General features: G+C 38.7%; 2 protein-coding genes and 2 long non-coding RNA genes across 4 annotated transcripts; 2 read left to right on the top strand and 2 right to left on the bottom strand.

The window, feature by feature from the left end:
• Nucleotides 1-16977: 16977 nt before the first annotated feature.
• LOC147510105 (uncharacterized) lies at nt 16978-19637 on the bottom strand. The gene is made up of 2 exons (XR_015216717.1): nt 19562-19637; nt 16978-17201 (listed from the first exon to the last, which is right to left on the bottom strand). It is a non-coding gene; the product is annotated as an uncharacterized LOC147510105 (long non-coding RNA).
• A 6636-nt stretch (nt 19638-26273) lies between these two features.
• Nucleotides 26274-27191, bottom strand: LOC147510106 (uncharacterized). The gene has a single exon (XM_086598013.1). It carries the CDS (start codon nt 27189-27191, stop codon nt 26274-26276), a length of 918 nt encoding a protein of 305 aa, XP_086454139.1.
• A 6530-nt stretch (nt 27192-33721) lies between these two features.
• Nucleotides 33722-36329, top strand: LOC147510107 (uncharacterized). The gene is made up of 4 exons (XM_086599281.1): nt 33722-35286; nt 35639-35683; nt 35852-35953; nt 36033-36329. The coding sequence occupies exons 1-4, from the start codon at nt 34672-34674 to the stop codon at nt 36087-36089; spliced, it is 819 nt and encodes a 272-aa protein (XP_086455407.1). The 5' UTR covers nt 33722-34671; the 3' UTR covers nt 36090-36329.
• Nucleotides 36330-37370: 1041 nt separating this feature from the next.
• Nucleotides 37371-52225, top strand: LOC147510108 (uncharacterized). Its single transcript, XR_015216718.1, has 6 exons — nt 37371-37435; nt 37940-38056; nt 38513-38592; nt 38686-38796; nt 51292-51441; nt 52037-52225. It is a non-coding gene; the product is annotated as an uncharacterized LOC147510108 (long non-coding RNA).
• The last annotated feature ends 19864 nt before the right edge of the window (nt 52226-72089 follow it).

Consider the following 72089-nt stretch of genomic DNA (forward strand, 5'->3'; position numbering starts at 1 on the left):
ACGTAATGAAATTTAGGGTGTCGCCAACCCCAAGTGCAATGGTAACGTATTAAATTTTGGGGTGTCGCCGCCCCCAAAGTGTAATGATAATATAATTATTTAATAATTAAAATGTATGAATATAATGAAATGTTATGAATGCTAATTTAAATGTATGTATGTAGGAATAACAAATGAATTATAAATGTAAAAGATATTTAAGATGCCCCATGTATGAATGGAAGGTCTTTTGTTCATTATTGCAAAAAAAAATTGTAGTGAATCAATATGACTTTGATGCAGAATGATTGTAAGTATCATCATTTTTTGAGCAGTTGGTAAAGCGCTTCTTGTTGTATGGCTGATTCATTCTTTATTTAGGCTATAAACAGAAGAATATCAATATCATCATATTGGACTGATCAGCATGTCGATGAGCCATAGGCTGGCATGTTATCAACTGTGCGAGTTCCATGACGAAGTCAACCACTCCTTGTTATATGTCGATCCATTGTTTAGTGAGGCAACAAATAGAAAGTTATTGTCATCATCATATTGACAAATCAGCATGTCGATGAGCCCTAAGGTTTGGGCTACTATCGACTATGCGAGTTCCATTATGAGGTCAATCACTTCTAGCTCCGATCCATTCTTTAGTGAGGCAACAAATAGAATGCTATCAACATCATCATATGGACATATTAGCATGTCGATGAGCCCTAAGGTTTGGGTTACTATCGACTGTGCAAGTTTCATTATGACGTGAACCACTCCTTGTTATATGTCGATCCATAGTTCAGTGAGGCAACAAATAGAAAGTTATCAACATCATCATATGGACATATCAGCATGTCGATGGTTTGGGCTATTATCGACTGTGCAAGTTCCATTATGAGGTCAACCACTCCTTATTATATGTCGATCCATAGTTCAGTGAGGCAACAAATAGAAAGTTATCGACATTATTATATGGACATATCAGCATGTCGATGAGCACTAAGGTTTGGGCTACTATCGACTGTGCGAGTTCCATTATGAGGTCAATCACTTCTAGCTTTGATCTATTCTTCAGTGAGGCAACAAATAGAAGGCTCTCAACATTATCATATGGACAAATCAACATGTCAATGAGCCCTAAGGTTTGGGCTACTATCAACTGTGCGAGTTCTATTATGAGGTCAACCACTCCTTGTTATATGTCGATCCATAGTTTAGTGAGGCAACAAATAGAAAGTTATCGACATCATCATATGGACATATCAACATGTCGATGAGCACTAAGATTTGGGCTACTATCGACTGTGCGAGTTCCATTATGTGGTCAACCACTTCTTGTTGCATGCCAATTTCTCGTAGTTACTGAAGTTTCATCTCTATCATCGAGCTACTCAAAATGATTGATATGCTCAATATTAGATTATGATCTACTCAATATAAGACGATCAGAATAAAATGAGATCTAATCAATATTCTTTTTGCTTGCCGACCAATTAAGTTGAATAAGCTTTTTCGAAGTAAAATTTGTTGGAGTGCCAAAATTAAAAAATCAATTAAGACAAAAAATTTCTTGCCGACCGTTTGGATCGGGCAAAGTGAAAACCAATTTTAGATCGTCATTTTTTTTCTTCGGTTAAGGTAGGCAAAATCAAATATTGCAAATTGGCAATGAAGAGGAGAGCCAACTATGAAGATCGGTTCTTCCGTATATAGGGCGAACATTTTCAGAATATGGATGGAAGGTTGGACTGTCACGACCATTTTCTTGACCTGTTACAAGTGAGTCTCCATCTCCATGGCTACCATTGTCAACATACTTTGGCCGACAATGAGCTCTTGGATTGGGACTACGACTTGAGCGAATAGGATGTGAACTGGAACTGCTTGGTGAATAATGTTGTTATTGAGATCGTCGCATACTGCTGTTGCGACGAGCACTTGTAGTGGCTTGACTACCCATCCTACAACTTGGGGTAGGAATTTCATTAGTTTTTCGTTGGTTGGGTAGTCTACCTTGCTGACCTGTATGGATATTTTGCCAATCTCCCTTAGTATGGTTGGATTGGTTAAACCTGTTTTCTTCATGAGATATTTTGCGAGTTGGCGATCTCTCATAGGGTGGTCGGCATCAAGGTCGGCAGAGGAGTTTGTGGATTCGCTTACGATTATACTGGAAAGTGTTGGCTTTCGGCGTTGCACATTCTGTTTGCGCAAAGCCCTTCATAATGGACTCGCATGGTTTCTCTTGGTACGAGAGTTTGTGCTTGGAGTTTTTGACAGAGATGCTTCAGAGTTCAAACGATCCCAAACACTTTTTGTCGTAGACCTTGAATCATCTTCGAGAAGTTCATGCAGCTGTTTCTTCATATTTTTATTTTTTTCTCTCCAATTGTCGGAGATGACGGTCGACTTGAGTTGTTGGATCGGCTGCATGAATACCCACTCTCTTAGCCGTAGATGGCCGAAGACCATCGGACATGGAAAGGAAATTCCCAACAGATGGTGAGTGGTGAACTTGTGCGGTGATAACTGAAGAAATGTATAGTCTACCTACGAAATCAACGATGAATTCAATCCATAAGTAAACTAAAACTAAACTTTTACTGTCTCAATTATCAAATCTTCTACTCTCGATGCGAATTGCACTAAGTGGAGTAAGAAGTTCGTTCCACTCCTAGTTCCCTAGCATGAACTGTTTTCTAAGTCTAAGAAATCAGTCTTAAGTCAATGAGAGATTTACTTAATTACTTAACTAGACTACGATGCAACTACCCACCTAAATGCAACTAGTCGACATCGGACAACTAAGGGAATGCTACGCTGATTCGATGATAAGGAGTTAGAGGGGGATTGATTCCACCTTAACTCAACTTAATCCACTAACGACGAAGTCGTCAGAATCCTAATTGAACTGCTACACGCGAAACAATCGGTTCTTCCTAATCCCTAATTACACATGGCATTTCTACCAATTTATAACTAGCATGTGAACAATTAAACCCATTCTCATGGTGAACTAATTATTTCTGGTGTGGAATAGAAATTACGACGAATTTCCACGATAAACGGGATCAAGCTTTCATCAAGGCTTCTCAACCCCTCTAATGGAGTTTAGCCTTGAATCATTCCGCAATCATTCCCATTTAGATTAAAACTAAACATAATATAAAGCATTGAAATTTACTAATTTAAAACAATAATGAAATCTAAATTAATGACTAAAATGAAATAAGAACAAGAATTGAAATTAGATCTAGAAATGGAAATGACAAAATCGAAATTGATAAAAAAAATACTACTTTATTGATCTAATTAAATGAAGAACAAGATTCAAAGGTTTAATCTAATAAAGGATTTGAAACTAATTAAATAAAACAATTAAATCTAGATCTAGAAGCTATTTTAATGGCTACTTTCTATTCTAACCTATCTACCTAACCTAACTGCTCTGACTGCCATTAACACTAAGTCAAGCTTTTGTTTTTATACATCCAGATCCAAAAATCGTGCATGGGCTTGGAGCCATGTTTTGGGCTAGAGAATCGCCCAAAACCCAATTCTTTCAAATTCAAAAGGCCTCTTCACCAGAGTTGGCTTCCACAGACTTTTCGTCCACTTCTGCTCCTCTGATTGGGTCAAGGCTTGGACCATTGCAAAGCTCTTTCCGAGCCGGTCGTTTTGACATAAGGTAGGCCTCAATCCGAGGTCTGAGTCCAAAGATATGGCATTCGGAAGTTCTCACGACTTTTGCTCCTTTATCTCGCTAAAGTGGCACATTTCTGCATTATAATGGACTTTGAAGCCCCGAAATGCATAAAACACGTAATCGATATTAACTCTTACTTATTATTCACATAATTGGTCTAATAGTATGATTATTAAGGGTTAAAACTACAGTTTTGGGCTCTTATCAAACCACCCCAAACAAAGATTTTGCTTGTCCTCAAGCAAAGATGAGAAATTAGAATAAGTGACCAAAAATGGAGTTCTAACTACTCGCGTTCATTTGAGTGAACGATTGCATTGACCATATGCAACAAGGCTTTAAACCACTAGGAATTCCCTAGTGGACGAAGTTATAGCCTCGTGAGAGTTTTTCAAAGTGAAGGTACTCACAAACTTCATCTATACTACAACGACTAAGAAAATAAAACTATTGTTTCCTTTATTCATGCTCAACTATCTATACATCTCTCTAGCAATTGAATAAGAATAACCAAGTCAGAAACCTAAGTTAATATATGCATAATAATCTATCATCTACAATAAACATATACACAATGAGTAGTACTATAAAATGTTTAGCGTGTTTGTTTCTCGAGAACTTCGGAATAGCGCCCTTAAGTAGGTTCTCACAATAATAGTCAAGAAACAACACTCTGATTTTTCCACTCAAGTTTCATTACTCCAAAGGTGGGCGTACACTTTACCTTACAATCTCAATGACACACAGTGGAGCCGGAGTCGATCAAACACATCCGCCACTTACTATCACACTAACCTATTCCTAATTGAGCTAGAGGTCTTTATTAGGTGTTACGGGATTAGGAGATGGTTTAAGAAGGAAGGAAATGGATATTCTAAAGGACAAGTCCGAGATAATAGAGTCTTCATATTATGTAACTAGAGAAAACCTTGTTATTTACTTTTGCTTCTACACTTTGTTTCCATCCTTAGCCATATTTTTTCTTTTCTTTTTCTTTGGCTTTTGACTCCCTTTTATTCTATTTTTGGAGTTTTTTTATTTATTTATATTTTTTTCTTTTCCTTGGATGGAAACTTCTTTTCTTTTCCTCAAGCAACTAACTAATTTTTGTTTACACAGGGTTTTCTCTTCTTCTTTCTTCACTCATTCTATTCTCTCGCACTTATCTTAATTGGGTAGGTTGATTTATTTATATATATATATTTTTATTTTGTTTTGTTTTTGTAACAAGGTAAAGGAATTGTGGTTTATGGAAGGCTAAAGAAAGGCTCGAGGGGCTTAACTAAGCGGAAAGTAATTCATAGGTTTGAATTTCTGGCTATATCGATCCAAAGAGGGCCTAAATTCTCGCTTAGGATATGGTTTAGTGATCAAGCAAGTGGACGTGTGATTTCTATCCGGATTTTACTTCTCCCTTGTGTCATTTCTCAAATGTTTCGCTTCATATAAGGCTTTAGGCTATATTCTCACAGGATTTGTAGATACGCGTGTTATGGTGCAGGGTAATGTAAATCCTCTCGACGCTAGGAGTCTGCTTTCATCTTCGCGATGATCTTGGTGATTAACACGAAGAGGTGCCAAAGACTTTCCGACCCCTAATCATGCTTCAAAGAAAAACTCCGTGATACAGAAATCGTGATTTACGCTCTGGAGTACCCATAAGACGGGAGGCAGGTCGACCGATGTCGCCGACCTTGTCCTTCCCTAGGACATTCCGACCAATCCACCGAAATGTGCCGGTGGTTGGTCCCGAGGATGCTCATGCATAATAATGGGAGTTTGTATTGTAGCTCCCATTGATGACGACCACGCCATCGAGGCTCTACCCCACAAACCGGGGCCCTGTAGAGTGACATCAGATGGATTCTAGGCGAATGCCTAGAATCTTAGCCAACACCAAAGAGTCAACTCCTCCTCTTCTTCCTTACCAACACAAAATCCTACTCCCCTCCAACTCCCCGGTGTTGTAGAACCGCCGGACCAAGTCTTCGTGGTAGAAGGCTTCGTCGAACCGAAGACTATTCCAGCCTCTACTAGCCATTTCACACCGTGAAAGCGGCCAAGTGGTCGGCAGTGAAAACTTGCTCCGGTATAATTCGGCGTTGTTGAGCCATCTAGTGTTTGGAATGGAGTGAGGGTTTAAATATGATGTGGTGGTGGTGGTTTAACTTGACCGACTGAAAGAACAGTGGTGGTGGTGGAGTGGTGGCGTATGAACACCAAATTTTGAATTTTCGGTGGGTTTTTGTTATTTAAATCGGTGGGGGTTGTGGTGGTTTGGTTTTAGAGAAGATTTGGGGTTAGGATTTGATTTTGGGCGTGGGTTATTTTGGTTTTCTTTTTAATTTTTATTTTTGTTAGGGTTTTGAGCTTTGTTAATGGCGGTGGAAGATGAAAAAAACGATGAACTGTTGTTGAGAATGTAAAGGCGAAGCGCTACCGGTCGTGAAGCGCTGGTTGGGCCCCACCCAAAATCAAAATTTTTGATTTTTTTCGATATTTTTAATTTCAAATCAAAATTCCCGCTTCGCTACCGGGTCCGATTTTTATAATGAGATATGGAAATGATCAGGAGAGAATTTCCTATCCAATGATCCATAAAACACTCTATTCCGACTTCAGATGACATACGAGATAGTGAAAACGCCTCGGAATCGCGCATGCATGACGTAAGTTATCGCGACGAATGAACTCTAAATTAATAGATTATGTCAATCCGAGTCGTAATACAATAAAACGCCTAAGCAACTCTAATGGGACATAAAACATTTTAGTATGCGGAAACATTTAACACCCCACCCCCAAACAACTTTTTACAACGAAGCTTAGAAAATTTGTTTTTAGCAAAGGTCTTTTACAATCGATTCGAGACTTCCTAGATTACTATGTTTATTTTATTTTTATTTTTTATTTTATTTTTAGAAGGAAAAACAATAAACAATAAAGACATAATTCACACCATAGAGAAACATGACTCAAAAAATCCGAGAAAAACATGCAAGAGTGGAAAACGTGAACTATGTGAACCGTGGACTTAGGATCCGTACTTACAGCCACACACTCCATAGGGAGGGCCCGGTTTCCTTAATGGTGCACTCACCAATATATTAAAGTGAAAGGAAGTGCACCAAACACAGAAATTGAGTCGTTTATAGTCAGATACTCGAGACTTTATCTAAAACATATGTATGAATATGTAGTTGATCATATATCAACAACCGAAATAGTTGTGGATCATTCCATAAATAAATATCACAGAAACCATATCCAAACACAATCAAGCACCAAGATTTTCTACGACGCAGCCTAGTGGAATGAAAGCGAAGTCGGATAACCCTATTGTGTTACCTATCATGCACCTTCTTTTTCATTTTTGAATGAGTGGGTGTTCTAGTAAATAAGTGTGGAAAGGTGAATGGTTGTGGAGAATATGGTGGATATGGATAAGTTGTAGAAAAACAGCCCGCATTAAAATGAGGATGTGGTTTTAGCAATCAACTCATTCATTGTGTGTGTGTAGGTTCTCGTCTCAATTCTGAAAATGAAGGTGTCAAATAGTTTGTCCTTCAAGTATCCGTTTTTGCTAGGAGGATTTAAAAAATTATGAAGCAATGTGAGAAAACAAAAGGATCGAAAGTGCAAACTCGATATTCCTTTGAAAGGGTGGAAGGAGGGGAATCGAGGTGGATGTTGTTCAAGTTAGTTCTTGATAGGGTGAATTGTCACCTACTCAAAAAAACTCATCAATTCCTCATCTAGATTGGTCATATCCACATTACTATGGTAGTCCTCTACATCTTTGAGAAAGTCATCTATCCCGGCCCTCATCAATAATATGTGTATCGACTAGTGTAGGGATGAAAATGTTGAGTCCGACTTTCCAAAGGAAAGAATTTTGGGCATATGACTATCGTGGAACGCGTTTGTTGAAATAATCTCGAGCTCTCTCGATCATGCTTACCTCTCCATCCATAGACGAATCGGGTAACTGTGTCCTTTGTTTTAAAAACATTGACTTCAAATGTTAAGATGGCCAAAAGACATGGACATTGAACCATCACGGCAATTAATGAGCGCATTGGCAGTTGCCAAGAAAGGAAGCCTAAAATAATCGGAACAGAGTCGTTAGCGACTTCAGACGAGGACTACAAAATCAGCCTGATAGTAGAAATCTCGAACTTTTACCAAAGACATTTTCGACTACACCCTTAGGATACTTAATAGACCGATCAGCCTAATTGCAACGCCATTTTAGTGGGTTGCATCTCGCCTAGACCTATTTGTCTATACAAATAAAATGGGAGTAAGTTGACACTAGCCCCCAAGTCTAATAACGCCGTCGTCGTGTAGGAATCTCCTAAGGTGCATTGTACAATAGGATCTACCCGTGGTCCTTGTACTTAACAATTCCATTATTTTCGGATAAGGTTGGGAATTGTTCTCTGCTAAAAGGCCTTTTGGTATATTTGTCTTATGCCTAGTAGTACACAATTCCTTAAGAAACTTAGCATGATGTGGTAGCTTTTAATAGCTCGAGGAAGGAAGGTTTATAGTTAGATTCTTAAAAACGTCCCTAATCTCCTCGTAATTTGTATCCCTAGTTAACATGGCTAATTTTTGTGGAAACGGTGGTTTCGCCTATATTTAGCAATGGTATCACCTCGGATGTTTAACCGTGGCTTTCTCGTTTCTTAGGTTGTGGTTGTAACCGGTACCTCTACAAAGGGTAGGCTCTTCAGTTTTATTTCGTATCTAGTAAAATAGTAGGTGTAGGGTTATCTTGGTGGGGTAACTATAGGCATAGTTACCTTTTATTATCAACCACTCGCCGTAATCGGAGAGTGGTGATGGCATTTATCTCCCTACATTTTCATATTCATTACTAGTATTATCGGTTACCTCAAAGGCTGTGTTTGTTGTTTTAGGATTAGGTATTTGCGTGACTCGCAACACACCTTTGGTTTGGGCTTTATCTTGAGCCAACCGTTGGGTTAAATTATTAACGGATTGTAGAAGCCGTTGGTTAGATTGAGACATGGTTTGGAAAAGTTTTGGCTCACTTGTATGAAGGTGTCAAAGCGATCCGGTCCAAAGGGTGTAGTAGTCACGGGTGGTGGGACTGAACTATTTCACGGAATTATTTATTGGTGGATTCTGATAATTATTATTGACCGAACGATACCTCTATTAGCATTATAATTATTATAATTACCTTGACCTTGTGCTTGACCTTGTCGAGGTTGCACTTGGTTGTTATAATTATTAAAATTACCCCCGACTCGCCCTTGTCGTAGTGGAGCTTGGTTAAAGCCGCGGCGCTGGCCTAACATATTGATTATTGTACCCTTGAGGTGTGACTTGTTGGTTATTTCTCCAACCGTAGTTGGGATTTGTCTCCAAGGGCGCTTAGGTTCACTATTAATGGAACAAGCCCGCTTCATAGGCTATAGACAGTTGGGAGCCGGGATGCCCGTGACTCCAAATGTAAACTACATGGGTTTGAATTTACATTCATGACGGGATAGGCTTTTGTTGTACGAAATGGCCTCTACCTTTTAGTGAGTGATTCGATTTGAGTTTTAAGCTCGAATCGTGTTTTAATTTCAAACATACCGCAGCCTTAACTGTATTAGTAGAACTAGCGGAGCGGGGATATCATCACTACCCCCAATTATTATTTCGCTTTAGTTTGGTCCTCTAAAAATTTATAAGCCTCCAGGCTCCTTTGCTTAAGAAACTACCCCCATTCATTATGTCAAGGACTTCTTTGGTGATGTTGAAGTCCTTTGAAAAAGGCACCTAACTAACGGTCTCTTCGCTAAGTTATGGTGTGGACACTCTATAAGCGATCGGGTGAAACGATTCCAAGCCTTTGAAAATGATTCATGAGGATTTTGTCGAAAAGAAATGAATCTTGGAAAGCATCTCATCCGTCTTTAGGGGTGGGTAAAATGTTCCATAAACAAACAACAAGTTTAGCCCACGAGTCCACGTAATTAGGGCTTGGGCAGTTAACTCAAGACGCCTTTATCGGCTAAGGTGAAAGGGAATACCCTTAATTTAATTTGTTCCGCACTCAACCGTAGGATGGTGGAATGTTGTTAGGACTTGTTCAATCCTACGTGATGTGTTGATAAGGTTTTTCATGGTTTACCATGAAAACGGGTAACAAATTAAAAATATTTGGAGGGATTCTCAAATCCTCTTGGTCTCCCGCTAGAACGATGCAAGATTTGGGGCTATCGCCAAGGCTTTGTAGAAGTCCGAGAGAGGAGTCTCTCTTTTCTTCCCCATTATATCGGGTGGTGTGTGTGAAATAGTAGTTAGAGGTGTAGTGGGTGGTATACTAGATAGATTTGATTGTTGATGTTGTTGTGTATTTACGCTCGGTGTTTTGTTCGGCCTGACCTTAATCTCATGCAAGACTAAGTCGAACTTAACTAACATGCAACACTCCAAACAATTTCGATATACTAGTATAAACCTCTAACCGAGATGCGAGGTATGGAAGAAAGGAATACCTGATAGCGTCCTTGCTTCGCTTTATGAATAGCGCCTTGTTTACGCTTTGTTCGTATATAGCGAGGTTAGAACACTGAAAAATATGAAAGATCAAAGTTTGAATCAAAACCGTGGAAATCCGAAATTTTAACATTTGGGCCAAGGCCGCGATAGGCCTTCGGCGCTCGAGTAATTTTCAGATTACGTTGTTTTTAGGGCTGGTCAGCTTCGGAAGAAGTCGAAGTTCCAGTGTTTGAGCTGGTCGCTTTTTGGTATGGGCGGCCTGCCTTCGATTGGTAGACGAAATTCCAAGAACTTAGCTGGTCGCGCTCTCCTTGCTTGCCCGCCTCGTATTTTCTCGCGAATTTGTCAACGCTGAACCGGCAAACCACAAGATGAAACAAACAAGGGTGGGTGGGTTTAATGGGACTTAAAATGACTACTTCTACAAGGAAAACAATGCTAAAGTGTAACTAAGATGGCAATACCATTTGATAACTGAAGAAATGTATAGTCTACCTACACGAATCATCAACGATGAATTCAATCCGTAAAGTAAACTAAAACTAAACTTTTACTTGTCTCAATTATCAAATCTTCTACTCTCGATGTGAATTGCACTAAGTGGAGTAGGAAGTTCGCTCCACTCATAGTTCCCCTAGCATGAATTGTTTTCTAAGTCTAAGAAATCGAGTTTTAAGTCAATGAGAGATTTTACTTAATTACTTAACTAGACTACGATGCAACTACCCAATGAAATGCAACTAGTCGATTATCGACAACTAAGGGAATGCTACATTGATTCGATGATAAGGAGTTAGAGGGGGATTGATTCCACCTTAACTCAACTTAATCCACTAACGACGAAGTCGTCAGAATCCGAATTGAACTGCTACACGTAACAATCGGTTCTTCCTAATCCCTAATTACACATGGCATTTCTACCAATTTATAACTAGCATGTGAACAATTAAACCCATTCTCATGGTGAACTAATTATTTCTCGCGGGAATAGAAATTACGACGACTCTACGATAAACGGGATCAAGCTTTCATCAAGGCTTCTCAACCCCTCTAATGGAGTTTAGCCTTGAATCATTCCAAGAATCATTCCCATTTAGATTAAAACTAAACATAATATAAAGCATTGAAATTTACTAATTTAAACAATAATGAAATCTAAATTAATAACTAAAATGAAATAAGAACAAGAATTGAAATTAGATCTAGAAATAGAAATGACAAAATCGAAATTGATAAAAAATACTACTTTATTGATCTAATTAAATGAAGAACAAGATTCAAAGGTTTAATCTAATAAAGGATTTGAAACTAATTAAATAAAACAATTAAATCTAGATCTAGAAGCTATTTTAATGGCTACTTTCTATTCTAACCTATCTACCTAACCTAACTGCCCCCGACCGCCATTAACACCGAGTCAAGCTTTTGTTTTATACATCCAGATCCAAAATCGTGCATGGGCTTGGAGCCATGTTTTGGGCCGAGAATCGGCCCAAAACCCAATTCTTTTCAATCAAAAGGCCTCTTCAGCTGCAGTTGGCTTCCACAGACTTTTCGTCCACTTTTGCTCCTCTGATTGGGTCAAGGCTTGGACCATTGCAAAGCTCTTTCCGAGTCGGTCGTTTTGACATAAGGTAGGCCTCAATCCGAGGTCCGAGTCCAAAGATATGGCATTCGAAGTTCTCACGACTTTTGCTCCTTTATCTCGCTAAAAGTGGCACATTTCTCACATAATGGACTTTGAAGCCCGAAATGCATAAAAACACGTAATTAGTATTAACTCTTACTTATTATTCACATAATTGGTCTAACAGTATGATTATTAAGGGGTTAAAACTACAGTTTTGGGCTCTTATCATGCGGCAAGAGGGAAACTTTCACCGTTGTTTGTTTTCAAGAAGCCATTTACGTAACTTTTGTTTTGTGGTTGAGGGTAGGAGCACAAACAGCGCCAAATATGTTTCAGCAAGATTTGCCAAAACACACCAGTTAGGTCGGAAGTGATCATGTTCGGATGAGATTGCGAAGGAGATGTTTGTTGGGGAGAGTTGAGACTAGACTTCGGTTTTGAAGTTGCCTACGTACCCAAATATTGTATTGTCTTGGGATCAAGTCTCGATTACGTAGTTCTGGAGAATGAGGAAGGTTGGATTTTATAGGTAGGATCGGTGATCAGTTACTTCCTCGTTCTCCAATATTCTAATCATGGAAGAAAGTTAGAGAACTGCTAGAAAAAAATCACACGATATGAAGTGGATGGAAGTGAATCTTGAATGTGGACAGAGTTGTGAAAGTTGAGGAAGTTGTTTGACTCGGTCAAACAACTTCCTCGCAAAATATGTGCAAAATTGATATTGATTTTACATGTAGATATGTAGGCTTTGAGCATATTCTTTGAACATGAGCTCTGAGTGTGGGCTTTTTGAGCTTTGAGCATGGGCTTTATTTTAGATAAGCTCTGAGCATGGGCTCTGAGCGTGGGCTCTTTGGGCTCTGAGCATAGGCTTTATTGTAGGTAGGTAAGTAGGCTGGTTCTCGTAGGCTCTGAGTATGGGTTTGTATTGAATTGGGCTTTTATTGGGCCACATTTGTGGGGGTCAGAACAGCAGTAATTCCCAATAAATGCCATGTAACAATCATTTAGATCTTATACAAGCCATATGGTTTCTTCCTTTACAGTGATATAGTCAAATTTGATGTATCAGGTTGGATCTCAACTGTCAGTTCCATTGCAGAAGCGAGTAGAAAAAGAAACCCTTGTCACAAAAAAACAAATGGCTCAGTACTTTCTACTTTTATACTTCTCTGACTTTGGCAATTTTGATTAACAATCGGTTTTAGATAGATGGCTATGTTGTCTATAAATCTCATCTTTAATCTTCCTCACATGTGTTGAAATTTGGTTTACGTCAAAGTTAGAGAGTTCTCAATGTAGAAGATACTTGCCTCGCCTTTTGTAAATTTGGATAAAACCATTCGTCCCTTTTATACAGGTATGCCTAAACTCTAAATAAATTTAGAGAGTGCCTATACACTGATTTTCCGGTACATCAAATAGGTTCCAATTATAGCCTATCACCAATTCCCCTAAAGTCTGATAATGTTGTTCATTTTTAATGTATATTTGGACCATATAGAATGTAAGATCAGTACTTTTTATCATAATTGGTTCCAATTCTCACCACAACAAACATTTTGAGATAACCACCAATTTTAATCTCTGATTCATATAGTCTTTATTTTTATTGGCATGCGTATTGTGTCCACATATTGGTTCAAGTTCATTTTGAAGATATTCTAATTGAATGTATTGAGGGAAACTAAACAATAATCTAAATTATTATACCATATTTCTAGATTACCTATATTACTAGCAATTGTTATATGGTAATTGCTTTGTAGTATTAGAGTTACATTGCAACTCAACTTTTTAATGTGGTGTAATGAATACTTTGTACCCCATTCCATGTTTTTCAATGGTTTTCTTTATAGTTTTGAATTCATACTGAACTTTAAAGAGGTTAAGAACTTGAAAAATAAATAGGTTAGTTGAGTAAAGTCTTCTGTGATCGCAAGAGAATACCAAGAAGAACATATGACAAAACATCATATTCATCAAGTTTAAAATTTTCTCACTTAATTTTTTTTCTTGATCAATTTTAGGCTTCTGTGTATCATTTTGGGATCCCTTTTGCAGTTAAATGACCATCGCCATTCATAGGTTGATTAGAAGGCAAGGAATTATTATGCTTTGTTGTTGTATCAAGCGATAAACACCTCTACAGTTTGTAGTTTACTACGGCTGCGCACCCAAAATATCCGTCAAATGGGATTTTATATAACTTTAAAAGGTATGCTTATAATGAATTTCGACTTTCTTTAAATTTCATATCTGTTTGTGCTTATTCATTTGTCATGTCATGGTTATTCACCGCAAACCAAAAAAAAAAAAAAGGGCTTCTTCAGTGCGCGAGATGTTTTGCTACACACGTTTTTGGGCCACTCATTTTACAACTTACAACCGGTTGTTTAGGTGGCATGAAAGGGGGTAAAAAAGGTATATCACTCCAGATATTAGCAGAAAAAAAAGAAAGAAATTAGATATACTCCCACCGTCCTACGTCCCACTTCAGAAAATCATACGAGGAAGCGCACCCAGAGAATGAGAAAGTTATAGTGGGAATTTTCTCTTCGATTCGCGTGTGTCTTTAGATGGTAAAGTAATGCAGAAATTTCTTCTTCATGTTCTTCTTTAGATGGTAGAACTATTAGATGGTTGGAAGAACTATGGAGTGCTTAGTGATTTAGTGTTTCTTCAGGTTAGTTGATTTCATCTTTTTATTTTTATTTTTTTTTTGAATTGGTGTGGCTACTCAATATTAATTTGATTAATTATTCGAAACTTTGACCATTTAGAATGCGACTATTTGATGCAAAGTTAAATAAAAATAATGAATATTTGGAAAAGCTTTAACAAATGAGTGTATACACACCGAAAAAAATGAATATAGTAAAAATAACATGGGAAAATTAAATAGAGGATATGTTGAGTGAGTTGATTTGTAATTATTATTGATCAAGCTTATTTAATGTGGTTTGCATTGATGTAGAGAAACCACATTCGAAATGCCTGTTGGTGGTTTCTGTTGTTTTAAGTATGGATTTGTAATAGGTTATATTACAAGGATCATCTTCTTTGAATGTTTATGATGCTTGAACGAGTTTACTATCTCTTTAATTGTTGTTTGGATAACCAATCCAAAATTACATTATAATCTTAAACTGATATAGACCTTAACCAATACTTCAATAATTTTTCTCAATACGCTGTCAAAGTTTAAACTTAACCTATCATTGGATTGGATGTCACCGTTAGTATTTGTGAGCATAGGTGATCTACTAGTTGTCCTAATATTACTCAAGCTTTGACTTATAACTCGGTCTATAAGCAAGTAATAGGAATGCCCCTTAACTAGGAAAACTCTACTCATTAGCAGAGATTAAATCATTCTCTAGCAAAACTCAATTGAACGTTTAATTTCTTACTGAAAAAATAATTTAATTCTTACGTTTCCATAGCACCACCATTGAATGGAAGACAACTGATTTTCATAGTTGTTAAGTGAATAGACTTATTTGTTTAGTTCAGGATATATAGCCTCGTTGAAATTGGTGAAGTATTGTCAGATTCTTAAACCATTTCAATAGCCATCCCATATTTTATTAGCAAATTTGCATTCCCATAAGAGGCTCCATATCTTGCTGGCAACAAGGACATCTCGATCAGGTCAATGCTATTTTGAAACAATGACACCTATGCTTTTAGCAGCAAGGCTTGCATGTTCTATCTGATTTTTATACTTCTGGGAAGCAAAAGCATATTTGTGATGAATATGGTGGTTCCACACTCCAACTTTAGCTCTGAGCTCTCTGCACTTTATAGACAAATGTTAGCAGTGTATTACTTTAAAACTTCGTCTCATAGAATAGCTTCAATACTAGTAGAGTCTGTTCATTCAAAACAAAGTCTTCTATTATATACCAATAGAAAAGTTATGGTGTGCGGGGTGTATTAGTGCATAGGATTCTCAGCCACTCATGTTTGATATCATGAACGGATGAATAAGTTTCTCACATAGGGGAAAAGAGTAACATAGAAGCACATCAACGATTTTCTCTCTCAACCTTAACTTCTACCTCTTGAATGTCAAGACCATATTTACTAAAATTAGTCATTCATATACTTCAAGTTGGTTGCATGTTTGTCTTTGTGTTATCAAGAAAATTAAAAGTCGAAAAAAAAAATGTGACAAATTTAAAAATAACAAGAAAAATATAATAATCTCTCCTCAAGCATTTAGAAATCCTTATGAGTAAAATAAAATTATTTATCTGCATGAGTAACTCTTTAGTACATTGTTATTATATCTTGATAGAGTAGCTATGAAATTTTCCTTATTTTCTTATAAACATTTCATATGATCTGACCTTTTATTTTCCATTTTCGGTGTCCTATTTTTTTGTCTATAAATCTGTGCAAGATTTAGATGAGAATGAGTGGTCAGAAGATGTTTGGTGCAAATAATATTAAAAGATATGTTGAGTGAGTCCGAAGCCTTGCTGGCCTGTCGCTTTTAATGTTCTCATCTACACTTGAGTTTCTATACCTCTCTCGTCCTTAAATTCCCATCTGAAGTAGGTTTTACTTGAGTGTGCCTGCTAAAAAAACTGTGGCACTTGTTGGTCGCAATGGTTCAGGAAAAAGCAGTATAATTCCTCTCATGGAAAGGTTTTATGATCCTACATTAGGTATATTTGGATGAACATTTTCTCATACACTGTTGGCATGTTTTTTTAATGATTTAATATTTTATTTATTTAATTTTTATTATTATTAATTTTTAGTTATGTTTCATCTATATCATTTGTCAGACTTGAGATTGAATGCATTTTGGCCTGCTTTTAGGAGAAGTCCTGTTGGATGGTGAGAATATTAAGAGTCTTAAACTAGAATGGTTAAGAAGCCAAATAGGATTGGTCACACAGGAGCTTGCTTTACCTAGTTTGAGCATTAGAGATAACATTGCGTACGGATGATCTGTGTCACAGCCCGATTTTCTAAACAATTAAAAATAATGAATATTTAAAATATAAATATCTCAAACATCACTATGTTCAATTGTCTAAAAACCCAGGCTATGACGGGGTGGATACAACACATGTCAAAACCTAAAACCCACATCACAACCGGATCAACTTAACAACAAAAATCTCCAAATTCCTCAACTATCACTTTATTAAAAACTTTCTTCCATCCCAATACAAACATAAACAAACTTTAAGAATAACAATTTCCAACATCGTATTCTCATGTCATATAAAAATGTAACCTACGTTATTACATCATTCCAAAAGATCAGACCTAATAAACTAAACTCCCATACTGCTCCAGGCGAGAATCCAAATCACACGCCGCGGTTCCACTGCCTTCCACCTGTGTTCCCAAGAACACACCCACGTTGCCAAAACAAAGCAAACATGGGTCAGCAAAATGGAATTTGCTGGTATGAGTAGACTAACCACATAAAACCATTATCATACTTTAATTATTCAAACAATCATTTTATATTATCCCATAACTTAATCATTCACAGCTTGGAAGACAGGTAGTTCCGTCATTTTAATCGGCATAATTTCTTCCCAAGCAAGACTTCCATTATATAACTCATTATAATAACTCGTTTTATTATCTAAACCATTGAATTAAAACTTACAGATATCCACTGCTGTATAAGGGTAGGACCGCGTCCCTGCACAAAATGTTATTAAGTCCTACCCTCCTGCAAAAGAAAGTTAGAACTTCTATATAACCTTTGTAGATATTATATTAGGCATTCAAAAGTAAACCCAAACACACTCGTACAATCAACTTAATTTCTCTTATTAGTTAATCAATTACTTTTCTTATACACATATTTCACAACCTATGTACCTTAGGTCATTCCCGCCACATTCAAGGAATACCCAACCCTACATTCCCGTATACTCAAGGAATACAACTAACCCGCAAGGCGAATACCTTAGTTCCTCTCTAGGGCAGTCCAAAGAATCTGGTCATTCATGGCACATTCAATGAATACCCATAGATAACGCTAACGGGCCATTTATGGCACATTCAATAAATGCCCACCTAACCTATGACATCAACAGTCATAAAACTCGATTCCAAAACTTGAGGCGTGGAGAGTTCTAAAAGAGTGCGGTAAATTTATTTACGCATGATTGAACTTTATTTTATATATCATTTTAGAGAACGAATGAGTATCTTGATTCCTGTATTTTTTATTTACGCGTTATTAATTTCAGGGATGTCTTAGTGTCATAACGTTGCATATCATAAAATACTGCAAAATCACATAGTAGTTAATACACATACACACGTATATATAGAGGTCTTAGCCTAAAGTCAAGTATGCTAATAGCCCTAGACCTATCTTAATAACCCAAATCATAATCCGAGTTAAAAGGTCAAATTGGGTCAACTGGTCAAAGTCAACCTTGGTCAATAGTCAACTCTGGTCAAAGTCAATCCTGGTCAAAGTCAAAGTCAACCATCATGGTCGAAGTCAAACTATCGTTTCCATGTTCAACAGGTTCGGGATCATAGCCATGGTTCATGGCTAAGGTCAATGTGCATGGCTCATGGACTCATGACCAAGGTAATGGTTCAGACCCAACTGGCCAAGCCCAAACCTTAGAACCCGAAAGTCTAAAACCAACTTATTTATTCTACCTGACCCAATTGGGATCTATATTAAGTCCTATGGACTGGCCCATGCAATATTAGAAACTACCCTAAAAACTTTAGACTGAACTGGCCCAAAACACAACTGAGTTCGGCCCGAAAATTAAACTGAAACCGGCCCAACAAAACAATCTAAGTTTCTGGCCCAAAGACTTAAAAGAAAATGGACCAAACCAACTAAAATAGAATCCGAGCCCAAACAAAACACTCTAACCTAGCTAAGGCCCAACCACTTAAAAATTAGAACTGGCCCCATCTAAAAATAGAACCGACCCAACTTAAAAGATTTGGATCAGCCCAAACTCACCTAAGGCCCAAGGCCCAGTTTGGCCAACAGTTCTTCTCCCTCACCAAATTCTCTCCTCCACCACCAAAACCGGCCACCACAAAATTTCAATCGACCACCCAATTTAACCAAGCGGTTTTACTCCCCATAACAATCCCTACAACTTTAACAAACACACATTCCTCAAATCATTCAATCCTAACTTCATCAAATCTAGATCTAAAACCTTACCGCCGCCATTAATGGCTTCCACCACCTTTCAACAGCCCCCATCCACATTCCAACATACAAACATACCTCAACAACCCACAACATCAACCAAAAACAGTTCAAACACGAAAATAAATACAAATCTCAAAACCTTCAGTAACACAGTAATGGCAGTAACGCCATTAACGATGTCTTCAGAGCTTGTACAGCTCGTCCAATCACCGACACCCACCAATATAACCTCATAAAATAAGTGTAGTATGATCCATGGGGCACGCGCTTGCGCCTCCATTACCAAAGCTCCAGAGTTTGAACCGTCCAACAGTTCAATACAAAATAGAAAATACGTTTTCTTTATATTGGCTCGAGACGCCATTGACGCCTCCAAGCTTCGACAGCCCGACGTCAACAACTCGATACAAAGCCAAAACAACCAGGGTTCAAACAACCAAAAGACAGGACGATTAATAATAACCGAAAAATGAATCGAAAACATGAGCAGAAATCTTTAACAGTAAAGTTTATACGTGAAATAGAAAACTAATCTACTCACCTGTAGCGCTCTCCGATTATCAACCAGCTACCAGGAAAACCTTCCTTTCCTTCCTTCAGTAAAACTCCCATTTTTTCTAAAACCCTCGTTGTGTTTTTTTTTCCCAAAAACTCTACGTGAGAAAACTCCCCGAAAAACAAGGGACAACACTTATCCATTTACCTACGGGCTTTTATCCGTATCTGATAGTTATCTATATTCAGTTATCTATTATCTATTATCTATTATTATTATCTTTATTATTATTATTATTAGGAAAATAAAAGAATAAAAACACGGGGTGTTATAATCTGCCACACCCGATCAAATCGAGGAAGTTGCTAAACCAACGCATGCACATACATTTATCAGCTCCCATGAGAAGGGCTATGAAACACAGGTAGAATATATGTGATATTTTCTTCTGTTCAAAATTTTTTCAACCTTGAAGATAATTATACAAGTAAAGGCGTTCATTGAATTCTTGCATAATTATATTTGAAAGGTAAAGATGCAACCCATGACTCATTTTCCATCTTGACAATATACAAAGTATCAACTTGTGAAGTCCTAGAATTATAGATATTCCCGTCTCATTAAGAGCGCAATCCAAAGAACTAGAAAATTCTTACAAAGAACACCCCCAGAACCTTTGAGTGGGGAGCTCTTAAATAATGACTATTATCATAGCAAAGTCATGTATCTTAATGCTTGGTATTAAGTTATTAATGGAAAAATTATTCTTTTGTTGATATTCCTCTATTTTTATGCATTTTAGGTGGGCAGAGCTAGGTTGGCATTAACGGAAGAACAAAAAATTAAACTTTCGTTGCCAGAGCAGTGCTTTCAAATCCATCTATTCTTCTTCTTGATGAGGTAACTGGTGGCCTTAACTTTGAAGCAGAAAGGGTTGTTCAGGAGGCTATAGATATTCTCATGTTGGGGCGATCAACTATTTTCATAGCTCGACGTCATAGCCTAATAAGAAATGCTGACTATATAGCCGCGATGGAGGAAGAACAGTGTATGAACCTAAAAACTACAAGTAAGAACCGAAGAGTTACAAACTCAAACTAGTGTTAGTCTCTTTTCTCTCCTTTCTTTCTCTCTCTCTTCTTTTTCTCACTGTGCGGCCCCCCCTTTTCTTCTCTCCATCCTCTTCTTTTTATACCCCTTCTCCCCTTCATCTAGATCATCCACCTAGCTTCTCATCCCTCGGTTCTCCTTCTTGCCGTACATATGCCACGTCCACGGTCTAGGGTTCCACAGTCTCGATCCCCTACTCCTCGAATTCCCCTATCACGCTACATCCATTTCCTCATCCTATTGACCTAGTCCACTTCTTATTATTGGCCCACTATATATGCCCCTTCTCGAATCCGCAGTTCTTTTAATGGACCCGAGGTCGAGAACTCCCACCGCTTCTCTCCCTTGATAGCTAATCATGGCCCTCATTGGTTTGCATGTGATGTTGATGGCAATCATCACGCGCATTTTTTGCCCCCCCCCTTGTACATCGAGCCTCCATGCGTCACCCCTTTTCTGGATCTACTACCCGACTCCTCAGTTTTCCCAACCTTCGAGAATTACTCTTTCACCCCTCCCCTATTTAAACTCTTCTCCTTCTCCTCCTTTTCTCATTTTAGCTTTCCCCCTTTTCCTTTACTTTCCTACTGCTCTACCACTTTCCCTTTTTCCGATTAACCTCCATCTTGCGTTTGCTTCCTCCGTTTCCCCATTGACTTCCTTTCCTTTCTAGCACTCTCTTCGGGCTCATCACTTCTCTTTTCGCTCCCATCGGTAAGTTTCTTAGGCCTTACTTTCTTTTGTTTGCACTGTGTTTTTCCATTGGTTGCGTCTATTCATCTTCTTTTCCAATGTCGGACTCCAAAACCGGTGACTCTTCCTCTTCCCGGTCCGACCTAGTAGCCTCTCCACCTGCTTCCGCCCCTGCTGCGGTCCCCTCCACCTCCGGTCATCAAGCCCCTTTACTGCCCTCCCCATCTAGGTGTCGTAGCCCTAATTTGACAGCAATTAGGGCTGCCTATGGAATTCCTACCGATATAGTGCTGGAACACGTGCCATCTGTCACCCATTACCCCCATCTGGTTCCCCGACGTCCGGGGTACCTTGTAATCACTGTATGTCAAATTGTCACCAGTCTACGACTTCCTCTCACTCTACTAGACGTCGAGGTGTGTAACCACTTCAACATTCCCCCCTGCCAAGGTATATGGAATTTTTGGAGAATTATGTATGACGCAAACTCGTACAATAAGATCGGAGAACCTAAGACTACGAGCCGCGATATCTTCTCCTAATATTATATCAAGACCAGTACCAAAGATGTCAGTGTAGGGTACCAGTCCTTTTGTGTACGCCCTCAGAAGCAATCTTTTGTACTCCGGGTCATAACCTCTGACAAAGTGTGGCACCACTACCCGTTATACGTATCAGGGTAGTTTCTGTCTACGGACATTCCTTCTGACTTAACTCTTAACCATCTCGCCTTCATATCCCATGGTGAGTATCTTAGCTTTTCCCTTTTCGCTTGATGTGCTTTCCCAGTTATCAACTAACCTGCGGTTACTCTTGTTTGCAGGTTGGCAGCCAGATTCCAAGTCCCACATCTACGCCGGCATCTCGAGTCATATTTTCCAAAGGCTCCGTGAACTCGGTCCTACTCAAGCTGACTCACCTGGGTATCCACCCTACTACCGCTACACCCTTGTTGCCAATCCTCGATCTACACAATATTGGCAGTTTCTCTACTCCATTTTATCATCCTCCCACACCCAAGGAGCGGAAACCCAGAGCATCTCCTCCTCCAAGGAAAAGGCCTCGCACCCATACCTCCCGCCACCATCATCCTCGAACCTCCTCACACTCCCCTGCCTCCCTCGAATCTCCTGATCCTCCCAACTCCTCTGCTCCTGAAGATGTCCCTTCATACAGCTTTATCTCCAATTGGGACGATCAGTACACTTCTCCCCACTCCCCTCCCGATGACATGGATGTCCACAAACAAAAACTGTTCGACAGTGATTCCGATGAAGATGAGGTGAGGGAGGTTCCCTCCACCGAGGTGTGAGCTCCTGTTGACAATCCTCCATCCAAGAGGCAGAGGACCTCAGCCTCGGAAGAACCTGCCCCCTACCACTTAGCGGACCTCCACCTCCGAAGACCTCGCCCCTATCTGTTCACCCCTTCATCCTGCTGCCACTTCCCCTCGCACACGCCGGCCAGGCAAAGAACCAGTTCCGCCTACTGCCCTGGCATCCGAGTTTTCCACTGTAGAGGACTTCTATCCTATTTTCAAGGTGCGCAATCATAGGTGAACACTGCGGACTCCGCTCTGGACAATGCGGTCGTAGCCTCCTCTCTATTTTATAATGCTCACTTGCCCAAGGACATCGTATATGCGGATGGGGGTTCGTTTGATCAGCACCGTACTTCTCTATATACCAACTGGGAGAAGGTACAACTTTTTTTTTTTTATCCATCTTCCTCTTTGATCCTAGGTGAGCCTGGATATCTCCTTCATGATCCGCGACCTTTTCAGTGCCAAGAACAAGGTGGCGGTCCTGGAGCAAGAACTTAACGCCCCTACTGGACTAAGAGTTGCCTATGTCGGCCTCCAATCGGATCTAGAAGCTGCTAATTTGGCTAAAGTTAAGGCACAGGACGAGCTCAGGTCCGCAGAGTCATCTCACGAGCAATACATGGATAAGGTTAACGAATGCCTTAGCCATAAAAGGGAAGTGCTCCTCCACCAACACCAGCTCAATTTGGATGCCCTCACTCAACAACACAAGGAAGCTATGGACATCCTCCATTAGAAGCATCAGGATGCTACCGCCAAACTACTGCAGTAGCACCAAACCGACATTACTCTACTCCGCGACCGCTTTAAGCTCCTAGCTAACAAGAGAGTGGCCAAGAAAATTCAGGAGGAGCATGCGTGCCTCACTCAAGAAGGCCGTCTTCTCCCTGAAAAGCCTGCCATTCTGATCACTGAAGCCCCTGAGGGCGCAAGAGAAGAGATGTCGGTCAATGTAATAATTCCTGATCACCCCATGCTAGATGAACCCATCAACCAGGTGGCGGCCACTGATGAGACCATTGATGAAGCCACTGGTGATGTCGCTGATGAAACCCTTGCGACCCTTGATGAAGCCACTTATGCGATGATCTGCACCTGAAATGTTCTAGCAATCTTCTTTTTTGTGCCAAGATACTCTTAAAAACTCATGATTTGTTATTTATTTCACTCCTGGATTTGTGAATATGTTGTTTAATATGATGCTTGATTTTGATCAATGTGCTTGTTGCCTCTTTACTTGTTGATTTTGGTTATTTGTTTAAATTGAAATGTACCTCCACATATAGATTTCCATGACTCTACCCCTCCTCTAAGTCCCCATTCCACCATACCACTCAGGTATGTTCCTAATCAGTCTCTTGCCCCTTCCTTAGCACACTCTATAAATCTGCCCCCTCCCCCTTGGAACTTGTCACACCTCATTAGTGTACTCTGTCTTTGCCCTACGAACGGCTCATTTTACTCCGCAGACTCTCTTCCCCAGTTCTGATGTTATCCTTGTGTCAGCGAAAGGCTCATCCCCGTCGATGTCCTTCTCTCTAAGAGGTTGTGCAGCCTGGTGAAGACAAATTTCTTTGCCCCATGTGTCTCTTGCATCTCTCATCCGTGGAGGGCTCACCCCACTCTGCAGGCTGGCCTAGACCCCAAAGCCTACTGGAACAACTCATCTTGCTTTAGGCTCTCTCCAGTAATAGTGTCAGCGAAGGGCTCATCCCCTCCGCTGCCTCTCCTTCTGATGGGCGTGGAAGTCTACGGGGGATCACTCTCCTTGCCCCATGTGTCTCTCGCATTACTAATCCGCGGAGGGCTTATCCCGCTCCCCGAGCTCGATCAGGCCATGAAGCCTGCTGAAACAACTCCTCTTGTTCCAGGCTCCCTCCAACTCTAGTGTCAGCGAAGGGCTCATCCCCTCCGTTGTCTCTCCTTCTGATGGGCGTGGAAGCCTCAGGGGGCCACTCTCCTTGACCCATGTGTCTCTCACCTCCCTGATCCGCGGAGGGCTCATCCCACTCCTTGGGCTCGATCAGGCCATGAAGCCTACTAAAACAACTACTCTTGTTCCAGGCTCTCTCCAACTTTAGTGTCAACGAAGGGCTCATCCCCTCCGCTGCCACTCCCTCTGACGGGAGTGGAAGCCTGAGGGGGGTCACTCTCCTTGCCCCATGTGCCTCTCGCACCTCTGATCCACGGAGGGCTCACCCCACTCCACGGGCTCGATCAAGCCATGAAGCCTACTGGAACCTCTCATCTTGTTCCGGGCTCCTTCCAACTCTAGTGTCAGGAAAGGGCTCATCCCCTCCACTGCCTCTCCCTCTGATGGGCGTGGAAGCCTGAAGGGGGCCACTCTCCTTGCCCCATGTGTCTCTCGCCTCTCTGATCCGCGGAGGGCTCATCCCACTTCGCGGGCTCGATCAGGCCATGAAGCTTGCTGGAACAACTCATCTTGTTCCAGGCTCCCTCCAGCTCAAGTGTCAGCGAATGGCTCATCCCCTCCGCTGCCTCTCCCTCTGATGGGCGTGGAAGCCTGAGGGGGGTCACTCTCCTTGCCCCATGTGTCTTTCGCATCCCTGATCCGCTATCCGTATTCTTATTTATACATCACACATAGCAAACAAATTTCTTTTCACAAAAGTGTCGTGGTCTTATATATTTACAAACAGCTCTAGTCCTTTGCTCTGGACTTTCACTACATTGCTTTGTAACTTCATTACATTCAATTGTAAAACTTTTTCAACATTCTTACATTCCAAGGCTTTTCTATCAATTTTCCCTTCATTGTTCGTAGCTTATAAGTACCAGCCCCTCCTACTTCCACCACGGTGTATGGCCCTTCCCAATTTAGACCCAGCTTCCCATCTTTTTCCCTCTTTGCACTTGGCGTCACTTGACGGAGCACCATATCTCCTATCTTGAATTGTCGTGGCTTGACCCGCTTGTTGTATTGCATCTGTAATCGCCTTTGATACTCTTCTAATTGAATGCGGGCTGAGTCTGTTTTCTCTTTTGCCAAATTCAAATCCCCTGCCAAGATGCGCCAATTCGATCCCTCCTCCACGGCCTTGGTTCACATGGTAGCTACCACCATCTCTGAAGGGATCACGGCCTCGACGCCGTAGGCTAAGGAAAATGGGGTCTCCTTAGTGGTTGTCCGAGGTGTAGTTCGATAATCCCAAAGAACATGGTTCAACTCGTCTGCCCACGCGCCCTTCTTGTCTTCCAACTTCCTATAAGGTTGTTCATTATCATTTTGTTGGAGGATTCGGCCTATCCATTGCCCTCGGGGTTGTAGGGGGCAGAGAACCCCTGTTTCACCTTGAATGCATGAAGAAACTCAGTCACCTTTGCTCCCATGAACTGTGTCCCAATGTCCGCAATGATGGCATATGGCAGCCCAAACCGACATATGATGTTCTCCCATAGAAACTTAATCACCTGCGTCTCCTTCACCTGTTGCAAGGGTACGACTTCTATCCACTTGGTGAAGTAGTCCGTGGCTCGCAGCATATATCTCCTTTTGCCGCTAGCCATGGGCAGTGGTCCTACGATATCCATCGCCCACATAATAAAAGGCCACAGACTTGAGACATTATGTAGAGATTCCGCGGGAGCGAATATCAGCTGTGAAAATCTCTAGCACTTGTCACACTTCTTGGCGAATTCCACCACATCCTTTTTCATGTGGGGCCAGAAGTAGCCCTGCGTCAAGAGTCGGTGTGCAGTAGTCCTCCCAGCGGAATGGGTCCCACAGTCCCCTTCATGCAATTTTGCCAGCACCTCTAAGGCTAACCGTGGCCCTAAACATTTTAACAATGGCCCATTGAAGTTTTTTCGGTACAGTTCACCTTCCAACATAACATATCTCTGAGAAGCCTGTTCCAACCTTCTTCTTTCTTTCTTATCTGTCACCTCCTTTCCCTCCAAGAAATACTTAATGGGATCCATCCATCCCCCTTCTTCTTCTGTAATCTGAAACACCTCTATCACCTCCTCTGTGCTTGGCTTCTCTAATCTTCCTATCTGTATCGTTCTTTCCTCTGACCCAGGTATAGCTGCAGCCATGTATGCCAGGGCGTCCGCATGCCTATTCTCACTGCGACCCAAGTGTACAAATCTGAGCTTCGCAAACTTGTTGGACCTTTCGTGCACCACCTTTAAATACTTAGCCATTTGCGGACATCGAGCAGCGAACCCTCCATTGGCCTGACACACCACCTTTAAATACTTAGCCATTCGCGGACATCGAGCAGTGAACCCTCCATTGGCCTGACAAACCACTAGATTAGAGTAGAAATACATGATCAGTTCCTTCACCCCTAACTCCTTGGCCATTCTTAATTCTGCCATCACTGCCTCATACTTTGCTTCGTTACTTGATGTCGCGAACCCTAGTTTCATGGTCTGTTCTATTCTATTATTATCAGGCGTAACCAACACAGCCCCTATGCCACTGCATGCGTCAGTGGCAGATCCATCTGCGAATACTCTCCACCCATTCCTTTTATCCCAAGGGTCTAGTAGATCGGGCTCTACATCCCTCTCCGGTTCCATGACAATCTCTTCTCCCCAAGTGGGATCTTCTGCGGGGAACTCTGCCAGAAACTCTGCTACTGCCTGCGCCTTTTACGCGGTTCTTATCTTATATCGTATCTCGTACAAACTAAGCATCACTGCCCATTTCAACATTCTGCCTGACTTTTATATCCTTAATGCTTGTTTGAGAGGCAAGTTCGTCACCACCACCACTGAGTGTGTCTCGAAGTAGGGTTTCAACTTTAGGGCCGAGAAGATTAAAGCAAGGGCGTACTTCTCAATTCTACTATACCGCGTCTCTGCATCCAACAATGTTTTGCTTTGAAAATACACCGGCTTCTCTATTCTGTCGACTAGTCGGACAAAAACTGAACTAACTGCATACTCGGTGGCCCCCAAATACAAGTATAACTTCTCCCCCTGCTCTGGTCGCGATAGAGCCTTGCCCAAATACCTCTTCAACTCTTGAAATGCCTCCTCGCATTCTGATGTCCACAAGAAATTTGGGGTGCTTCTCAGTAAATGATACAACAGTCTATATTTGTCAGATGATTTGGAAATGAACCTATTCAAAGCCACAACCCTACCCACAAGCCGCTGCACTTCCTTGACATTCTGCGATGACGGCATCTCCACCAAAGCTCTTATCTGTTCGGGATTAGCCTCTATTCCCCGATGAGTAACAATGTAGCCCAAAAACTTTCCCGTGGTCACTCCGAATGTGCATTTCTCTGGATTCAACTTCAAATTATACTTTTGCAGTATCCCGAATGTCTCTCTTAAGCCCTCTAAATGCTCCTCCTCAGACATGTTTTTTCCACCATGTCATCTATGTATATTTCGATCCCCTTACGAATCTTGCTTTCGAACATTTTCTCTCCCAACCGTTGGAAAGTGGCTCCGTCATTTTTCAATCCAAATGGCATCCTTGTATAGCAATACGTGCCGCCTTCTACTACAAATGCGGTCTTCTCCTGATCCGATCCGTACATCGTGATCTGGTTATACCCCATAGATGCATCCATGAATGAAAATATTTTGAATCCTACTGTCCAATCCACTAATTCATCCACCCGCGGCATGGGATAGCTATCTTTTGGACACTCTACATTCCCATCTGTAAAATCGACGCACATACGAACCTTGCCATTCTTTTTTGGTACCGCGACCACATTGGATAGCCACCTGTGAATTCCACTTCTCGTATTATTCTAGCTCCTTTTAACTACGCAATCTCTTCGCGAATGCCCTCTGCATACTTCAGTCTAATGTTCTGCATCCTTTGCCTCACTGGCTTGGCATCTTCCTTCATGTATAGCCGATGTCACGCGAAATCTGAGTCTAATCCTGTGACATCCTCAATTACCCACGCAAACACATCTTTGCTTTCTGACAAGAATTGTATCAACTTACTCTTCCACTCCTCTGACAAGCTGGACCCTATCGATGTGAACCTCTCTTCCTCCCCCTCCCCAATATTCAATACTTCAATCTCATCAAGCGTCTTCGGACCCACCGTTGACTCCTCCTCCCCCTCCATGGAGGCACACTGTAATTGCTATGCTTGCCTCTTCCTAGGGTGAGTTCTCTCCTTCTGGTCCGCAAATCAACTATTTCACTGTACCCCAATAACTATTCTTGGCCATCACCTGATCTCCGCGAACTTCATACATGCCCGTCGGGGTGGGAAATCGTATCACTTGGTAGTACGTCGATGAATCCACCGCCTCCCTAAAATCGCGTTGTACTGAGAAGAAGAACCTACCACCATAAACCATGCGAAAACCACCACTGGACCCGTGGTTACCGATAATAAAAATTCTCCCATAGGCTCCGTCATACTCCTATTAAACCCATATAAATTAGTTCGCTGAGGCCGCAATTGCCTAGGATCAATCCCCATTTCTTCCAAAGCTCCTTTAAACAACAAATCCACTCCATAATTTATCAACACCCTCTTCACCATATAATTTCCCATCGCTACTGTGATGACCAACGTATCTTCATGGGGAGAATCAACTACCTATAGATCCACACTACTAAAGACAATCCTGTCTCTGTCCTCCGCTGACCCTACCCTTGGTCGCGGCCTGTCTGTCCTGTCATTGATCTGCTGGATGCTCGCGGTTCTCCTCACCCTATCTCTATGAGCATTATGACTTAGTACCTCTCCACTAAAAATCATATTAATAGTTCCCAGTATTCAGTCCTAGCGCGGCAAGTGCTCCTCATTCTATGCACCCCTCACAAACTCCCTCATCCTCCCTTTTTCCACCAATCTCTGAACCAACCACTTTAGTGCGTAATAGTCATCCGTCTCATGATTTCGTATCTGATGATATGCACAGAAAGGTTTATCAGGTAGTTCTATTAGTGTGTTCCGCGGCCCTTCATATCCCTGCAGGTTCTTAATCAATGGTAATATTTCGTTCAGGGGTTTATTCAGCGGTGTCACTTCTATCTCGCGGTATGGCTTCCTTTCTCTGTTCTCCCTTCGAATCCCCTCCCGCCTTCTTTCTGCCCTTGGGGGGTATCCGTGATACCCACCACTTTCCTCTTTGAACGCCCGTGCCCTTCGGTGTTCCCTATCTTTCTCCAACGATAACACTGCTTTCCCTGACCTCTTAGACTCCTTCTGTATGGTGTCCTCATACCTGATATATTTTTCCACCCGCGGATATAGGTCATGTAAGGTTGCAATCTCACCACAGACTGGTGTACTCCTGTTCCTGGCCGTAACCCTCTTTCAAATGCGATCACTGTGATTTTCTCATCTAGATTTTCAACCTTCAATGTGTCGGCCTTGAATCGACACACAGATACTCCCTCACTGACTCCGCGGATCTCTATCGAATATTGAATAATGCCGTGATATCCACCACACACTTTTTCTAGTGTATGAAGTGATCTATAAACGCCTGCTCCAATTCTTGGAAATTACTTATGCTTCCCACTAGCAACCGGTAATACCAGTCCGATGCCCCTCCTTTCAGACTAGCTGGGAACATCATACACCGTAGTCCATCATACCGAGCCTCTTGCCAAAGAGGCATCTATTGTCGAAAATGATGGATGTGGTCAGATGGGTCTCTTTTGCTATCGTATCTTTCGAACCTAGGTTGGTTGAAACGCTTCGGCACCTCTGATGCCCAGATGTTGTCCGCTAATGGGTTGCGATTCAGTCTGCCTACTACTTGGCTAGCCGCTCCCCCCGACCCTTTGCCTACTACCGATTTGCCTCTCTATCATTATCTATCATCTCCTGAACTTGTTCCATGGTCAAGCCAGCCACCGGGTTTTCGACAAGGTTTAGCCCACCCTCCTCATCGTCAGACTTCTCACCTGCTTCTTCCCCTTCTTCTTCCTCCGCTCCTTCTTGATCTCCTATCGCATAAGCCGGGTCTCTTCTGTTTCATGCTCCTCTTCTTGATCTCCCTCCTCATCGATCACCGCCTCCGGTGTTGGCTTTTGCACCACTGCCTTCTTTGGTCGGCCTACCCCTCTCTTCACTTTCGGTGCCATTTCTACCTTATACAATCTCTCCGGTCCCCACAGACGGAGCCAAATGTATGAACCTAAAAACTACAAGTAAGAACCGAAGAGCTACAAACTCAAACTAGTGTTAGTCTCTCTTCTCTCCTTTCTTTCTCTCTCTCTTCTTTTTCTCACTGTGCGGCCTCCCCCTTTTCTTCTCTCCATCCTCTTCTTTTTATACCCCTTCTCCCCTTCATCTAGATCATCCACCTAGCTTCTCATCCCTCGGTTCCCCTTCTTGCCATACATATGCCACGGTCACGATCCCCTACTCCTCGAATTCCCCTATCACGCTACATCCATTTCCTCATCCTGTTGACCTAGTCCACTTCTTATTATTGGGCCACTACAGACAGCTTGTTGAAATGGGTACCCATGAGGAACTGTTAGCCATCGATGGCTTGTATGCAGAGTTACTTAGATGTGAAGAAGCCGCAAAGCTTCCCAAAAGGTATAACCAATGTCTATTTTACATTCAGCATTTTACTACCTAAGTTATTGTCATGGAAGACAATTGATATGTTTTGGGAAGTTTGAAAAGAATTGTTAAATTGTTATCTGATTCGGCAATGCTACTAGAGATTCTCATTTCCTGTTCATGAGTTTCCCTGTGCACTAGTTTAGTTATTACCATATGCATGATTAAGTTGAAAGTTGCATCATTTGCAGTCCCTTTTGCCCTTTCATTTCTCATTTTCATTTATATTTTTTATTTATTTATTTTTTACCAAACTCTGCATGTTAGGTGTGTTTGCTTGTTAGAAAATATTACATGCATACAAAACTTTTGATTAATTGATAACTCAAAGTTATATCTATTTACCAAGGATTTTTAACACTTTAATGGGTTCTAGGGACATATATGTCTGACATACAAAATCACTCATCCGGACAACCACAAGATCTTGAAAGTTTAAAGGTTCAAAGATTGCCACGTGTCAAGTCGAAATGGTGAATTCTTTGCTTTCTAATTCAGCTCGAGCCAAGCCAAGTGCACTTGAGTTTCTATAACAACTTCTAAGTCCTCGTTGTCTTTTGCTCCATGAAACCTAGTGTTTTCGAAGCTTACTTATTGTTTGGGGTTTAATTGGTCGAAGATGCGTTTGCTTATTATTTACAATGTATCATGGCCTGACATGGTATATATCCACATATATTTGTCTTGCACTTGAGCTTATTGCTTCCTTGGTTGCTAAATAATTCAATTAGAAATTCATATGTAGGGGCAAACTTTGCAGGGGTCCATTCTGTGTAGGCACTGCACGATTGAAACTTGTTAAAGTTTCTTATATTCTAGATCTATTTAATACAAAATTCACTTAGGAAAATTGATTCCTAACACATATTGAACCGTTAGGAACTGTGTGACACATACATTCCGTTAGAAATGTTACCAACCGTTACATAATATGTATGCAAATACTTCATTTATTTAGTAACATTTACTCATATATTATGTGACGGATATTGTAGTGTGACCAAATATTAAAAAATAAACTCAAAAATAAAAACAGTTAAGCTGGATGAAAATTTATAGGGAGGGAATTTTTTCAGTATCGCGCTCACCTTACAAACGAAAAAAGTGAAGAGAAAACTTAGAACTTGCCGCTGTCGGCTGCTGGTGTTGCTCAGTGAGGTAATAAGCCGTCATCTTCTTTTCCTTTTCTCCTTCCTAATTTCTACATCTTCCACCTCCCCCCCCCCCTTCCATTTAAAACTGTTAGGGTTTTGGCTAGGGTTTTTTTATTTACACAATTAATTGCTCAAATTGTTCAATCTGCTCAAGGAAGCATGTTATTTTGCCAAAGGTAACTTATCAATTAGTGAATCCTCCTTTATTTAGGGTTTATATTTTTTTTTTCTATTTTTCAAAAAATAGAATTAGCTTATCTATGGGATTGTCTGGACATAAAATTATTATTGTTTATTAGTCTATAATCTTTCAAGCATGGCCAAAGGTTGCATATTTGTATGTTAGATTTCGATCCCTTTTAAATTCTCTCATATTGTATTGTGTGTATCAATGACACTGGTAGGAAATGTGTTCATGTTGGATTCATTCCCTTCATGTTAAATTGTCACTTCGATTTTATGATTATTTTTTTATCTAACTAATGAACTTAGTTGTATGTTGATTCTTATCTCTTTGGCTTTCGAATTATGTAAAAAAGCTTTGGTCTTGATTTATGCCCAGTTCGTTCGCTTTCAACTCATACTGTTGCCATTTTAGTGGGACGTCAAATTTCAAATTCTTCTTCTACTTGCAACGCCTCCTCTCTCTTTCTTCTCCTATGTTTATTTCTCCTGCGTAAACAACAAACCAAAGACTTATTTAAAAATTGTTACTTTGGACCAATATTTATTTAGAACACATATCAATAGAATATCTCTCTGATGTTTATCTTCCAATTACTTGCATGAGTGAAGAAGTTAAGGCATTTCCAGGAACCAATGGAAAAACAAAAGTGCATATCACATAAAGATTTGGTCTTATTGTTGTGTCTATTATTGAACTGTTTGTTTGTGGAGTTTGCAATTGCTTTTTATAGTTTAATGTTTGGTAGGTATTGAAACAGTGGTGAGGTGAAAAGAGCATCTCAAGCGATCTTATGGACTAGCTAAGTACGGTGACATTGATGTGTCTCTGGGGTCACTTGACTTGTATAGTTTTCAGAAAAAAAGAAAAAAAGAAACTAAGTCACATAGACATGGGCACGCGTGTGCGACACGGATATAGAGTGTTGTACACATGGGCCTATAAAACATAGGACACGGGGACACAACTAATCAAAAAGAAGACAATCACTTTTCTTGGGTTCAAGACCTTAAAAAGTGGCTCCTTACAAACAAGTTATCCATGAAAGTGGCATATCTTGGAGTTGTGACTATCTTAATAATTTATCTTCTTAGTCTTTTAAGTTTTTAAAAGATATCCTAATTTAAAATCATATGTGTCAGACACGGAATTTTTTAAGAATATGAAATGTCTTTGTTACATAGGGAAAAAAATAATTTTTTTTTTCTTTTAATGTACATTGCTTCTTATCTATTAATGTACACCTATATAACAAGCTGAATTGAGTCAACCGATCTGGTAACGGAAATGGAGTCAAGCTTTGTATCATAGAGAATAGAACTTGCCAAACTTTGTAGCTCTTGTAATTGGTCCAAAGCAATTCGTGTCCTCGATACTCTTCTCTCTCGTTCTTCTGTTACTCATGACATCTGGTTCGTATTAGTTATTATTCTCTTCCCTTTATTTATCAGATTGAAATTTTGATTCATTTCGAATTGATTCCCGATATTATTTGGTTGCAATAATCGGGCGTTCTGTTATAATAAATTAGAGTTACATAAGCATGTGATTAAGGATTGTGACAAGGCAATTCAACTTGACCTGACTCTTCTTCAAACCTACATTCTTAAAGGTCTGTTTTAATCCAACTTTTTCAACCTTTATCAATTACAAATGTAGTTTTGTTTTGATTGTTTATAAATGTAAATGTAGTCGAAATAGGAAATGTGCATTAAAATATCGAGTGATAGAAACTAGTATTCTTTGCAGTGTTGCTCTCTATTTGACTGTAAATTTTTGATTAGTTGGGAGATTGAATTTTAACACATTTCATGGAAAGTGAATAGGAATTTATCTAACTTTAATATCTTAAAAATAGAGATCGTTGCGAAGTCAAACAACATGTAAATTCTTTTTGTTCATTAACTCACGTACAATTATGCCACATGAAGTTAGTGTCTTTGGAGTCTTGAACAATAGTTGAATGTTAGGTTGATCATTTTGAACATGAGCTTAGTACTCGTTTCCACTTTTTTTGTAGTCTAGGCAGTGCCTTATGATGTTTGGGAAAGGAGGAAGCTCTTCTTGTATGGGAGCAAGGGCATGGATATGATGTCCGACAATCAACTAATTTGAAACAATTGGTAGATTTGGAGGAACTACTTGCTCATGCCAAACAAAATAAACCCACTGTTTCTGAACAACATATTAAAGAGTCCTCAAATCCAATTATGTCTGTATGTTATTTGGGAACTAAAACACAGTGTGTCAAATGGATCTCTCGAAAATGGCAGTAGATCAAGTGGTACTTCTCAAGTATCCAACATTTCTAGTGTGACTTCTAGAGCGATCAGCAAACCAGATGACACATTTGGAGTGATTATCAAACTAAATGACACATCTAGAGTGATCAGCAAACCAAATGACACATTCGCAGTGATCAGCAAATCAGATGATATATCCGCAGTGATCAGAAAAGTAAATAACACATCTGGAGCAATCAACACACCAAATGACACATCTGGAGCAATCATTAAACCAAATGACACATCTGGAGCGAGCAGCAAACCAAAGGACGTATCTAAATCACACAAGAAGCAAACCTCTACATCTGAAATGGACAAGAAATCAAGTGGTTCATCTGAAATCTGCATCAAATCAAGTGATGCATCTACAATTCACATGAAAACAAGCAATGGATCTAAGAGGAGTCAGAAGGCTAATGGTGTTTCGAAGACCATGTCAATAAAGTTGGATCTTCGATTATCAAGAGGGATAACACGTGTAAGTTTTACTTATGTTACTTTCGATATTTTCTATGACTTGTATTTTGCATCCATTCATGGGGAAGTTGTTTATTTTAAAATTAGAAGAATTACTAAAAGTTATGTTACCTGGATACTGCAAAGTTATGGCCGGGATATGCCATGAAAATAGCATTTTCACTGAGGAAGTGAAGTGTTCAACCTTGGTATGGAATCCATCTCATGTATCAAAGTAACATAGATGAAAAGTTATGTTCATTTTGATTAATGTTTGGCGTGATGGTTGACTAGCAATTCTGTGATTGCTTGCGGTCTTTGATGCCTATAAGACGGATAATTTCTATTACCATATGATTTAAACTCTTTTGCAGGTAAATGAAGGGAATTATGCTCAAGCTATTTCTATCTTTGACAAAGTTAAATCTTCTGCCTTGCTTGAAAAGAAGTATCTTCTTCTTGATTCTTTAGTAGTAAACTAGCATGTAATTCATGTATCATAGTGTGCCTTTGCTACTTCTCTGTGCACTCTTTCTTTCTTGTAAAGAAAGGAGCAACTTACTCTTTCTGAAATTTGGAATCTTCAGATATTGAAAGACAATCCTACTTATCCAGAGGCATTGATAGGAAAGGGAACTGCTTATGCATACCAACGAGAACTTAATTCTGTTACTACTGACTTTACGGAGGTCTGTAATCTTTTCATTCACTGTATTTAAAAGTGGCTTATCTTTATTAATGGATGTGTCTTTATTTCTTATTTATTAGGCTATAAAACTGAATCCATCAGCTGGAAAGGCATGGAAATGGCTCGGGCAGCTTTAGGAGAATCAGTGGAGGCAAGACTCTTCCATACTACTCTTTGAATTTGTGGTTTAATTAACTACACTGCAATTTTCATATGGTATATAACTATGTAAAGTTATTTCCATTATATATAACCACAATAATGACACATTTTTTGAAGTTGCTCGTAGATTCTAATACTTGCCAATCTGGCAACAAATCTCATGTTTGACCATTTGCTCTGCTACACAAACTAGACTCCTTATTTTGTTCAGATAAGATGTGGCATCTTTGTTTCTCCTTTTCTAAATCAAATTTTTTAATCATAATCATCATCCCAGACAAAGTGGGATCTGTTCATAAAAGTTTATCAAATTCAGTTGCAAGAATACATTTTACGGCCTTCATCAATAAGAAGTTAAATGGAGTCTCTTTGATCCTTGTAAACTCACGATTTTGTCTCAGTAGAGGAGGCAAAGGGATGATAGTGATAGTGAAGGGGTGCTAGCTTGTTGAGCAGAGTTTATGCTCACTATTCACTAGATTTCCATTCTTCAGCCACATTCAAGGTTCTCTATTATATAACTTCCTTTATAATTTGCATCTATGGTAGTGGTAACTTCGTTACTGAGTTTGCTTGCTGACCGATGGTACTCGCCTTATCTAAACCTTCACTTTGATGAGATAGAGGAGGTGTAAGATCATTAACAATTGCTGTTGTCTCCGACTAGCTGGTTGGGAATACATTATCCATTATATCCTTTATGATTTATTCTATCTGGATTCTGGAAGTTATATTATTATAATTTAGAATAACATCAACACTCGAAAGAGTAGCCACAGCCACTATTGAAAGACCAGACCCAATGGCCATATACACAAAAATGAAAAAAGGTGAAAAATATTACAAAACCAAAAGGAAGAAAGAGCAGCCAAAGGCCACTCTTGATTATGTTTAGAACTTATGGTCTTATGGGGGGTTTGTCATTATTGGTATCTAAATCTGTATAGTTGATCTTTCTTTATTTGTTGTCTTTGTGTGGGTTCCTTTATGGTGAAAAATGTTACAGTAAGTTTAACTTAAGTGTCACACCCTTATTCCTGTTTTCCCTCCACATACACACATATGTATACACTTTCTTATAGATAACATTACCATGGGGCTCACTGATTAGAATCAGTGAAGACCATAGAAATAACAAAAAAAAGGCTATTGGGAGGTTTATGTGTGTTTAAAACCCAGTTTTATGTGTATCAACATGTTGTACTTCACCCTTTCAATTCTATCTAATTTAGATGACATTCTCTTTCTTTTCAGGCTATTGAAGATTTGACCAAGGCATTAGAGTTTGAGCCTAACTTACCAGATGTTTTACATGAAAGGGGTAATTTGGTCACTCTTCTTACTGTAGTAATATTTGGTATTTACTGTTTTCCCATTTTTTTGGATTGACTTTCCTTTTTCTCCTGCACGGACATGTACACACAAATGTCGTGCACGTAGCACATTTTCTTGTTATATTATCAGGTGAAATTGAAAGTTTTTTTTAAAAGAGTTGTTAGAGTACTTGCAAAGCTTAGTGTTCCCCTATTAGCTGTTTTAACATATGAGAGTAGACTAAGAATTTAGTGCATGGGAAGTTGGTATAATAGCTACATTAAGTATTGTGTTATCATCTTTTTGTAACCTTCCTTCTCGATTTTATGTCTATTTGGTTCAATGTGTTGCATATATTGTTATGATATGTTTGAATTCTTGTTGAACATTTAGTTTTCAAACATTCAATGCTCTGCTTTGTTTTATGGATTGTGTAGTTTCCTGCAGATTGTTAGAACATTAGATACTTTAGTGTATCTATTTTTTTATACTTAGTGGTTCATTAATGCAGGTTGCAAGCTTTCAACTTTAAGTTTTTGATGTAAACCTGTTATACCTTAGTAATCTGGAATGGATTGAGCGGGCCATGGATCATCACCAAATGCTTTTCACAACGTGTAAACAGAAGGTAAAATCTTAGACTAGAGAATGTGTCAGCTCTTGTTCATAATAATGATATATGAGATGCTATGCTAAGATGTGACATAGATGTTTTCCTAATATGATTGATAAATGCTATCCTAGCTAGTCGTGTGTGCTGCTATTGTGAAGCATTATTGGATACTATGCAAGTTTGCAGCAGGTCATGCATACTGAAATGAAAATCGATATGGTTTGTTTGATGGTTTATCATTTCTACAACAGTTGAAACACAAACTTGTGTCTGATATCCTTTATCTTACCATCTCCTACCTAGATAGATATCTATCTTCGAATGCTCTTAACTAGCATAAAGTTTAGCTTCTTGGTGTTTCTTGCATGCGTAATGCTTCATAAGAATGATAAACTCACTCCTTTTATTATTCTCTAGATTGTACTATTGATTGAATTGTATTGTAATTTTATTGCCGTTATTTTTAATAAGGAAAATATGAAGAGATCAGTCCCCATCATGTTGAAGATTTTGTCAATATAACAAATAACAATACTTACACCAAGCAAAAGGTAAATCCTTTTTCCCTTATGTGTCTCAACCTCGCTTGTTATTTTTGTTTCAATGTCATCTAAATTTGCAAATGCTTTATGTTTTGTTCACAGGTAGTAAAGATGAAAACAAACATACTTAAGTTCCTAAACTTTGAGATGGGAAATTCCTCGATAAAGATTTTCTTGCGAAGGTTTACAAGAACTGCACAAGGGGATTGTGAAGTAAGTCAGTTGATAAGAGCCCAAAACTGTAGTTTTAACCCCTTAATAATCATACTGTTAGACCAATTATGTGAATAATAAGTAAGAGTTAATCGATTCACGTGTTTTATGCATTTCGGGCTTCAAAGTCCATTATGTGCGAGAAATGTGCCACTTTAGCGAGATAAAGGAGCAAAAAGTCGCCAGAAACTTCGAATGCCATATCTTTGGACTCGGACCTCAGAATTGGGCCTACCTTATGTCAAAACGACCCGCGGGAAAGAGCTTTGCAATGGTCCAAGCCTTGACCCAATCAGAGGAGAAAAACTAGACGAAAAGTCTGTTGAAGCCGAATCTAGATGAAAAGGCCTTTTGAATTTGAAAGAATTGGGTTTTGGGCACGATTCTGCGGCCCAAAACATGGCTCCAAGCCCATGCACGATTTTGGATCTGGATGTATAAAAACAAAAGCTTGACTCATTGTTAATGGCGCTTAGGTTAGGAAGCTCATTGTTAATGGTAGATTATTTAGTAGAGAATTAGGGTAGATAGCTTATATAGAAAGTAGCCATTAGAATAGCTTCTAGATCTAGATTTAATTGTTTTAATTAAGTTTAGTTCCATTTAAATTATTGTATTAGATTAAACCTTTGAATCTTGCTCTTCAATTTGATTAGATAAATAAAGTAGTATTCTTTATCAATTTCGATTTTGTCATTTCCAATTCTAGATCTAATTTCAATTCACGTCCTTATTTCATTTTAGTCATTAAATTAGATTTCATTATTGTTTAAATTAAGTAAATTTCAATCTTGATAGTATGTTTAGTTATAATAATATGGGAAATGATGTTTTGATGACTCAAGGCTAAAACCTCCATTAGAGGGTTGATGAAGCCTTGATGAAGACTTAGTTGTTTAGTATAGAATTGGTTGTAGAATCTATTCCACTCTAGAAGGTCGTGTTTCGCCATGAGAATGGGTGGACGACCTCACATGCTAGTTAGTATCCGGTAGGAATGCCATGAACACTAGGGATTAGAACTTCGAATTCTCGCAGATAGAAGCGTGAGAATTGAGATACAACATTCTACGCTAGGTTATTAAGTTGGAGTCGAGGTGGATTCAATTCCCTTCTAATTTCTTTATCTAGATTCAAACAATCATATTTCCATAGCATTCGTAGTTTAAATTCAAATAATCAATTTCATATTGCATCGTAGTATGATTCCCTTCGTAAAGCTCTCATTGACTTACGACTGATTTCTTGGACTTAGAAAACAATCCATGCTAGGAAACTAGGAGTGGAACGAACTTCCTACTCCACTTAGTGCAATTCGCATCGAGAGTAGAAGCTTTGATAATTGAGACTATTAAGTCCAGTTTTAGTTTACTTACGGATTGAATTCATCGTTCATTTCGTAGGTACACTATTCATTTTACGGTTATCAAATGGCGCCGCTGCCATCTTAGTTGCACTTTAGCAGGGTTTTCCTTGTAGAAGTAATCATTTTTAAGTCCCATTTCACCCACCCACCCTTGTTTGATTCATACTGTGGTTGTCCATTTCAAAGTTGAAAAATTCGGTAAAAAAACCGAAGCGCCCAGCTATACATACCAAGCGCGACCAGCTCAAACATCGAATTGAATTTACAGCTGACCGCCCCATGTGGGAGCGACCAGCGCTAAAAACACTGTAATTGAATTTACACCGAAACCCCGCCCCATGTGGAGCGCGACCAGCGCTAAAACACTTGTAATTTGAAAATTACTTTCGGAGCGACCGCGCCTATCTGTGCCTGGCGCAGCTCGTGTTAAATTTTTCGGATTTCAACGGTTTGATTCAAACTTTGATCTTTCATATTTTTCAATCGCTTTATACGAACAAAAGTAAACAAGACGCTATTCATAAAAGCAAGGAAGGGCCTTGTCAGGTATTCCTTTCTTCCACACCTCGCATCTCCTGTTAGAGGTTTATACTAGTATATCGAATTGTTTGGAGTGTTGCATGTTTAGTTAAGCTCGACTTAGTCTTGCATGAGATTAAGGTCCGGTCGAACAAAACACCTAACGTAAATACAACAACAACAGAACAAACAAGTCTATCTAGTATACCACACACTACACCTCTAGCTACTATTTCACACACACCACCGATATAATGGGGAAGAAAGAGAGACTCCTCTCTCGGACTTCTACAAAGCCTTGGCGATAGCCCCAAATCTTGCATCGTTCTAGCGGACCAGTGGGGGATTTGAAATCCCTCCAAATATTTTTAATTTGTTACCCGTTTTCATGGTTTAGACCATGAAAAACCTTATCGGCTACGTCGCGTAGGATTGAACAAGTCCTAACAACATTCCACCATCCTACGGTTGGTGCGGAACAAATTAAATTAAGGGTATTCCCTTTCACCTTAGCCGATAAAAGGCGTCTTTGGTTAACCGCCCAAAGCGCTAATTCTGTGGACTCGTGGGCTAAACTTGTTCAGCTGTTTTTATGGAACATTTTTACCCACCCCTAAAAGACGGATGAGATGCTTTCCAAGATTCATTTCTTTTCGACAAAAATCCTCATGAATCATTTTCGTGAGGCTTGGAATCGTTTCACCGACGACGCTTATAGAGTGTCCACACTATAACTTAGCGAAAAGACACGTTAGTTAGTGCCTTTTTCAAAGGACTTCTACACCACCATAAAGAAGTCCTTGACATAATGAATGGGGTAGTTTCTTAAGCAAAGGAGCCTCGGAGGCTTATAAATTTTTAGAGGACCAAACTAAGCGAAATAATAATTGGGGGGGTAGTGACGATTACTCCCGCTCCGCTAGTTCTTCTTCAACAGTTAAGGCCGCCGGTATGTTTGAAATTAAACATGATTCCGAGCTTAAAACTCTAATCGAATCACTCACTAAAAAGGTAGAGGCCATTTCTGTACAACAAAAGCCAATCCCCGTCATGAATGTAAATTCAAACCCATGTAGTTTCTGTTGGAGTCCTGAGCATCCCGACTCCCACTGTCCTATAGCCTATGAACAGGCTTGTTCCATTAATAGTGAACCTAACGCCCCTTGGAGACAAAATCCCAACTCCGGTTGGAGAAATAACCAACACGTCACACCTCAAGGGTACAATAATCAATATGTTAGGCCAACGAACAGCTTTAACCAAGCTCCACTACGACAAGGGCGAGTCGGGTAATTTTAATAATTATAACAACCAAGTGCAACCTCGACAAGGTCAAGCACAAGGTCAAGGTAATTATAATAATTATAATGCTAATAGAGGTATCGTTCGGTCAATAATAATTAACAAAATCCACCCATAAATAATTCCGTGAAATAGTTCGATCCACACCACCCGTGACTACTACACCCACACAACCGGATCGCCTTGACACCTTCATACAAGTGAGCCAAAAACTTTTCCAAACCATGGCTCAATCTAACCAACAGGCTTCTACAATCCGTTAATAATTTAACCCAACAGTTGGCTCAAGATAAAGCCCAAACCAAAGGTGTGTTGCCGAGTCACGCATGATACCTAATCCTAAAACAACAAACACGGCCTTTGAGGTAACCGATAATACTAGTAATGAATATGAAAATGTAGGTGAGATAAATGCCATCACCACTCTCCGCTCGTAGAGTGGTTGATAACAAGGTAACTATGCCTATAGTTACCCCACCAAGAGAACCCTACACCTACTATTTTACTAGATACCCGAAATAGAAACTGAAAGAGCCTACCACCGTAGAGGTACCCGTTACAACACAACCTAAGAAACGAAAGCCACGGTTAAACATCCGGTGATACCATTGCTAAATATAGACGAAACCACCGTTTCCACAAAAATTAGCCATGTTAACTAGGGATACAAATTCTGAGGAGATTAGGGACGTTTTTAAGAATCTAACTATAAACCTTCCCTTCCTCAAAGCTATTAAAAAGCTACCACATCATGCTAAGTTTCTTAAGGAATTGTGTACTACTAGGCGTAAGACAAATATACCAAAAGACGCTTTTAACGAACAATTCCCAACCTTATCTGAAAAATAATGGAATTGTTAAGTACAAGGACCCCAGTCGATCCTCTTCGCATAATGCACCTTAGGAGATTCCTATCGGACGACGCGTTATTAGACACGGGGGCTAGTGTTAACTTACTCCCATTTTATTTGTATAGACAAATAGGTCTAGACAAGATGCAACCCACTAAAATGACGCGTTGCAATTAGCTGATCGGTCTATTAAGTATCCTAAGGGTGTAGTCGAAAATGTTTGGTAAAAGTTCGAGGATTTCTACTATCCGGCTGATTTTGTAGTCCTCGATACGAGGAAGTCGCTAACGACTCTGTCCGATCATTTTAGGGCGTCCCTTTCCGGCAACCGCCAATGCGCTCATTAATTGCCGTGATGGTTCAATGTCCATGTCTTTTGGCCATCTTGCCGTTGAAGTCAATGTTTTAAAACAAGGACACAGTTACGATTACGATTAAATATGGATGGAGAGGTAAGCATGATCGAGAGCTTAAAACGAGATTATTTTAACAACACGCTCCCCGATAGTCATATGCCCAAAATTCTTTCCTTTGGAAAGCCGGACTCAACATTTTCATCCCTACACTAGTCGATACACATATTATTGATGAGGGCGGGATAGATGACTTTCTCAAAGACGTGAGGACTACCATAGTAATGTGGATATGACCAATCTAGATGAGGAATTCGATGAGTTTCTTCGAGTAGGTGACGATTCACCCTATCAAGATCTACCTTGCACAACATCCACCTCGATTCCCCTCCTTCCACCCTTTCAAAGGAATCTCGAGTTTGCACTCGATTCTTTTGTTTCTCCCCCTGCTTCATAATTTTTAAATCCTCCTAGCAAAACGTGATACTTGGAAGGACAAACTATTTGACACCTTTATTTTCAGAATTGAGACAGTCCCTACACACACAATGAATGAGTTCGGTGCTAAAACCACATCCTCATTGTGTACAGGCTGTCTTTCTACAACTTATCCATATCCACCATATTCTCCACAACCATTCACTTTTCCACACTTATTTACTAAAACACCCACTCATTCAAAAATTAAAAAAGGTGCATGATAGGTTACACAATAGGGTTATCCGACTTCGTTTTCATTCCACTAGGCAAGGCGTCGTAGGAAATCTTGGTGCTTGATTGTGTTTGGATATGTTTTCTGTGATATTTATTTATGGAATGATCCACAACTATTTCGGTTGTTGATATATGATCAACTGCATGTTCATACATATATTTTAGATAAAGTCTCGAGTATCTGACTATAAACGACTCAATTTCTGTGTTTGGTGCACTTCCTTTCACTTTAATATAATGGTGAGTGCACCATTAAGGTAACCGGGCCCTCCCTATGGAGTGTGTGGCTGTAAGTATCGGATCCTAAGTCCACGGTTCACATAGTTCACGTTTTCCACTCTTGCATGTTTTTCTCGGATTTTTGAGTTATGTTTCTCTATGGTGTGAATTATGTCTTTATTGCTTATTGTGTTCTATTCTAATAAATAAAAAATAATAAATAAATAATAAATAAATAAATAAAAATAATAAATAAATAAATAAATAAATAATAAAAATAAACATAGTAATCTAGGAAGTCTCGGGAATCTGACTTTAAAAGACCCACTGCTAAAAACAAATTTTCTAAGCTTCGTTGTAAAAAATTTGTTTGGGGGTGGGGTGTTCGTGTTTCCGTACTAAAATGTTTTATGTTCCATTAGAGTTGCTTAGGCCGTTTTATTGTATTACGATTCGGATTGACATAATCTATTAATTTAGAGTTCATTCGTTCGCATAACTTACGTCATGCACACACTTCGAGGCGTTTTCCACTATCTCGTATGTCATCTGAAGTCGGAATAGAGTGTTTTATAGATCATTGGATAGGAAATTCTCTCCTGATCATTTCCATATCTCATTCGCAAAAATCGAACCGGTAACGAAGCGGCAATTTTGATTTGAAGTTCGCGAAAAAAAATCGAAAAAAATCAAAACTTTCGATTTTGGGCTTGGGCCCAACCCGCGCCCTTACCTCCACGAACAGTTCATCGTTTTTCCTCCATTCCGCCATTAACAAAGCTCCAAACCTAAACAAAATAAAAATTAAAAAGAAAATACAATAAACCCACGCCCAAAATCAAATCCTAACCCCAAATCTTCTAAAACCAAACCACCACAACCCCACCGATTTAAATCACTAAAACCACCGAAATTTACAAATTTTGGTCTTTGCCGCTTCCACCACTCCACCACCACCACTGTTTCTTTCAGTCGGTCAAGTTAAACCACCACCACCACATCATATTTAAACCCCCACTCCATTCCAAACACTAGATGGCTCAACAACGCTGAATTATACCGGAGCAAGTTTTCACTGCCGACCACTTCGCGCCGTTTTACTGTGACAAAATGGCTAGTAGAGACTGGAGTAGTTTGTGGTACTCGACCGAAGCCTTCTACCACGAAGACTTGGTCCGACGGTTCTACAACACCGGGGAGTTGGAGGGGAGTAGGATTTTGTGTTGGTAAGGAAGAAGAGGAAGGAGTTGACTCTCGATCGTTGGTCGAGATTCTAGGCATTCCGCCTAGAATCCATCTGAATGCCACTTTACAGAGCCCCAGTTTGACGGGTAGAGCCTTTGATGGCGCGGATCGTTATCAATGGGAGCTACAATACAAACTCCCATTGTGTATGCGCCAGCATCCCTCGGGACCAACCGGTACTGCTCGGTGGATTGGATTGGTCGGAATGTCCTAGGGAAGGACAAGGTCGATGACATCGGTCGCGCCTCGCCTCCACATCTTTTGGGTACTCGGGGAGCAAAAGTATGATTTCTGTATCTTGGAGTTTTTGCTGAGCATGATTAGGGGGTCGGAAAGTCTTTGGCACCTCTTCCCCGTGTTAATTACCAAGATCATCTTTGAAGATGAAAGCGACTCCGTCGATAGGATTTACATTACCCCGCACCGTAACCCGCGTATCTATAAGGAGTGTGTCCAACAACGCTGGATATTGCCCGCGGATAGGGAAACGGGATGAGATAGAGGAGGAGGATGAGGATGATTCGGAGGAGGATGAGGAGGGGCGTGACTTGCTTTGATCGGATGCCTTCCGAGGTGGTGTTGAATTACGATGCGAGCGCATGGCTATGCTTCATAGGGGCATCGTTCACTAAACACTATCTGTGCGGACCTCCGGACTCGACAGCGACTATTCATCACAACCCGAGATCCGCACCCGAGAGAGGATGAGAGATGGGAACAAAGCGAGGGTCGAGATGGAAGCCCGCCGGTTTAGAGTGGATATGCTTGCACACTTCCCACCTCATCGGACTCTGCCTTCGAGGACACAACTCACGAGGCATGGCGTCGTCGGACGAAAGGGCGACTCTCTTTGGACCTCGAGCCCAGGGAGCCACCACTAGAGAGTGTGCCCTCCGCCACCAGTGGCGAGGTGTTTAGAGAGTCTGAGGTTTGATAGTGGTTGTTGTTTTATTTATTTTTGTTGTTTTTATTGTAATGTAATTTTTATTTTCGTATTTTGAATTTTGTAGTGAAAGGTACTCCGAATGAAATTTTAATATAAGGGGTTATTTTCAGTATGTGTGGTTGTTTCATATTGATCCCACCTTCCCAACTTGTTTGGGGGTGGTTTTATCAATTCAAGCTTTATTTTTATATATAACCCTAGTGTTAGAATTTATTATTGGGAGTAAGGTGAAATGATGGCCGTTTAGGCATATCTAGGATTGAGAATCATTGTAGGATGAAATCTAGATTAAATAGGTACATTCAATCATAAAATCAACCTAAAAGATACTGGGTTTGAATTAGAATCAAGAAAATGAGTTGTTTCCGTTTTCGGGTTTGGAAATTTTAGGATTTCCGGAAACTGCCGTAATTAGTTTTGGGAACTTTCCGATCCATTACAATCTATCCTCACAACTCACACTACACCTAAACTCCATCACTCACCCCTTCACACCCGCGATTCCCACGTTTAGTCTCCATTTTAAAAAATTCGGGTGGCGAACTTCGGGCCAGCTTGGGGAAGGAAGCCTTTCGCTTACACTTCGGCGAAAATTTTGCTCGAAATACCCCAGCGCTTCAAGTCAAAAGCGACTTCAATGCCTTCCGTGGACCAGAAAAAATTCCAGTTTTCCGCGAGTTGTGCCCGGTTGTTTTGCAGCTATTCCAGAGGCGTAGTTTTTGAGATGACATCTCCTATAATAATACCGAACAGTCTTTTCGAAGATTTGTTCCAAAGCACTACTTACGGTGCTTGGTTTCATGAGGTGATCACATCGTTGGTAGGAACCTCTTATGGTAAGACCGGCTGAACTTTATTCTCCAAAGACTTGCATCTTATTTTTATAATAACCGCATTTTCTTTGAGAGACCGGATGGAGAATAAGTATTCTCCATCAACATTGACGATGAACCAATGGAAATTACCGTGTTCTTGCTAGCATTTGTTCTTGGACTTGCTATGCCCGCCGAGATACAAGACCCATGGTGCTATTGGGTCGATAATATGCATGTCTACACTTATGAGTCTTTGCACGAGGCTTATGGGGCGGGCATTTTCGTATTGAGGACCAAAGGGGACTATAACGTTGCCCTTGGTAGCCCGTCCATGAACATAGGAACTATTATGTTTTGGATTATGCTAAACATTTTAGGGGAATGGCGTTTTTCTTACGTGAATGGCGCCACTTGCGGCGTTTTCCTTGCTTTAGCCACGGGGCCGGTTCTATGACCTTCCCGTAACTTTGATGTCTAGTTTAGCACGAGCCTATACCATGAGGCATAAGTACCTTCTTATGCCCGTTCTAATTTCACGTATTATGCAATGTTTCTTTCCTGTTTTAGTACCGTTTCACGGATTGGATTAGGGTAGACACGTCGACCCACCAATAGTCTTATTCGATTTTTCCGTGCAATGACTTGGCAAGGGTGGCGGATACAACCTCACCAGGTTGCACCCTACACCCCATCGGACCAAGTGGCACTTAATAGGTTAGCAACCATAGATGATAAATGGCGTGAAGCCCGGCAAATTATCATAGCATGGCGGACGCCGAAGGAGCCTCACTTCTTTATAGAAGTGGGGGATGACGAAGATGAATGAATAACAAATGGAGTGGAGGTAAGTTTTAGTTTCTGTTAGTGTCTGCTTATGTCCCAAGCAATTTAATTCTGTTAACCCCATAATGGGTGGAACTCTTATAGAGTTGCGTCAGTTTTATTTCCTATATTAGTACGTTCTAACCTTGTTTTGCGGATGTTTACGAATTTCACGCTTCAATGGTATTTTTTCCTACCCTCTTTATTTAAATGCTTTGAGGACAAAGCATGCTTCTTGTTTGGGGGCATAGAAACACGTGTAATTAAGACATCTGCTAGGATATAAATATGTATAATATGCATTTGTTTTCTAGTTAAAATTTCAAAAATTCAAAAATATAAATAAATAAGTTATGCTATACACTTAGGAATATTGGTATTGTTTCTTTCTCCATGCTCTTAACAATCTAGAAGTCTCAATTAGAAACATTTTCGTCGGAATAATTGTTAGAAACTTAGGTTAATATATAGGTAATAATCCTTACATCTATCTATAAATATATTACATGAGTATCTATGATTGTTAGAAGTAAGTTTCTGAAATCTAGGCTAGAGTACTTATTCTACAAATCCTTTGAGAATATAGCCTAAAGTCTTATATGAGTGAAACATTTGAGAAATGACACAAGGGAGAAGTAAAATCCGGATAGAGAATTCACACGTCCACTTGCTTGATCACTAAACCATATCCTAAGCGAGAATTTAGGCCCTCTTTGGATCGATATAGCCAGAAATTCAAACCTATGAATTTTTTTCCGCTAGTCGCCCCACTGAGCCTTTCATTAGCCCTTCCATAAACCACAATTCCTTTACCCTGTTACAAAAACAAAACAAAATAAAAAATAAATAAATAAATCAACCTACCCAATTTAGAATAAGTCTGAGAATAGAATGATGAAGAAAGAAGAAGAGAAAAACCTGTGTAAACAAAAATTAGTTAGTGCTTGAGAAAATAAAGAAAATAAGTTTCCATCCAAAGAAAAGAAAAATAAAAATAGAAATAAAATAAAAACTCCAAAAATAGAATAAAAGGGAGTCAAAAGCCAAAGAAAAAAAAAAAAAAAATATGGCTAAGGATGGAAACAAAGTGTAGAAGCAAAAAGTAAATAACAAGGTTTTCTCTAGTTACATAATATGAAGACTCTATTATCTCAGACTTGTCCTTTTGAATATCCATTTCCTTCCTTCTTAAACCATCTCCTAATCCCCGTAACACCTAATAAAGACCTCTAGCTCAATTAGGAATAGGTTAGTGTGATAGTAAGTGGTAGATGTGTTTGATCGACTCCGGCTTCCTGTGTGTCATTGAGATTGTAAGGTAAAGTGTGCCCACTGTATTAATCGGGAGTAGCTTAAACTTGAGTGGAAAAATCAGAGTGTTGTTTCTTGACTATTATTGTGAGAACCTACTTAAGGACGCTATTCCGAGTTCTCAGAAACAAACCTGCTAAACATTTTATAGTACTACTCATTGTGTATATGTTTATTGTAGATGATAGATTATTATGCATATATTAAATTAGGTTTCGACTTGGTTATTCTTATTCAATTGCTAGAGAGATGTATAGATAGTTGAGCATGAATAAGGAAACAATAGTTTTATTTTCTCGGTCGTTGTAGTATAGATGAAGTTTGTGAGTACCTTCATGGAAAACTCTCACGAGGCTATAACTTCGTCCACTAGGGAATTCCTAGTGGTTTAAGGCCTTGTTGCATATGGTCAATGCAATCGCACTCAAATAAATGAGAGTAGTTAGAACTCCATTTTTGGTCACTTATTCTAATTTCTCATCTTTGCTTGAGGACAAGCAAAATCTTTTTGGGGTGGTTTGATAAGAGCCCAAAACTGTAGTTTTAACCCCCTAATAATCATCTTGTTAGACCAATTATGTGAATAATAAGTAAGAGTTAATACTGATTACGTGTTTTTATGCATTTCGGGCTTCAAAGTCCATTATGTGCGAAAATGTGCCACTTTAGCGAGATAAAGGAGCAAAAGTCAGTGAGAACTTCGAATGCCATATCTTTGGACTCAGATCTCGGAATTGGGCCTACCTTATGTCAAAACGACCGGCTCGGAAAGAGCTTTGCAATGGTCCAAGCCTTGACCCAATCAGAGGAGCAGAAGTGGACGAAAAGTCTGTTGAAGCCGAATCTAGCTGAAGAGGCCTTTTTGGACTGAAAGAATTGGGTTTTGGGCCTGATTCTCTGGCCCAAAACATGGCTCCAAGCCCATGCACGATTTTTGGATCTGGATGTATAAAAACAAAAGCTTGACTCATTGTTAATGGCAGTTAGGTTAGGAAGCTCATTGTTAATGGTAGATTATTTAGTAGAGAATTAGGGTAGATAGCTTATATATAAAGTAGCCATTAGAATAGCTTCTAGATCTAGATTTAATTGTTTTAATTAATTTTAGTTCCATTTAAATTATTGTATTAGATTAAACCTTTGAATCTTGCTCTTCAATTTGATTAGATAAATAAAGTAGTATTCTTTATCAATTTCGATTTTGTCATTTCCAATTCTAGATCTAATTTCAATTCCTGTCCTTATTTCATTTTAGTCATTAAATTAGATTTCATTATTGTTTAAATTAAGTAAATTTCGAATCTTGATAGTATGTTTAGTTATAATAATATGGGAAATGATGTTTTGATGACTCAAGGCTAAAACCTCCATTAGAGGGGTTGATGAAGCGTTGATGAAGACTTAGTTGTTTAGTATAGAATTGGTTGTAGAATCTATTCCACTCTAGAAGGTCGTGTTTAGCCATGAGAATGGGTGGACGACCTCACATGCTAGTTAGTATCCGGTAGGAATGCCATGAACACTAGGGATTAGAACTTCGAAATTCTCGCAAGAAGAACGTGAGAATTGAGATACAACATTCTACGCTATGTTATTAAGTTGGAGTCGAGGTGGATTCAATTCCCTATAATTTCTTTATCTAGATTCAAACAATCATATTTCCATAGCATTAAGTAGTTTAAATTCAAATAATCAATTTCATATTGCATCGTAGTATAATTCCCTTCGTAAAGCTCTCATTGACTTACGACTGATTTCTTGGACTTAGAAAACAATCCATGCTAGGGAACTAGGAGTGGAACGAACTTCCTACTCCACTTAGTGCAATTCGCATCGAGAGTAGAAGCTTTGATAATTGAGACTATTAAGTCCAGTTTTAGTTTACTTACGGATTGAATTCATCGTTCATTCCGTAAGTAAACTATTCATTTTACAGTTATCATCAGTCACACTTTTGAATATATACTTGTTATGCTCCCTTGTAGTCCTTGTGGACGTTTGAATTAATAAGTGAGTTATGTGGTTTTTGCAGTCCCCCAGTCCACAATTAGAGTTCCTAGGTTGTTACCTTGCAGAGCTAAGTTTATTAGACTATGGTTGCCTAAGGTTCCTACCCTCACTAGTTGCTTGTTCAATGATTTTTCTTACCAACTTCACACTTCAACCGAAGATACACCCCTGGGTAAGTAGTTAATTTCACTTTGATACTTTAAATAGTGTTTATATTTAAAAAGAGTAATAAGTTAATTTCCTCCTTAAGTTAATTGTCATAAGTGTTTGTTTCTCACTAGTTTAAAGTGTTGAGTATGTGTATGGATTGTTCAAGGCAGCTACGCGAATGAATTGAACGTTAATTGGTATGTTTAGTGGTGTGGTATCGCCATATTATAGTAAAACTCTTTTCCAAAAAGATTTAGATATTCACTTTAGAAAGGGAGAACTCTTACCACTTGCATACAATTGAAGATAAGGTGTTGATCTTTATGGGTTGGTATGTAATTAATGCTAGGAGTGAATATTAATTTTTTTAAGACTAATTATTCCCTAGCATAGCTTGATTGCCCTAATATTTTTGTACTCAAACAAATTTCATAGTTGTATATTTAGATTTCATCGAGTTGTTTCTAGCTTAAACCCTTTTTACCTAATACACATATTTTTATAGTTTTTTAATGTCTTGTTTTTATGAATCTAACTTAAACAAATTTCACTTACTACTATGTATCGAACCTCTCTATTTTCTTAATTTCTTTTTGGTGTCATTGGTTTGGTTGCAGGTGTCGATGACTTTTATGATTGCTAGAGGCCACGGAAGGACAATGTGAGAGATCAAAGGGTTTCATTTTAGAGCTATTAGGACTAATTCTATTAATGTATTTTGTTTACAAAAGACTTAATGAGTTTATTGATTGTTATTATATTTTTGGTTATTATCTTATTGTTGAATAAAATGTAATCAAAGTTAAGACTTACGACTTATGAATGAATTATGGAGTATTTTGGTTTAAGTGCTTTCTTTCTCGTTATTGTACCCAAGTATATGTTTAAGTTTTTAGTGGGATGGACAGGTTGTGTATAATATGTGGGATGTATGCTAGAAGCAGGTGGCCCAGGAACAATTGGGACCATAATATTTAATTTTTTTTTTCATATGCTTCCAAATTTAGCAACGGTTACGTATCCATTACTAATTGAAGCATAAGTAACGGTTATATATCCATTAGAAATGGAAAATTGCTAACACTTTTATTTGTTGGAAATGAATTAAGAACTAAATCAATAACCGTTACTAATAAATTTACTAACGGTTGGGTATGTGTTGCTGAAATTAATTTTAGCAACATTTGATAACCGTTAGTAAATTTTTTAACATTTTATAACCGTTACTAATATCCGTTACTAATATTTATCATGCTTTTGTGTCAACGCAAGATAACCGTTACTAATATCTTTTGTAACGGATGTATATTCGTTACAAATAAGCTATTATGGTGTAGTGATTGTGTTTTCCCTAATACTTATCTTCTTTAATCAATACAGATTATTGGTTGTGCATTGTTCTTGAAAGCTCACTCTGGAGTGTTCGTTAAGTTAACATGATGTAAATAAAAGAAAGTAGTGATAATTTTTGTGCCCACGGTTGTTGCAGGCCTTTGAATTGATTTGGTTAGTAATGGGCTTATGCAATCCTACCTTAGCACCCCCCCCCCCCCCCTTTCTCTCTTTAGGTTTAATAACATTAGTTTCTTTTACTAAAAAGGGAATATTAGTTGGTTCAATTTAGCATATTCTAGGTTTTTATCTTAAAAAATTCCCTGATGTGTTGTACATGCAGAGGGGATCGATATGCCAATATTGGTGATTCTGCCCTTGGTTTTGATAGTGAAGATTCTCAAAAGCATTTACTCGGATTATGTGGTATGTTACGATGACTCACTTTTCTTCCTTTAATTATGTGGTACTATACATTTCTTTGAACATTGAATCCATTAGAATTTGCCATTCAAAAATCCAATATGAAATTATGAGATATTTATAGTTGCAAAGAATCTTGTTTGCCAACTTTCCCCCAATTTTCCCCAAGTCATCATAGTTAGTTAGAAATTGATTCTTAAGTTCCTTTGGCTATATTGAATAGCACGCGTATTTATGTAGTACTTCTCTTACTTCTACAGAAATGTCCAATTTTCGTAGTACTTGTCTTACTTCTACAGAAATTTTCTCCTGAACACAGCATTTTCTCCTCTAGTCAAGCCAATTATATAAATGTAGAAGCAAACTAATTCATTTGGTTGTTGTTAATGAAGTGAACTAAGGTTAGATATATGGTAAAGTAACAAAGAAAAAAAAAGAATCATGCGTGTGTTACATCCTTGTGATTTTTTATTTTTTTGGTAGATGACCCTTGTGATTTATAATGTGACCTAAGGTTTTTTTTTACTAGTTACTTGTGAACCTATCTAGGGGGAGTGCAACTCTTATTGTTCTATCGTGTTTTTTTTCCGAAAGGTACGTAAGACCAAGGCCAATTGGAATCTTGTTGCTACAAAACTTGCTCCCACAGGTGCATTTAGCATTTTAGGCACCCTTGACCCCCTTTGTTAGTTTGTCTAGTTTGAAGTCAAATGGGAATATTTCTGCTGGTATATCTCTCACCGGGGATTAAAATATTTGGCAGTTTATATATTCTTTTTCTTCTTTTTCTATATGCTCTCATGTAGTTAGTTATATGCTTGTTTTTCATTTCCTGTTGTCACTATTGCTATTATAAGGATCATTTATGCAAGCATAAAGGATGCCACAAATTGCATTTAGCCACTTTAAAGTGTACAAAGATATGACCAGTTTTTGTCTACTTCCATGCTCTATTTTAGTGACCTATTTGTTCGTTCATTCTTGGGGTTTGTTTATATATCAAGTGGCTCAAGTTCTCACCAGGCCATACTGTTTTTGGTTATTAAGTGTTGGATAGTCTACCTCATTAAAATGTTAGTTTCTATACTAGCCAGTTCTAAACCTGACCACAATTCCCACCTAAAGACCATCACTTCTGTAGAAGCTTTAATATACAATTTCTCTTGCTTGGCATTTATTCTTTTTCTTGTAATTGATAACAATTTTAGTGATTTGACTATTTATTTCTTTTCCAAGGTCCGTTCTCTATCCCCATTCTCATCATTCGTCGAATTTGTTACCTTTTCTTGAAGAGAAATTAAATTGGTGGTGGTTTTATTTTGCTAATTTAATATATGTTTATATGTAATTTAACCAAGTTGAAATTTTTGCAAGATTTTATCTTTTGGATGTCTAAAAAAAATAGATTTTCATTGAAAGTGAAGAAGTGGCACAAAATGTTGAAGGTGAAGGTGAAGAAGTTGAAGAAATAGAAAATGCGACTAGTCGAGCAAATGAGATGCCGAGAAATCGTCGACGACAAAGACAAGTAAACCTAAATAATGCGGTAACACTTGATTAGAATGAATACAAAACACTTGATTGATTGAATTAATGAATGAATGAGTCTATAAAAGAGCATTGATTAGAATAAATGCAAAACACTTGATTGATTGATTGAATGAATGAATGCAAAACACTTGAATGAATAAATCAATAACATTTAAAACCCGTGCCCGAGGTGTTGTTTGTTGACTCTGTGGAACTAAATGACTGGGTCGTTTGGTCCCTCTGTGGAACTACATGACTGGGTCGTTTGGTCCCTCTATGGAACTACATGGCTGGGTCGTTTGGACTCTCTATGGAACTACATGAATGGGTCGTTTAGGAACCCTATTGGTCGATGTGGCTTGGTCGTTTGGACTAAATTTAGTGAGAAGTTCATTTTTTTTTGTGACTTTGAATTCCCTCATTACACAAATTGTTTTATACTCTTGTTTTATTCTATATGTAGTATCATTTGCTACTATCCGAGAACCAATCCTCTGCAAACTCGAATGACGTGGATTGTCAACCGATTCTAAGTGATACAACATAAATTTTTACTACGGAAGAGGTATGATGGAGTAGGCATTGATTTTTTTTTTTTTTTTTCTAAATGTAATTTTATTAGTGTATTAATAATAGTTGTTGTTTTTTATGTGTTTAGGTTTTTTATACACATAGCGAGGCAATTGGTTGGGCAACCGCTAGAGGATAAAACAAGTTAATGTGGTTGTGGTAATTGAAAAGTCGGAGTACGCTAAGGGAAACCGAGTAGCAAGATTGAATTTGGCATGTGAGTGCTTGGGTGTGTATCGGTCACACAAGAAGAAAGCCGAAGGGAGGGCTAATAAGAGAAGGTCGGGAACTGATAAAATGTAAAATGCTAGTTTTACCTACGAATAAGCGATGAAACTCAAACATAAGTAAAACTAAAACTAATTTCGCGCTTAATTATCAAAGTTTTCTACTCTCGATGCTATTGCAATATAGTTGGAATAGAAAATTCATTCCACTCCTAGTTCTTTAGAATTTACGTTAACTAAGATTATCAATTCTATCAAAGTCTGTGAGAGTAATGATGGAAATTATACTAATCAAGATGCGATAATTCAAAATACGAAAATACTAAATTGACTATATGATAATGAGTTAGGGGGATTTGATTCCACCTTAACTCGACTTAATCAACTAGCGAGAAATTGTCGTAATCCGAATTGTAATGCTTCCGCATAACAATTGGATGTTTCTAATCTCTAATTGTTCATGGTAATCTCTACCAACTAACAACTAGCATATGAAGCAATCAAACCCATTCTCATGGTGAACTAATTACATTCTAAAATGGAATAGAATATTACGAACTATTCTACGCTAACAATAATCAAGTTTTCATCAAGGCCTCTTCAAACCTCTTTAATGGAGGTTTTAGCCTTGAATCATTATTATCATTTCTAACACAAGAACACATAGAACAACCCATTATTGAATAAATTATTAAACTCATAAATCTAATTGAACAATAATAATAATGATTCCAAATGAATTAAAACAAGATTTAAACGTAATCTAGAACTAAGATGATGATTAACTAATTATCAAATTAAGACAACCTAATTATGAATTTAAGACAACTAAAACTAAATAAGGATTGAATCAATAAACTAAATTCAAATAAAAAACTAATAATTTATTATAAAACTAAATCTGATTCTAAGTAATATTCATTATTTGTTCTAACTAATCTATTGGAATGGCAAACTAATTTTATGAAGTAAAAACTAGATTTAAACTAAGTTCTTGGATAATTACTAAGGAAAAAAATTAGATGCTTAAGAGTTAAGTCTTGTGTCTTCAAATAAAGGAGACAAGATCCACAATTTCGTGCATGGGCTTAGGAGCCATGTTTTGGGCTGAAAAATCGAGCCCAAAACCCAATTTCTTCAGTCCACAGAGGCCTTTTCAACTAGATTTGACCTTAACAGATTTTTTATCCACTTCTGCTCCTCTGATTAGGTCAAATCGTGGACCATTAGAAAGGTACCAACTAGCAAAGTCGGTAAAACCTTTGGGTGATGATACCAAAGGTCTGGGGCTCGAACCCCGCCAGCATCAAAGAGTTACTGATCTCATTTAAAAACAGGTTTACCAATCAAAAAAAAAAAATCATGGACCATTAGAAAGCTCTTTCCAAGACGGTCGTTTTGACATAATGTAGGCCCAATTCTGAGGTCTGAGTCCAAAGATACAGCCTTTGGAAATTCTGCTAACTTTTGTGCGTTGTTTCTGCCCGCGTTGACTTTGACTTTTAAACTTTGACTGGGCTTTAAATGGGCTTTTTCTCCTTGGATCTTGGCCTTTAATCAAAGAACTTCTTAACAACTAACCCTTGCTCCATTATCTTGCAAAAAGGGTGCATTTCTGCACATATTAGACTCCAATGCATAAAATACATAAGGACACGATAACAGTACTAACTCTTACTTATTAATCACATAATTGGTCAAAAAGCAATATTGTTAAAGGGTTAAAACTACAGTTTTGGGCTCTTATCAGGAACCAAGAAATCGGGATGTCCCATTTAAGTTAAAAGGTGTTTTCCAACGTGGTATTGTCGATAGTTGGAAAATAGAACTTAGAAATGGTATTCACAACCATGTATTGGCGAAAACCTTTGAAGGACATGCATTTGCTACTCGTCTGACCGTTCTAGAGTTTAAGTACTTGTCAGAGATGAGTAAGTGTGGAATAAAGCCTAAACAAATTTTGGATTCCATCAATAATAGGTATCATGAAAACATATCTAGTATATCCCAAGTCTACACTGCAAGACAGAAGGTGAGGAGATTGGATATGAATGGTCTCACACAATTGCAGAGATTGCGTGAGTTGTTAGCAAAAGAACATTATTTTGAGGAGTTAAGAGGATGAGAATGCCGAGGAGATAACGGGGTTGTTATGGGCCCATCCAGAAGGTGTTAAGTTGGCTCGGACTTTTCCAACAGTTTTCATGTTAGACGCTACCTACAAAACTAACAGGTATCGGTGGCCTTTCATATAGTTTGTTAGGGTGAGTTCAATGTAGAAGTCTTTCACTGTGTGTCAAGTGCTGCTTCAGTCTGAAATAACAGTCGGCTATGAGTGGGCCTTGCGTCAGTTTAGTAGCTTGCTTGGTGACATAAACCCATCCGTGATCGTGTCTGACAGGGTCTTGGCCCTGATGAGTGTTGCTGATAAAGTTTTCCCTAACGCACACAGGCATCTATGTAGATGGCATATCAATACATCCATCCTTTCAAAATGTTACTATATTTTTCCAACCACAGAACTTATAGAGAAGGCCCAGTTATTGTGGAACATTGTAGTCAAATTGAAGACAGAGGTTATTTTCCAGCGTAGATGGAATGCTTTGGAAAAATATTACAGGGTTGAGTACTCCAATTTTGTTAGTTATTTGCAAGAGACTTGGTTTCCTCACAGGGATCAATTCGTATGTTGTTAGATTTACCAACACATTCACTTTGGGAGTACAACGACCTATATAGTTGAAGGGTCTCATGCTCAAGTGAAGCGTGTACTAGGAAATGCAAACTTTCATGATTTTTTGAGTATGTTTAGCTTCATCCTCCCAATTCTAGAGATCTAGATGTATGAGATTAGAGCTACCTTCGAGAAGAGTAAGATTGTAACTCAACACCACCACCAGATTCCTTTGTTTCGTGAACTCAGAAGCCTTATCTCACGCAAATGTTTGGACTTGCTATTTAAAGAAATAGATACTCTTGTAAAATGTGTTAAAGATGGAGAGATCAGGTGTTGGTTCTATTTGTGCACGAGCCATGGACTGCCATGTGCTCATGAATTAATTGAGTTTGAAGAGCAAGAGAGGTCCATCCCTTTGACTGTGATCGACCCTTTTTGGAAAACATTGTTTGCTTCTCCCAATGTGTCAGTGGGTGTTGGTCCCGATGTTACACCTTCGATCGACTTGTTCATGAAAAGGTTTGCAATGGTTTCTGAAGAAGAGTGATACTTCAGTAAAATGTAGTTTTACCTACGAATAAGTTACGAAAACTCAACGCAAGTAAAACTAAAACTAAACTTTACGTTTGATGATTTATCAAAGTTTTCTACTCTCGATGCTATCGCAATAGAGTTGGAGTAGAAAGTTTGTTCCACTCCTAGTTCTTTAGAATTCGTGTTTCCTAAGATTATTGGTCTATCCAAAGTTAATAAGAGTAATAATGGGAATTATACTACGATGCAAATTATACTAACAAGATATGAATATTTCAACTACGAAATGCTAAGGTTTGAATCTAGATAAAGAATTAGGGGAATTTGATTCTACAGTGAATCTAACTTAATAGCCTAGCATAGATTGTTGTAATCCAATTCTTACGTTCTTACGATAAGAATTGGTCGTTCTAATCCCTAATCATTCATGGCAATCTCTACCAACTAATGACTAGCATGTGAGGAAGTTCAACCCATTCTCATGGTGAATCAACTACCTTCAAGAGTGGAATAGACTCTTACAACTATTTCTATACTACACAATCAAGTTTTCATCAAGGCTTCATCAAACCCCTCTAATGGAGGTTTAGCCTTGATTCATCAAACTATCATTTCCATATGAATTTAAGCAAGACATGATATAAAGATTCTAAATTTGCTTATATGAATTAAATGGAAATCTACTCATACAAGATTTAATTGAAACTAACAATGATAAATAACTAAGTCTATGAATTGAAACTACAATGATTTAATGAAATAAAACTAGATTACGAAGAAACAACTAATTTTATTGATCTAATGAAATTAAATTGAATAAAAAAACTAATACTTTATTGTAAACTAAATTCGATTCTAAAATAACAATCAACTTGTTCTAACTAATCTATTTGAATTGAAAAACTAATTAACTAAATGAAATAAATCTACATATAAAAACAAGATATTGAACTAATTTAATGGAGCCTAAAACTATATCTAAAAATATATTCTCTAATGGCTACCTCAAAAAACTAGAATGCTTAAGAGTCAAGTCTTCTGTCTTGAAATGGAGGAGACCAGATCCACATTTTCGTGCATGGGCTGAGGAGCCATATTTTGGGCTGGAAAATTGAGCCCAAAACCCAATCTTTTCAGTCCACAGAGCCCTTTTCAGCTGGATTTGACTTCAGCAGACTTTTCATCCACTTTTGCTCCTCTTATTGGGTCAAGGTTTGGACCATTGGAAAGCTCTTTCCAAGCCGGTCGTTTTGACATAAGGTAGGCCCAATTCCAAGGTCTGAGTCCAAAGTATGGCCTTCGGAAGTTCTAGCCTAGATTTCAAAATAAGGCTTTAGGCTATATTCTCACAGGATTTGTAGAATAAGTACTCTAGCCTAGATTTCAGAAACTTACTGCCAAACAATCATAGATATACTCATGCAATATATTTATAAAAAAATGCAAAGATTATTATCTACATATTAACCTAAGTTTCTAAAAAATATTCTAATGAAAACGCTACGTGAGACTTCTAGATTATCAAGGGCATAGAGAAAGAAAACAATACCAATATTCCTAAGTGTATAGCATAAACTTTTTATTTATATTTTTGAATTTTTGAAATTTTTTATGTTTTACTAGAAAACAAGTGCATACTATACATATCTATATCCTAACAGATGCCTTGATTACACGTGTTTCTATGCCACCCCCAAATAAGAAGCATGATTTGTCCTCAAAGTATTTAAATAAAAAGGATAGAAAAATACCATGGAATGCGTGAAATTTTGGAACATCTGCAAAACAAGGTTAAAACATACTAATATAGAAAAAGAAAAATATACGCAACTCTATATGAGTTCCACCCATTATGGGGTTAACAAGAATCAAATTGCTCGGGACATAAGCATACACTAACTGAAACTAAAAAAAACTTACCTTATCTCCCATTTAATCGTCATCCTCCTCATCTTATTCAATAAAGAAATGAGGTTCCTTCGCATCCTGCCACGCCATGGTGATTTGCCAAGCTTCACGCCATTTATCATCTACAATCGCTAACCTGTTGAGCGCCACTTGGTCGGATGGGGTATAGGGGGCAACCCAATGAGGTTACACCTACCATCCCGCCAAGTCATAGCACAGAAAGATCGAATAATACAATTTGTGGGTCTCACGATGTCAACCCCAACCCAATTCGTAAAATGGGCACAAAAAACAGGGAAGAAACATAGCATAATACGACAAACTAAAACAGGCATAAGAAGGTACTTATGCCTCATATTCTGGGTTCGTGCTAAACTAGGCATTAATGTCTTGGGCAGGTCATATAGTCCCTCAGCTAGAGCAAGGAAAACGTCGCAAGTGGCGTCATTCGCAGAAGAAAAATGCCACTCCCCTAATATGTTTAGCATGATAAAAAACATGACCGTGCCCACGTTAAGGGACAAGCTACCAAGGGCTACATTATATGTCCCTTGGTCCTCTATACGGAAAATGTTGGCCCCATAATTCTCATGCAAAAGCTCATAGTTGTAGGCAGATAAATTATCCACTATGTAGGCCCATGGGTCTTGAATCTCAGTAGGCATAGGAAGGTCAACAACAAAGCCAACAAGAACTTGGTTATTTCCATTGGTTCGTCATCAATGTTGATGGAGAACACGTGTTCTCCGTCCATCCGATAAAAGAATTTACAATGGTCATAAAAATACGAGGTAAGTACAGGAGAATAAAGTTCATCAGAACTTACCATTAAAGATTGTCATCCTGCTTGTATGATTATTTCGCAAAACCATGCACCATAGGTGTCACTTTGGAACAAGTCTTCAAAAGACTGTTCCGGTATTATACGAGGGGATGTCATCACCAAACTACTCTCTAGAACAGCTGCAAATGATCCTGGAACAACCCACAAAAAATCTTAATTTTTCGTGCCTACGGAGGTTAGGACGCGAGGTGCGCTCAACTTATGCCTTGTATGGGCGCGGGTCGCGCTCAAGAGCAAATGTACTTACAGTGTTTTGGGCATGGGGAGCACTCAGGTTTGGTCTGGGTAGGGCGCGGGTCGCGCTCAGGGGATATTCTAGTTAGTGTTTTGGGCGCAGGTGGCGCTCAACTGAGGCGCAGGCGCGCTCCGTGCACTTAAGTGCTTAAGTGAAAAGGAAAAGAGGAAAAAAAAATTGGAGTGAAAGGTGAGAGATGTGAGTTTTGTGTGGAGAATGAATGAAGTTTATATAGGTTTTGAGTTTCCAAAATGAATCAAGAAGTTGCCAAAATGCTTTAAGGCAATTGCCAGAAACAAAATATTTCCAAAACCGAAAACGGGAACAACCCATATTCTTGATTCTAAAATAAACCTAATATCTTTTAGATTGAATTTAGAATAGTAACTTCTATACTCTTTTAGATTTCATCCTACCACCATATCTACTCATAGCCTGCCAATATTGGCAATATTCCCAACAATCACTCCAAAACAACTTCTAAAATTGAGGACCATATAAAAATCATGCTAGAATAAATAATACCACCCCCAAACAATTCGGGAAGGTGGGATTACCAATAAAATCAATGCACAATTTGAAAAGAACCAAATTTAATTCAAATTTAAATTCAAATACAATTAACTACCGAATTCAAATTTAACTACGGAATTCAATCACTTAACATCCAAACTAATAAAACAACTAAATAACATCAAAACAACAAATTTTTCTAAACAACTAGCCATGTGATGAAGATGGACCCTGAGATGAAGATTGGGCCTGGATGAAGATGGGCCCGAGCCATCCGTCTTTTGGCGACGACGCTCATGCCTCTCAGACTCATCTGAAACAGAACCACCCAGGGGTAGCATGCGTCATAGAATCTCTACTCGGAACAGGCATTGTGCTTCCATCTCTGCATAATGCACATCTTGATGCTGAAGGAGAGTCTCCATATTATACAAGAGATCCTCCTGACCTTTTGAGCATTTCAAAACTCGTCTGAAGGTTCTTTTGTTTATTTCGAATTATAATCTGCCTATCCCGTACATCTTCACAAATATCATAAACACAACGCACGCCAGTATGCAGCACTGACATGCGTTTTAAATCAGAAGTACACCTCTCCAAGGCATCTTCATCCAAACATGTCATATCCTCCATTTCCTCATCCGAATCAACCACCCTATCCTCCGGCAACTTCCAATTCTTTTGGATACACTCCATATAAATAATTTCATTTGAATGCAATTTCAACATAGTCCACTCAGTTCTTGGTTCCCCCAAGACAACATTATCTTTGTAATTAAAGTAGGAAATGGTGCAATACTCTTCCCAACTCCTCTAATCATATTTATCAAAAACTCGAGAATACAAAATTCATACATCTTCTCTTGTAATATCCAGAGAACGTGCAGACATGTCAAACTGATGTCGCTCACTTTCTCCTTCCTGATGACGTTCTTACCAATCCACTAAACTACATCCAGTTGGTTTGTTTGCAGAGATGACTGTCGAGCACAATGAGAATTCGGATTGTATTGACCCTCCATGATAGTGTCTTTCATCAATGCAGGAACTCCAGTATACTGGGATTCCTGTAAGGTGGCTTTGAGGTGGCGTTTAGGCATAATGCCTAAAATCTCAGCCAACAACTCTCTCGATACTTCTCTCCTAGTCCCAGCCACCTTCATAAAAAATTTCTGACCCTCCAACTCTTTCTTCTTATAGAATTGTTCGACCAAATTGGAGCGGTAGAAATCATCTGTCGAGTACCACAACCTATTCTAATTCCTCATAATCATCTCGTCATGAAAAAATGGCGTAAAGCTGGCGGCAGTAAAAGCTTGTTCCGGCAAAATTCTTCGTCTTAGAGCTATTGAAGTTTTGGAACGATTTGTGGGTTTGAATAAGGTGGGGAAAGAGTTTGAAACCAAACTCACTAAAAACAATGTGAGGAGGCGCGGTGGTGCTTCAAATTTTTGTGAATTTTGTTAAGTTTTGGTGGTGGGAAAGGTTGGAAATGGTGGTGGGGGTGTTGTGGAGAAGATTTGATGTGGGTTTGAAATTTGGGCGTGGTTATATTTAGGTTTCTCTCTTTTTTTTGGTTAAGGTTTTGAAGCTTTGTTAATGGCGGAAGTGAGAAGGAACTCGCGACTATTTTGGTTTTGGATGAAGGGGACACATGCGTGCGAGATTGGGCCCAAGCCCAATTCAATTTTTTGAAATGTGTCGATTTTTTACGCAACTTCAAACTAAAATTTCCGCTTTGTTACCAGTCTGATTTTTGTGAATGAGATATGAAAATGATTAGGAGAGAATTTCCAATCCAATGATCCATAAAACACTATATTCCAACCGTGGGTGACATATAAGAAGATGGGAAATGCCTCGAAGTGCATGCGTGATATAAGTTATGCGAACGAATGAAATCTAAAGTTATAGATAATGTCAACCCGAATCGAAATACGATTAAACAGCCTAAGCAACACAAATGGAAAGTTGAACAATCAAGGATGAAAAAACAAAGACCCCACCCCCAAACAAATTTTAGACAACAGAGTTGAGAAAATTTGTTTTGAACGTGGGTCTTTTAAAGTCAGATTCCCCAGACTTCCTAGATTACTATTTTTATGGTTTTGATATTTTTTTTACTTTTTATGAATAAGATTTAATATAAAAAAAAATGAAAAACAATAAAAACATAATTCACACCATAGAGGGACATGACTCAAAAACTGAGAAAACATGCAAGAGTGAAAAATGTGAATTATGTTAAACGTGGACTTCGGATCCAGTACTTACAGCCACACACTCCATAGGGAGGGCCCGATTACCTGAATAGTACACTAACCAATATATGGAAGTATAAGGAAGTACACTAAATAATCAAATGAGCCGTTTATTAGTCAGATACTCGAGACTTTAGCAAATAACTGGATATCTATATATATACCCTACAGTTTTCCATATATCAACAACCTAAAGAGTTGTGGGTCTTTCTATAAATAAATAACATGGAATGCACCCCCAAACAGAATCAAGCATCAAGATTTTCTACGACACGACTTAGTAAAATGAAAGTGAAGTCTGATAGATTTAGAACGTAACTACGCATGCACCTTCTTTTTCACCTTTGAATGAGAGGGTGTCCAAGTGAATGAGCGTGAGAAAATGGATGTTTGTGGAAGATATGTTGGATATGGATAAGTTTTAGAAGGAAAAAATGGAAGAAATGAGAATGTGAGTTTAGCACAAAACTCATTCATGGTGTAGGTGGGAACTGTCTCAATTCGGAAAATGAAGGTGTCAAGTGCCTTTCCCTTGGGAATTATTTCCATATTAGGAGGATTTAGAAAATCATTTAGTACAGAAGAAGCAAGAGGGTCAAGCGCAAACTCAAGGTTCCGTTGAAAAGGTGGAGGGTGGGTGAAATTGGTGATGGAAGATGAATGAGTGTCAGCTAGAGCTCTCAGGTCTAGATTATCAGAAGCCTTGAGATATATAAGACATTCCTTAATAGGTGGGTCAAAAGAATCACTGATAGAGGGTGAAAATTTTGTCTTCCGTCATAGTGTCAAGGGATGAAGGGATGTTGGCAGGGTGGGACTTGCGAGGTGGCAAGGAAGAGTTACAAAAGGGACGAAGGAACTCTTCCTTGACTTCCAGGGAGTTCTCATCGAAGTTGGAACTTCCAAAGGAAAGGAATTTGTGCATCTGATCATCCAGAAACGTGTTGTTAAAATACTCTTGAGCTAAGCTCTCTATCATGCGAACTTCTCCATCGATATTCGTATCAGGAAACTGTTTCATCATTTTAAAAACATTAACCTCAACAAAAAGATGGCCAAAGGACAAGGACATCGAACCATCGCGGCAGTTTATAAGCGCGTTGGCGATAGCCAAGAAAGGGACGCCCTAAAATAATCGGAACAGAGTAGTTAGCAACTTCTGTATCGAGGATAACGAAATTAGCAGGATAGTAGAAATCCTAAACCTTAACAAGCACGTTTTCCATTACACTCTTAGGATACTTGATAGACCTATCAGCTAATTGCAACGTCATTTTGTAGGTTGCATCTCCTGTAGACCTATTTGTTTATATAAATAATAAGGGAGTAAGTTAATACTCGCCCCTAGGTCTAATAAAGCAGTGGTCGTATGAGTATCCCCTAAGGTGCATTGTATAGTAGGACGACCAGTTAAAAAGGCGTTTTTAGGAATCTTTGTCTTACGCCTAGTAGTGCACAACTCTTTCATAAACTTAGCATGGTGAGGTAACTTTTTAATTTCTTCAAGAAAAGGAAGGTTTATTGTTAGATTTTTGAAAACTTCCCTAATCTCATCGTAATTTGTATCCTTGTTCAACATAGCTAATCTCTGTGGAAATAGTGGTTTCTCTCTATATTTAGCGTATGGGTTAACTAGATGTCTAACCTTGGCTTTATGTTTCTTAGGTTGTGGTTTAACTAGTACCTCTACAGGGGTAGGATCTTTAGTTTCTATTTTGGTATCTAGTTCAATATCTGGTGTAGGAACTACGGTTGGGGTAACTATAGGCATAGTTACGTTGTTATTAACCACTTTTCCAGAACGGAGAGTGGTGATGGCATTTAGCTCACCTACGTTCGTATTTTCCATACTAGTATTACCGTTTACCTCAAAGGCTGTGTTTGTTGTTTTAGGATTTGGTATCGTTTGACCTGGAAACACACCTTTAGGTTGTACTTTCTCTTGTGCTAACTCCTGTAAGGAAAGTTGGATGGCTTGTAAAATCTGTTGTTGAGTTTGCATAAAGGGGTCGAAACGATCCGGTTTTGGAGGAGTGTCTGTTAGAGGTTGTGTGACAGGAACTATGTCATGTTGATTATTAATAGGTAGATTTTGATAGTTATTATTTACCAGCATGATTCCTCTATTAGAATTATAATTATTATTGTTATAATTATTATAATTCCCTTGTCCTTGTCCTTGCCTCGGTGGAGCTTGGTTATAATTGTTTGATGGCCTAACATTTTGGTTATTAAACCTTGGAGGTTGTTGATTATTTCGCCAACCGAAGTTGGGGTTTTGCCGCCAAACTACGTTAGGTTCGCTATTAATGGAACAAACATTATCTTGTTGTGATTGTTGTTGTTCATAGGCGAGAAGACAATAGGAGTCGGGATGTTCTGGACTCAAACAGAAATTACATGGATTAGAGTTGACATTCATGACGGGGATAGGCTTTTGTTGAACAGAAATAGCCTCTACCTTTTTAGTGAGAGATTCGATTAAATTTTTAAGTTCAGGATCTGGTTTCATCTCAAACATATCGGCGGCCTTAACTGTTGTAGAAGAACTAGCGAAACGGGAGATATCATCACTACCCCCACCCCCCTAATTATTATTACGCTTTGTTTGATCTTCTAAAAATTTATAAGCCTCTGAGGCTCCTTTACTGAGGAAACTACCCCCATTCATTATGTCAAGCACCTCTTTGTGGTGGTATAATAGTCCCTTGAAAAAGGCACGAACTATCATGTCTTTCGCAAGGTTATGGTGTGGACACTCTATAAGAAGATTGGTGAAACGATTCCAAGCCTCTGAAAATGATTCAGGATGATTCTGTCGAAAGAAATAAATTTTGGAAAGCATTTCATCTGTCTTTAGTGGTGGGTTAAAATGTTCCATAAATAGTTGGACAAGTTTGGCCCACGAGTCCACAGAATTAGGCGTTTGGGCAGTTAACCAAGACGCCCTTATCGGCTAAAGTGAAAGGAAACACCCTCAGTTTAATTTGTTCAGCACCAACCGTAGGATAGTGGAATGTAGTAAGGACTTGGTCAATCCTACCCATGTGTTGATAAGGTTTTTCATGGTGTAACCCATGAAAAATAGGTAACAAATTAAATATATTTAGGAGGATTCGGAAATCCCCCACTGGGTCTAATAGAACGATGCAAGATTTTGGGCTTTCGTTCAAGGCTTTGTAAAAGTCAGAGAGAGGAGACTCCCTTTCTTCAGCCATTATTTCAGGTGGAGTGTGTGATATATTAGCTAGAGGTGTAGTGAGTGGTATACTAGAAAGGCGTATTTGTTGATGTTGTTGGTTGATTACGTTAGGCGTTTTTCTGCCTGACCTTAATCTCATGCAAGGCTAAGACCAATCTTAACTAAACACGACAACACTCCAAACAATCCTGATATGCTAGTATGAACCTCTAACAGGAGATGCAAGGTGTGGAAGAAAAAAGTACCTGAATGCTTCCTTGCTTTGCTTATGAATAGCGTCTTGTATACGTGAGCTCAGTGTATTTAACAAGTTAGAAACACTGAATAACTTGAGGAAATGGAAATTTGAACTAACCTGTTGAAATCAGGCAATTCAGAAGAGGGGGCACGGGTGCGCCTGGTTCAGCTCAGGAGGGAGGGCGAGCCGCTCGAGTCAAACTTCGAGTTTCAGCGCTTTTTAGGGGGGGCTTCGAACTTTGCCTTGGTAAGGTGTGGTGCACGCTCAGCCTTGGCTGATGTCCAGTGTTTTAGGCGCGTGTCGCGCTCGAACTTTGCCTACCAAGGGCGCGGTCACTCTCCGTGTATTCCTGCGCCGAAAAACTCAGTTCTAACACCAACAATCAATGTTAGAACAAACAAGGGTGGCTGGGACTTTGGGAAGGCAAACAATACTAAATAAAACAATACTAAAGGAAACAAAGATGGCAGCGGCGCCATTTGATAAACGTAAAATGATAGTTTTACCTACGAATAAGTAACGAGACTCAAACGCAAGTAAAACTAAAACTAATTTCTACTAGGTGTTTATCATTTATCATATTTTTTTTTTTTCTACTCTCGATGCTATCGCAATTGAGTTTGAGTAGAAAGTTCATTCCACTCCTAGTTCTTTAGAATTCGCGTTTTCAAAGATTATCAATCTATCCAAAGTTAATGAGAGTAATGATGGGAATTATACTACGATGCAAATTATACTAACAAAATATGAATATTTCAACTACGAAATGCTAAGGTTTGAATCTAGATAAAGAATTAGGGGAATTTGATTCCACCTTGAATCTAACTTAATAGCCTAGCATAGATTGTTGTAATCCAATTCTTACGTTCTTACGATAAGAATTGGTTGTTCTAATCCCTAATCATTCATGGCAATCTCTACCAACTAATGACTAGCATGTGAGGAAGTTCAACCCATTCTCATGGCGAATCAGCTACCTTCTAGAGTGGAATAAACTCTTACAACTATTTTTACACTACATAATCAAGTTTTCATCAAGGCTTCATCAAACCCCTCTAATGGAGGTTTAGCCTTGATTCATCAAACTATCATTTCCATATAAATTTAAGCAAGACATGATATAAAGATTCTAAATTTGCTTATATGAATTAAATGGAAATCTACTCATGCAAGATTTAATTGAAACTAACAATGATAGATAACTATGTCTATGAATTGAAACTACAATGATTTAATGAAATGAAACTAGATTATGAAGAAACAACTAATTTTATTGATCTAATGAAATTAAATTGAATAGAAAAACTAATACTTTATTGTAAACTAAATTCGATTCTAAAATAACAATCAACTTGTTCTAACTAATCTATTGGAATTGAAAAACTAATTAACTGAATGAAATAAATCTAGATCTAAAAACATGCTATTGAACTAATTTAATGGAGTCTAAAACTAGATCTAAGAATCTATTCTCTAATGGCTACCTCAAAAAACTAGAATGCTTAAGAGTTAAGTCTTCTGTGTTGAAATGGAGTAGACCAGATCCACATTTTCGTGCATGGGCTAAGGAGCCATGTTTTGGGCAAGAAAATCGAGCCCAAAACCCAATCTCTTCAGTCCACAGAGCCCTTTTCAGTTGGATTTGACTTTAGTAGACTTTTCATCCACTTCTGCTCCTCTGGTTGGGTCAAAGGTTTGGACCATTGGAAATCTCTTTCCGAGCCGGTCGTTTTGACTTAAGGTAGGCCCAATTCCGAGGTCTGAGTCCAAAGATATAGCCTTCAAAAGTTCTACTGACTTTTATATGTTGTTTCTGCCCGCGTTGACTTTGACTTTTCAGCTTTAATCGGGCTTTTTAAAGGCTTTTTCTCCTTGAATGTTGACCTTTAATCACAGAACTTCTTAGCAACCAACCCTTGCTCCATTATCTCACAAAAGCGATACATTTCTGCACATAATTGACTCTAATGCCTGAAATACATAAAAGCATGTAATCAGCATTAACTCTTATTTATTACTCGCATAATTGGTCTAAAAGTATTATTGTTAAGGGGTTAAAACTACAGTTTTGGGCACTTATCAAAGAGCAGAGGGTTATGATTAGGAATCGTATGGAGATTGTCGTATCATAAAGTACATGGCTAGTACCGCCTCGTAGGGAAGCAAAAACCAAAGGTCGGCCGAAAGGTAACTGCAGGAGAAAGCTTCCAACTGGAGATGAGAACTCTTCAAAACGAGATCCATCTCAATTTGAACATTCTCAATATGACCATAAGGAGTGGGTCTCGTCACAACAAAACACTACGCCCACCCAAAACACCCACACCACACCAAGAAAGAAGCCTTCTCCAAAAATACTAACCTAAAACACCCATACCACACCAAGAAAGAAGTTTTCTCTAAAAACACCAAATACAACCACACCAAGAAAGAAGCCTTCTCTAAAAACACCAAAAACAACCACACCAAGAAATAAGGCTTCTCCAAAAACAGTCACATCACGAAATATGAAAGATGGGGTAAACTTTAGAAAGACGAGGGGTCCTAAGGATTACAGGTTGGATATTCCTGAAGAAATGCAGAAATACATTGTTAGAGTCAATGAACTTGTTGACGATGGCAACTGCGGTTATAGAGCTTTGTGCATTGCATTAGGAAGATGTCAAGAAGATTGGTCGCAGATGAGAAAGGACTTGTACCAATAGTTTATTGACCTCCTCCCCCTTTATTGTACTTTGTACACTCAAAATGAGGTTGTTTATGTGATGAAAACAATCTTACATGAAGAAGGTTACACACCCTTAAATAACTTAATGAGCATGCCTTTTGTTGGATACCTATTTGCTTCAAGATTTAATGTTGTCTTCCTACATTTAGGAGCTCGTCAGTGCTTCCTTATCATACCACTGAGAATCCAAGCAAATCCTGAGAGAGTGAAAAAAGTGTTGGGTAGCGCATATGTTGGTGGAAATCATTTTGTCAATGTTGAACTTGTTGAAGATTGTCTGGTTCCTCTAGTAATGCACTAATGGCTTAGAGCTCGATATGATATTGCTGAAAGTTGAAATTTGGCATTCACAGCAAGGCAATTGCAATTTATGGCATTGAACATTCACAATCTAATATGGGAAGACTAGCCCGTTGAAGACCCAACAGTACATGTTATCGACTAAGTTGTTCACATATTATCGATATGATATTTTGGTGTAATTTGTAAATTCATTTTGACATGTTATTTTGATATAATTTGGAACAAGTGTAATTTGATTTTATTTTTATGTTATTTGGAAATAATATTTGGGCTTTTATTTGATTTGATTTGGAAATCGAGTAATCGACTAAGTTGATTCGGACGGCAATCGAGTGATTTGGAAATAATGTTTGTATGTTGTCAATATGATATTTTGATGTAATTTGGAATAAGTGTAATTTGATTTGATTTGATTTGATTTTACCCCAAACGACATGGTCAAGTCTCTCATTTAATCTCAAAATTGTGCGTGAAGATATTCTCAAGTTTCACGTGGGCTTTGGGCTTGGTATAACTATGGAAAGAAATGAAAAAAAAGTAAAACGTAACGCACAGAGATTGAAGATTGCAAACTTTTCATACAATTGAATTTTTGCATGCTGTTATAAATATTTTTGCTTCAGCGGTGGTGCTTAATCCCCAAACCTCGCCATCAGTTTTAGAAAACCAATCAAGTCTTGATCAACCTCTATGTCTTCTATCAACTAAACATTATCTATTAACTCTCCTATATTATTAAGGTTATCCAGCACATATAAAACACCACCTCCTCTCTCTCTCTCTCTCTCTCTCTCTCTCTCTCTCTCTCTCTCTCTCTCTCTCTCTCTCCACTTAGTGCTTCTAATTTGTTCTTGATCTCTAATCATCTTCGGGAAGGTTGTTCAGGAGGTACGAATTTAGTGTTTTTTTTCCTAATTTTAGAGTAAATAGATTTGTTGGATTATTGTTTGATGTTAGAGCATGGACGTTGATTTTTGGTTGAGCTGTACGTTTTACTAACAGTTTTAATTTGTTCCGAATTTTTAACTTTGCCGATGAAGATTTAAGATTTTGGGTTTGAATGCGAAAACTAACAGTAATTTCTCTCACAACTGAGTTGTGATGAGAAGGCAGCAAACTTATACAAGGCATAGATATGATTGTTT

Source organism: Coptis chinensis, chromosome 3 (assembly GCF_015680905.1).
Source record: "Coptis chinensis isolate HL-2020 chromosome 3, ASM1568090v1, whole genome shotgun sequence".
Classification (NCBI taxonomy): Eukaryota; Viridiplantae; Streptophyta; class Magnoliopsida; order Ranunculales; family Ranunculaceae; genus Coptis; species Coptis chinensis.

Coding starts and splice junctions, on each gene's coding strand:
- LOC147510106 (XM_086598013.1), bottom strand. CDS start 27,191: ATGGAACCGGAGAGGGATGTAGAGCCCGATCTACTAGACCCTTGGGAT.
- LOC147510107 (XM_086599281.1), top strand. CDS start 34,672: ATGCCAAACAAAATAAACCCACTGTTTCTGAACAACATATTAAAGAGT. Junction 35,287..35,638: donor TATCAAGAGGGATAACACGT/GTAAGTTTTACT, acceptor ACTCTTTTGCAG/GTAAATGAAGGGAATTATGC. Junction 35,684..35,851: donor CTATTTCTATCTTTGACAAA/GTTAAATCTTCT, acceptor TGGAATCTTCAG/ATATTGAAAGACAATCCTAC.